General features: G+C 37.4%; 2 protein-coding genes and 1 pseudogene across 2 annotated transcripts; all 3 read right to left on the bottom strand.

Annotated features, from left to right (window-relative positions):
- Window positions 1-24,808: 24,808 nt before the first annotated feature.
- Window positions 24,809-25,744, bottom strand: LOC100027398 (olfactory receptor 14C36-like). The gene has a single exon (XM_001377662.3). It carries the CDS (start codon window positions 25,742-25,744, stop codon window positions 24,809-24,811), a length of 936 nt encoding a protein of 311 aa, XP_001377699.2.
- A 6,951-nt stretch (window positions 25,745-32,695) lies between these two features.
- Window positions 32,696-33,917, bottom strand: LOC130458904 (olfactory receptor 14C36-like). Its single transcript, XM_056825920.1, has one exon. The coding sequence runs from the start codon at window positions 33,685-33,687 to the stop codon at window positions 32,752-32,754; it is 936 nt and encodes a 311-aa protein (XP_056681898.1). The 5' UTR covers window positions 33,688-33,917; the 3' UTR covers window positions 32,696-32,751.
- A 13,009-nt stretch (window positions 33,918-46,926) lies between these two features.
- On the bottom strand, window positions 46,927-52,284 carry LOC100010153 (olfactory receptor 14C36-like; annotated as a pseudogene).
- Window positions 52,285-72,089: the final 19,805 nt, after the last annotated feature.

The raw sequence follows: 72,089 nt of genomic DNA, 5'->3' as shown, positions 1-72,089 counted from the left end.
CTTGTTCTAGAATCTCTGGGCAATTTTCTTTGATTATATCTTGTATCACCATGTCCAGTTTGGTGTTTATTTCTGGCTTTTCTGGGAGTCCAATTATTCTTAAATTTTCTCTTCTCCCTCTATTTTCCAGATCTATCACCTTGTCGGTGAGATATTTTATGTTCTCTTCTAATTTCTTGGTGTTTTGGCTTTGCTTTATTAGTTCTTGCTTTAAAGCCTGGTTTTCTTTTACAGTTTGGTCAAACTGGTTTTGTAGATGCGTGAATTTCTTTTGCATTATTTCCCACTTTTCCTCCCAGAAGGCTTCCATCTTTTTGGTCGTTTCTGATTCAAATTCTTCATGGGTTTGTGGAGAGTTTCCATTTCCTTTGGAAGATTTTGGAGCATTTTCTTGTATATCTTCTTCTATCTGGTCTGTATTTTGTATTTTGGCTCCATAGAATGTGTCCAAAGTCGCCCCTTTCTTCTTATTTTTCTTGGTATTTTGGGGCTTCTGTGCTTCTGTGGAGTTTGCCATCTCTGAATGTGGAGGATTAGCTTTTCTTATCTCTGCCTGGTGTTCAGAGGCTTTAGTCCTGGGCAGATTGTCGGTTCTATGAGCTTTCCCTGGGTTAAACTGAGTATGCCTCACTGGAACTGGAATGGAAGGGTCGGACCACAAAGCCACACTCTCCCCTGGCTCTCTGGGTCGGGTTGCTTTCCGGAAGTTGCCTTCAGAATACCTGGCCGTGAGGCTGTTTCGTTGGCCTGCGGGGGGATGGGCTGCAGCTTCCCCAAGCTCCGAGGGCAGGGACTTTCACTGAGACTTGGATAGCAGGATCTAGCCCGTGAGGCTGTCTTTCCCGCCCTGAGGGTTGCTGTTGTTTCGACCAGCTCTCTGCAGCGGGAGCCCCAGGCAGTAACTTTCACTGGGACTTGGATAGAAGGCCCTGAGGGTTGTTGTTCCGAGGACCCTGCTCTCTGAGCCGGGCCGGGCTGCGGCTTCCCGGAGCCTTGGACTCTGCGCTCCTACCCCTGAGGTTCGAGGGATCTCGGGTTCTGGCTTTTGAGGGGAGCCGTACCTTTTGAACCGGGTCCAGGTCCAGGAGGAGGGTTCCCAGGGTCTGTGCTGTTGATCGTTTTGAATTTCGGTGCCTTAGGAGCTTATAGTTTGAGATCGGTCGGGAAGGGTTTTCCGGAGATCTGAACTTTAGCTTTCTCTAAGCCGCCATCTTAACCAGAAGTCCTGTAATAACTTTTACGAAGAAAATTTTATATCCAAGAATATTTGGTTTGTGTGGTCATTTAGGCTTATCTTTGTTTATATCCATTATTTGATCTAAAAGCGAAATAATATTTTATTGTATTAACATAACAGCTTATTCAGCTAGTCTTCTCCATTTTTATTAGGACAGAAATGTTTCTATGAATATTTTAAGTGAAGTATCCCCATAAAGACCAAAGATGAAAAAATTATCCCTGTCTACATTTTTAGGGGACAGACCTGGTTTTTCCTTCCCTCCAGAAGGACAAGATGTTTGGGCAGATAACAAAATGCTTTCTGCTTAGTTTGGGTGGCAAGAGACAAAAGAGGAATTTCAGGAATATCAAAGGGCCAGTGAACTAACATTTGACTAAGTGAAGATAAACACCCCTCGGATAACATCCCCATCATAAATCTAAGAATTGTTCCCCCCACATTCCTGTGTTAAGGTTTGTTAGATAAGAACTCTTTAATGTATATAATCTGGTCTTTAATGTCAAACCAACACAGTTTTGCATTAGGGAATTCTGCCCCAGCTGGTAGGTTTTCATTTCTCTCTTTTATTAATAAATTACGGTTCTAATAATTGAAATTCTAGGTGTTTTAACTCATATGTGAAGTGTTCCACTTCAGTTGGAGGCCCCAGCGAAATCTCAACCTGCGGGACCAGGAGGTAAGGACTTTGGAGAGGGCTGCTGTGAGAGTGTGTGTGTTTGTATCGTATGCTTGTGTGGGGTCAGGTCTCTGGGTCTGCGGCTTATGGCTGAACAGCTTGGGTTGTAACCCAATTTATACTTAGCCAGCTTTTGCTATGCTGGGGCCTGTGAAGGAGACTTGAACCCTTATCCCCTTCTGGGGTGTTTCTGAGTGCGGACTTGGTGATTATGAAGTTCCCAACTCCTGTGAGCAACTGGGTCAGAAATCCAAGGAAGTGAATGGTGTCCTCTCCGAAGCCTGCCCCTGGTTCTGGTATTTGAGATTTTGACCAAAATTTAGGCTGGTTTTTGGAACCATCTGTTCTGTTCCATTCTGTTCTATTCTGCTTTGATAAGTTAGCTCTCTTTCTCTAGAATTCTGTTTTGTTTTGCCCCATGGCCTGTTTTACTCCAGGAGTCTGCCTGCTAAAAGGTTCGGTCTTCAAGTTCTGTTTGGACCTCAAGCTACTCTAGGAGTCTGCCTGCTTGAAGTTCTGTTTGGGCTCTAGAGTCCTGTTGGCCATGGAGTTTTGTTCTGTTCTGTAAATCCAGATTCAGTAGAAGCTGTTGGGTTGCTGGACACAGCTTAGTCCCACAGTCAGGTCACTAAAGAGACGTCTTTCATTGACTTTGGGGAACCTTTGGGTTCAAAGGTGTATGGATGTGTGAGAGAGTGTGTCCTAGAGGTCTCTGTTGAGCCTTTGTTGTTTTTGTGTGGCTAAATGAAACAAAGAAATAGGCAAAAAGAGTTTAAGATGCCTGCTCCCTCCAACTGCATCCCAACAGGGCAGACTATGGGGGAAGGGCTGGGCTGTGTCCCACGGCAGACTTCTAAGCAGGGGAGAGAGTCTGAATAAGAGGGGATTTACAAGTCCCTTCCTTGAGAAAACCAGCCATCCTCAGGGAAGCTCACCTCCAACCCAATTGGGAAAAGATAGTTTTGTCCAGACACTAGAAGAGCATTTTGTTAGAAATCAGTCAAAGAGAGTCAGTTTTTGATAGATCAGTTCAGAGAAATCTAGGGAACAAGAGCATCAGCTCAGCCAATCAGATGACTTAGCTCATTGTAGCTTCCCCAGGTATGCTGAAACTGTTTTAATGAATTTTCTCCCTGAAAATATTTTTTTCTTAAGAATGGATGCAAAAACACCTATATTGACTTCCGGTTAAGATGGCGGCTTAGAGAAAGCTGAAGTTCAGATCTCCGGAAAACCCTTCCCGACCGATCTCAAACTAGAAGCTCCTAAGGCGCCGAAATTCAAAACGATCAACAGCACAGACCCTGGGAACCCTCCTCCTGGACCTGGACCCGGTTCAAAAGGTACGGCTCCCCTTAAAAGCCAGAACCCGAGATCCCTCGGACCTCAGGGTAGGAGCGCAGAGTCAAAGGCTCCCGGAAGCGGCAGCCGCGCCGGGCTCAGAGAGCAGGGTCTGAGGAACAACAACCCTCAGGGTCTTCTACCCGAGTCCCAGTCCGGGTGAAAGTTACTGCCTGGGGCTTCCGCTGCAGAGAGCCCGTCGGTCCGGGTGAAAGTTACTGCCTGGGGCCTCCGCTGCAAAGAGCTGGTCGGTCCGGGTGAAAGTTACTGCCTGGGGCCTCCGCTGCAGAGAGCTGGTCAAAACAACAGCAACCCTCAGGGCGGGCAAGACAGCCTCACGGGGCTGGATCCTGCTATCCAAGTCTCAGTGAAAGTCTGTGCTCTCGGAGCTTGGGGAAGCTGCAGCCCATCCCCCCGCAGGCCAACGAAACAGCCTCACGGCCAGGGATTCTGAAGGCAACTTCCGGAAAGCGAGCCAGGGGGAGAGTGTGGCCTCGTGGTCCGACCCTTCCATTCCAGTTCCAGTGAGGCATATTCAGTTTAACCCAGGGAAAGCTCATAGAACCAACATCTGCCCAGGACTAAAGCCTCTGATCACCAGACAGAGATAAGAAAAGCTAATCCTCCACGTTGAGAGATGACAAACTCCACAGAAGCACAGAAGCCCCAAAATACCAAGAAAAATAAGAAGAAAGGGGCGACTTTGGACACATTCTATGGAGCCAAAATACAAAATACAGAGCAGATAGAAGAAGATATACAAGAAAATTCTCCAAAATCTTCCAAAGGAAATAGAAACTCTCCACAAACCCATGAAGAATTTGAATCAGAAATGACCAAAAAGATGGAAGCCCTCTGGGAGGAAAAGTGGGAAATGATGCAAAAGAAATTCACGCATCTACAAAACCAGTTTGACCAAACTGTAAAAGAAAACCAGGCTTTAAAGCAAGAACTAATAAAGCAAAGCCAAAACACCAAGAAATTAGAAGAGAACATAAAATATCTCACCGACAAGGTGATAGATCTGGAAAACAGGGGGAGAAGAGAAAATTTAAGAATAATTGGACTCCCAGAAAAGCCAGAAATAAACACCAAACTGGACATGGTGATACAAGATATAATCAAAGAAAATTGCCCAGAGATTCTAGAACAAGGGGGCAATACAGCCACTGACAGAGCTCACAGAACACCTTCTACACTAAACCCCCAAAAGACAACTCCCAGGAATGTAATTGCCAAATTCCAAAGCTATCAAACAAAAGAAAAAATCCTACAGGAAGCCAGAAAAAGACAATTTAGATATAAAGGAATGCCAATCAGGGTCACACAAGACCTTGCAAGTTCTACGCTGAATGATCGTAAGGCATGGAACATGATCTTCAGAAAGGCAAGAGAGCTGGGTCTCCAACCAAGAATAAGCTACCCAGCAAAACTGACTATATACTTCCAAGGGAAAGTATGGGCATTCAACAAAATAGAAGACTTCCAACTTTTTGCAAAGAAAAGACCAGAGCTCTGTGGAAAGTTTGATACCGAAAATCAAAGAGCAAGGAATACCTGAAAAGGTAAATATTAAGGAAAGGGGAAAAATGTTATCTTCTTCTTTTACTCAAACTCTCTTCTATAAGGACTACATATATATCAACCTATGTATACTAATATGTGGGGAAAATGTAATGTATAAATAGGGGGAAAAGAAAGACCAAATAGAATAATCGTTCTCACACAAAGATTCACATGGGAAGGGGAGGGGAAGAAAACTCCTATAAGAAGGAGAGGAAGAGGGGGGGGGTTTACTTAAACCTCAATCTCAGGGAAATCAACTCTGAGAGGGAAAAACATCCAGATCCATTGGGATCTTGAATTCTATCTTACCCAACAAGGGTAAGGAGAAGGGAAAACCAAGGGGGGGAGGGGGAGAGGGAGAACAAAAAGGGAGGGAAAGAGAGGGGGGAGGGGGAGGGAAGAAAAAGGGAGGGACTAAAAAGGGAAACATCAAGGGAGGGGACAAGGGGGACTGATTCAAAGTAAATCACTGGACTAAAAGGTAGAGCCGAAGAAGAAAAGGTTAGAATTAGGGAAGGCAATCAAAATGCCAGGGAGTCCACAAATGACAATCATAACTTTGAACGTGAATGGGATGAACTCACCCATAAAACGTAGACGAATAGCAGAATGGATTAGAATCCAAAACCCTACCATATGTTGTCTTCAAGAAACACACATGAGGCGGGTTGACACCCACAAGGTCAGAATTAAAGGATGGAGTAAGACCTTCTGGGCCTCAACTGATAGAAAGAAGGCAGGAGTGGTAATCATGATATCTGATAAAGCCAATGCAAAAATAGACCTGATCAAAAGGGATAGGGAAGGTAATTATATTTTGTTAAAAGGGACTCTAGACAATGAGGAAATATCATTAATCAACATGTATGCACCAAATAATATAGCACCCAAATTTCTAATGGAGAAACTAGGAGAATTGAAGGAAGAAATAGACAATAAAACCATACTAGTGGGAGACTTAAACCAACCATTATCAAATTTAGATAAATCAAAAAATAAATAAGAAAGAGGTAAAAGAAGTGAATGAAATCTTAGAAAAATTAGAATTAATAGACATATGGAGAAAAATAAATAGGGATAAAAAGGAATACACCTTCTTCTCAGCACCACATGGCACATTCACAAAAATTGACCATACATTAGGTCACAGAAACATAGCACACAAATGCAAAAAAGCAGAAATAATGAATGCAGCCTTCTCAGATCACAAGGCAATAAAAATAATGATTAGTAATGGTACATGGAAAACCAAATCTAAAACCAATTGGAAATTAAACAATATGATACTCCAAAACCGTTTAGCTAAAGAAGAAATCATAGAAACAATTAATAATTTCATCAAGGAAAATGACAATGGCGAAACATCCTTTCAAACCTTTTGGGATGCAGCCAAAGCGGTAATCAGAGGCAAATTCATATCCCTGAAAGCTCATATTAACAAACAAGGGAGAGCAGAGATCAATCAATTGGAAATGCAATTGAAAAAACTCGAAAGCGATCAAATTAAAAACCCCCAGCAGAAAACCAAATTAGAAATCCTAAAAATTAAGGGAGAAATTAATAAAATCGAAAGTGATAGAACTATTGATTTAATAAATAAGACAAGAAGCTGGTACTTTGAAAAAACAAACAAAATAGACAAAGTACTGGTCAATCTAATTAAAAAAAGGAAGGAAGAAAAGCAAATTCACAGCATTAAAGATGAAAAGGGGGACAGCACCTCCAATGAGGAGGAAATTAAGGCAATCATTAGAAATTACTTTGCCCAATTATATGGCAATAAATACACCAATTTAGGAGAAATGGATGAATATATACAAAAATACAAACTGCCTAGACTAACAGAAGAGGAAATAGAATTCTTAAATAATCCCATATCAGAAATTGAAATCCATCAAGCCATCAAAGAACTTCCTAAGAAAAAATCCCCAGGGCCTGATGGATTCACCTGTGAATTCTATCAAACATTCAGAGAACAGTTAACCCCAATACTATACAAACTATTTGACATAATAAGCAAAGAGGGAGTTCTACCAAACTCCTTTTACGACACAAACATGGTACTGATTCCAAAACCAGGCAGGTCAAAAACAGAGAAAGAAAACTATAGGCCAATCTCCCTAATGAATATAGATGCAAAAATCTTAAATAGGATACTAGCAAAAAGACTCCAGCAAGTGATCAGAAGGATCATTTACCATGATCAAGTAGGATTCATACCAGGGATGCAGGGCTGGTTCAACATTAGGAAAACCATCCACATAATTGACCACATCAACAAGCAAACTAGCAAGAATCACATGATTATCTCAATAGATGCAGAAAAAGCCTTTCATAAAATACAACACCCATTCCTATTAAAAATACTAGAAAGCATAGGAATAGAAGGGTCATTCCTAAAAATAATAAACAGTATATATCTAAAACCAACAGCTAATATCATCTGCAATGGGGATAAACAAGATGCATTCCCAATAAGATCAGGAGTGAAACAAGGATGCCCATTATCACCTCTACTATTTGAAATTGTACTAGAAACACTAGCAGTAGCAATTAGAGAAGATAAAGGAATTGAAGGCATCAGAATAGGCAAGGAGGAGACCAAGTTATCACTCTTTGCGGATGACATGATGGTCTACTTAAAGAATCCTAGAGATTCAACCAAAAAGCTAATTGAAATAATCAACAACTTTAGCAAAGTTGCAGGATACAAAATAAACCCACATAAATCATCAGCTTTTCTATATATCTCCAACACAGCTCAGCAGCAAGAACTAGAAAGAGAAATCCCATTCAAAATCACCTTAGACAAAATAAAATACCTAGGAATCTATCTCCCAAGACAAACACAGGAACTATATGAACACAACTACAAAACACTCGCCACACAACTAAAACTAGATTTGAACAATTGGAAAAACATTAACTGCTCATGGATAGGACGAGCCAATATAATAAAAATGACCATCCTACCCAAACTTATTTATCTATTTAGTGCCATACCCATTGAACTACCAAAATACTTCTTCACTGATTTAGAAAAAACCATAACAAAGTTCATTTGGAAGAACAAAAGATCAAGGATATCCAGGGAACTAATGAAAAAAAACACATATGATGGGGGCCTTGCAGTCCCAGACCTCAAACTATATTACAAAGCAGCAGTCATCAAAACAATTTGGTACTGGCTAAGAAACAGAAAGGAAGATCAGTGGAATAGACTGGGGGAAAACGACCTCAGCAAGACAGTATACGATAAACCCAAAGATCCCAGCTTTTGGGACAAAAATCCACTATTCGATAAAAACTGCTGGGAAAATTGGAAGACAGTGTGGGAGAGACTAGGAATAGATCAACACCTCACACCCTACACCAAGATAAATTCAAAATGGGTGAGTGACTTAAACATAAAGAAGGAAACCATAAGTAAATTGGGTAAACACAGAATAGTATACATGTCAGACCTTTGGGAGGGGAAAGGCTTTAAAACCAAGCAAGATATAGAAAGAATCACAAAATGTAAAATAAATAATTTTGACTACATCAAACTAAAAAGCTTTTGTACAAACAAAACCAATATAACTAAAATCAGAAGGGAAACAACAAATTGGGAAAAAATCTTCATAGAAACCTCTGACAAAGGTTTAATTACTCATATTTATAATGAGCTAAATCAATTGTACAAAAAATCAAGCCATTCTCCAATTGATAAATGGGCAAGGGAAATGGATAGGCAGTTCTCAGATAAAGAAATCAAAACTATTAACAAGCACATGAAGAAGTGTTCTACATCTCTTATAATCAGAGAGATGCAAATCAAAACAACTCTGAGGTATCACCTCACACCTAGCAGATTGGCTAACATAACAGCAAAGGAAAGTAATGAATGCTGGAGGGGATGTGGCAAAGTAGGGACATTAATTCATTGCTGGTGGAGTTGTGAACTGATCCAACCATTCTGGAGGGCAATTTGGAACTATGCCCAAAGGGCGACAAAAGAATATCTACCCTTTGACCCAGCCATAGCACTGCTGGGTCTGTACCCCAAAGAGATAATGGGGAAAAAGACTTGTACAAAAATATTCATAGCTGCGCTCTTTGTGGTGGCCCAAAACTGGAAAACGAGGGGATGCCCATCAATTGGGGAATGGCTGAACAAACTGTGGTATATGTTGGTGATGGAGTACTATTGTGCTCAAAGGAATAATAAAGTGGAGAAGTTCCATGGAGACTGGAACAACCTCCAGGAAGTAATGCAGAGCGAGAGGAGCAGAACCAGGAGAATATTGTACACAGAGACTAATACACTGTGGTATAATCGAACGTACTGGACTTCTCCATTAGGGGCGGTGTAATGTCCCTGAACAACTTTCAGGGATCCAGGAGAAAAAAACACCATTCATAAGCAAAGGATAAACTATGGGAGTGGAAACACCGAGAAAAAGCAACTGCCTGAATACAGAGGTTGAGGGGACATGACAGAGGAGAGACTCTAAATGAACACTCTAATGCAAATACTATCAACAAAGCAATGGGTTCAAATCAAGAAAACATCTAATGCCCAGTGGACTTACGCGTCGGCTATGGGGGGTGGGGGGGAGGAAAAGAAAATGATCTATGTCTTTAACGAATAATGCTTGGAAATGATCAAATAAAATATATTAAAAAAAACACCTATATTTTCCTCTCAAAGCATGCTTGTCACAGAATTGTATGTTACTGTTTATCTTTGTCTTTGTAACAGTCTCATCTCTATGTAAAAAGGGGGGGAGTAGAAGCTTGAATTTTCCACTGTCAAATATCCTCAGCAGAGGACAAAAGCAAATACCTGTTCAATTATATTTCCCTCTTTCTTCTTTTGGATGAGCCCCCAAAGGAGTGAAAGAGAGAAATTCAGAGCAGAAAAGGGAGATTCTTACTCCACAGTTAGCAATTTTCACTTAAAACTAATTCTCAACTTGGGAGTATTGGCTAATGATTTTGAGATGGTACAAATGTAATGTAATGTGGTTACTGTTTGTCAGTTAAATGTGATATGTTAGCCAGATCTTATTAAGCACAAAAACTCATGGTTAGAGGTCTGTTTTGTTAAACCTTGCAATGCATAATGGTTTCAGTGAATTTGAGAATTGTCTAAATGTAACTGATAGCCAGCATGACATAGAGAGAAATGTTTTATTCTACAAGGACAGAAATTTTACTGGTTAATTTATAGATGTAAAAGTCATTCAGAAAAAGTTGTTATGTTGTTGAGAAGAATTTATTCTAGAATTTAAAATTGGGAATCTTTCAAATCAGATTTATTTTAATGCATATGCTGTCTGAACTAGCAGCAAGAAATCATGTGACACAAAGAAGTTTTAAAAGTGGTTAATCTGTGCATGGGATTTAATAATGTAAGTGTTAAGAATTTTGGTATTTTGCAAAAGAGAATTTATAAAAGGTGTTGTCTTTGACTCAGGTTATATAAATTATTTTTTTTAATGTGCACAATGTACAGAAAGGAATTTGTGATCTAGAGATGAGCATGTATTCAGATACAAATTCATGGAAAGTAATGAAGTTAATACAAATTATGTGTGCATTCATACTATAGAGAGAATTAAGTTTTACACCTAAATAGGTTAGGGGTATATGATATGCAAACTGTATGTCCTTAACAAGACAAACTTGACCAGCCCTGAAATCAAGAAGGGCTTGTCATGAGGATTAAATACAATTCAGTACAGTACCTTTCCTCTACTTATAATAATGGCAAAGAGGAGGAGCCAGAAGAAATAAGAGTAAGGGATAGAGTTACTAGTTGATACTATGAATTCTAGTGTGAAATAGACACAACAAATTATAAATTGGAATAATGTTGATGGACTTTAATTAGGAATGTGGCAATGTTTTGAGCTAAAAGAAAATTAAACAGGAGGTTCTATTCTACTTTAGACAGGTTTAAGGAGTACAGGTAAATGCTTTGCACTTCAGTTTGGTTTCACTGAAACATTTATTTTAATCAGACTTAATCAGAGTTATTTGGAAGTGTGGAGTTCAAACTGAAAACCACTGAGAATAAATTATTATGAAAAGGGTTTGATACATTCAAACTTTTAAATTATAGTGAGTTCACTGGTTAAAGAAGAATGGGACAAGGTTGCTAAGTAATAAAATCTAAATCAAGCCAATGTTAAGATTAAGTTTCTCTGTCAAGGAATATTATACTTTATGAGGTTTATTTAAGATTAAGAGTTTAAGAAAATACAAGTAAGAAAGCACATGTCTAGGTGGGCCAACAGGCCCATTCAACCTCACCTACATCATAAGATACCCCTCTGCTTGCCAGCTGAAACAGGAAAGAGAGCCAGCCATAGGCAGAGACTCTTTAAATAATGATTTGCACTCGGCCCAGGTGAGAATTAGGTGCATTAACAAAGCATCCTTGGAAGTAGAGCAAGGACTTCTGGGGGTTGGAGTCCTAGGTTCAAATCTCCATTTTTTGCATTTCTCCGTTTGATCCTCTGGGAAAAAGGGTTTTTCCCAAAGGATCATGAAAGCATAATCAACTTAAAGATTACAATAACTTGAGGATAAGAGGGAAAAAAGAACAAAAGCAATAATTGCTGGACGCATTGACAAAAAGCCAGTTAGGGGGCAGTCCCCTTTGGCATGAAAGTATACATACAAATAAATGTTCAATCAACTACATCCAAAGTTCAATTCTTGATCTTCCTTTGCAGCTCATGGTCTGGAGGTTTCTTCATGGTGGCTTCTCCAACAGTTCAGTTTCTGGATTCAGAGAGGTTGCATCTTTCTTTACCTAAAATTCTTCCCAAAAGGAATTTAAACTTTGCAATTTAAATAATGACATTCTTACATTTCCCCGTGTTGTGGGTGATTGAAAAACACAGGATCACTTAGGGATACATGGCTGAGTTATTAGGTATATGAATCAATTGCTAAGAGAAATTAAAAAAAAACATCAGAAAAATCCAAAGAAAAAAGAAAATGTTCTGGATGAAAATATAGACTATCAAAGTCTTATGTGTAAAAATTCTAAGTAAAAGAAAAATAAATCTATAAAACAGGTCTTTGAATCAGGACCCAATTAAAATGATCTAAGCAATGATGCATTTACCCAGTCAGTAGCCAGGAATACAGAAAGGTACCACACTATAAAAGACAGAAAAAAAGGGACCAGATTATAGAAGCCAAGTAGGAGCCAAGGTTTGGGAGACTTATCTGTAAGTATTTTCAGAGTGAATGTGGACACAAGGAAAGCCTATGTCGTAACAATGTTAAACATAGTAACCTCGCGTCTTCACACAAGGTTCAAGACCTTTGCATTGGCTTAGAAGTGCATCAGTCCATCCTGGATTAACTTTTCTTTGGCCCTATGTAATGGCTCTTTTGTGTATATCTTGTCTTGGAATCAGACAGAATTATTAAGTAAAGTCCCATAATATTTTTTTTAATAATTAGTGGCGTAATTTTTATTGTCTCAAGCTTTTGGGGCATGCATTGACAAATGTATCTTAAACTTATAGTTCTGCAAAATCAAAAAGTTAAAGAAAAATCTTAATACTTGTAACATGTGCTTCAAATATAAAAAAGAGAGAAAAATAAAAAAAATGAAATAGTGTATTGCAAATGCAAGAAAATATAATGAAAGAGTTTTAAAAATTCAAAAATGTAGCTTATAATCATTGATACACTGTGTCAGGTAAGAAAATGTAGAATACAAGGCTTTCTCACCGAAAATGAGATGCATTTCCTCTTCATATCTGGCCATAATCCACTGTGAGTATGAGCAAATGAATTGAGAAGTAGTACAAATATGTAGTTATCAACATCCCCCAAATTCTCAATAGCCCAATTAATCACAATAGCAAACAAACACTATCATATTTCACATAAGTTGCTGCATGACATTTTAAAAAAACCTATGAATTGATGGATATTTGTCACAATTTTTACAAATGTAGCAATCTTTCAACCTCAGTGAATATATTTTTTAAGCAAAGTAAAACTCATTTTTGGGTTTAGAACATCATCAAGAAATCTAGAGATCATTCTGATGGAAGTAAAGTAGTGAGTTAAAGAGTATAAATGAGAGGTGCTCCTTTTTTGGAGACTTTTTAGGGGTACAAAGGCCCTGAGATTAACTACCCCAACTTCCATTCACACACTTAGAAATGTGGGAAGGTTGGGGGTTATATAATATATTTCACTTCAGCTACTAGAATGGGCCTTACACCTCGTGTTAGGGGCAGGCAAAAATGATCAGAGATTGTTAAGAAAAAATTCTAAAAATCATGTCTAGAAAACCCTTAAAATCAGTTGAGATAATTAGCACATTAAATTTCCCAAAGTTGTTATACAATTGTAACCAGTTCTGATGAAGTCCATCTATCCTCTATGTGACAATTTACAAAGTCAAAAAATAGAAAAGCTGTTTTTTATATGGGCTTACTCAATGTTTGTTCATTCAGTATGCTTATAGGGGAAAAGCAAGATAATTTAACATCAGTCAAAACTCAGTACATTAAAAATTATCTAGTGTAATAATAGAATAGTATTGAATGCAATAATATATGAATTTAAAATCACAAAGTTAAATCTTAAACAAAGCAAACAGTAAAATGCAATAGAATACAGAGTTTTGTATAAACCATTGGAGTCTGAAATGCTTTAAAAATATATCCTCCAGTCTCTTTAAAATCCTTTGGGTGTTTATCCATTTAGATGCCTATTGTTGGAAGGCAGAGTGATAAGGTGTAGGCAATGGGGTTCAAATGACCCGCTCAGGGCCACACCGCCAGCAAGTGTCTGAGGCCAGATTCCAACCCAGGACCTCCCATCTCTAGGCCTGGCTCTCAGTTCACTGAGCCACAGAGTTTCTCCCCATAGTTAGATAAATAGTTGTAGGGAGCTGATTTTTTCCCTGACACACAGGTGAAGTCAATAAAAGGATCAATGCAATTAAAAGATATCCTTGTAAAATAGCCATGCTTTTAAGTTCCTGTTTGGAAAAAACCTTTCTTCTTCCCCTTTTTCTCTCCCCTCCTATGATACTCCCAGTCAACATGGAGGCTTAGCCTACGGAAAAATTACCCCATTTGTTACCAGCTGGTTTTTGATCCTGAAGAAATTGGGTGTGCTACCAGAGGCCGGGAGTGGGGGGCAGCAATTGCTGAGGCCAGGCAAGCGGTAAACAGGTCTGGAGAGGAGGCAGGAACGCAGGCAGGGAGGAAGGAAATCAGGCAGGGAAAGGCCGGGCTGGGAGCCAGTGACCTAACTAATGGATGGAACAAGCAGCAGCATTGCGAGGGTAAAAAACCTTGGCCAGAGAAACATGGCTTAAAAAAAAATCTAGGCAGTAGCTATGAAAAGCTGAACTTAGTAGAGAAAAGAATCAGAAGATTGAGATATTTCATTTTCCAAACTGTGATATTAAAATCACTTTAAAAGACTGTTATGATATTAATTTAAGTTCGCCAAGGAATTCACTTATGAAATTCCTAAATGAAACACTCAAGTCAGAATGGAGTTTTATGGTGTTTTAATTACAAAGGGTGTAAGAAAGAAGGAGAGGGAGAGAAGGAAAGAAGGGGAAAAGGAAACGGGTTAACACAACCTTCTGGCAGAGCCAGAGGGAGTTTAGGCCTGGAAGGCCAAGGTACAGAAGAGAATCATTCCTTGACTCACGTGACCGATGTGAAGGGAAGCTGTCTGCAGGCCTCCTCCCTGCTCCAGCTCCTCGCACGAACTGGCGCCTTGCCCTGTACCCAGGAAGTGAGTGAACTCCAGAGGCTGTTCTCTACCTCACTTCCTGTGCCTCACACGTGCCAATGGTGGCTCAAGCTTGGCTTAGGACAACCCAGGTGGGCAGTCAGTTATTTCTGATTTGCCATTGCCTAGCACATGCCTGTGTAGCGTGGGTATGCAAAATCTTGGGTGCTAGACCAAGCAAGATGGAGATTTAAAAATCAATCCCCCTGATGATGATTGGGGGACTAGTCTCCCCAATTGATTACTAAACATAAGCATCCTACACCCCAAAAACTTCTTACTGCAAGTGCAATAAACAGTATTGTGTACGTCATCTCAGCTCCCATGTCTCCTGCCTTTGGATTTCTGGTGGACAAGATGGGCAGGAACATCTTGTGGGTTCTCTTTGTGGTGGTGGCCACGCTGACTTCCCACGCCATGCTGGCCTTCACCTTCTGGAATCCATGGATCACCATGTGTCTGCTCAGTGTCTCCTTCTCGCCTCTGGCCTGTGCGCTGTGGCCAATGGTGGCGTTTATCATTCCGGAACACTGGGGACTGCGTATGGCTTCATGCAGTCCATCCAGAACCTGGGCCTAGCCATTATGGCCATTGTTGCTGGTGAAATCTTGGATCACTGGGGCTATTTGTATCTGAAGATATTCTTCATCGCCTGCGTTTCTGTATCCCTTTGTGGTTGCCAGACTTTTAAGATTAAGTTTCTCTGTCAAGGAGTATTATATTCTATGAGGTATATTTAAGATTAAGAGTTTAAGAAAATACAAGTACGAAAGCACGTGTCTAGGTGGGCTGAGAGGCCCATTTAACCTCACCTACATCATGAGAGACCCCCCCTACTTGCCAGCGGGAACAGGAAACAGAGTCAGCCGTAGGCAGAGACTCTTTAAATAATACTTTCTAGGCCCAGGTGAGAATACAGTGCGGTTACAAAGCATCCTAGAAAGTGGAGTAAGGACTTTTGGGGGTTGAAGTGCTAGGTTCAAATCTCCATTTTTACACCAGGCAGCCTTAGGATAAATTGCTCAGAAGCTATTAACCGCTTCATTTCACACAGGGAGGAGAAAGAGGTGCTTATAATTTTTCCACACTGATACTTAGTGACTGAAATAGGGACCTCAAAAGTTTGACAATCACTGTGTGATAGAACTTAAAGATGAGTATATTTTTATTGTATATTTTGGAGGTTTTTAAGGTGCTCAAGCAAGCAAATATTGCCAGCCTTGTCTGACCAAAAAGTTTGTTTGAAGCTGTGTAATCTTACTGCAAACATTCCATGTCCAGAGTGAGTTGAGTGATATGTGATTGATAAGTTATATCACACGAGATTTAGGGATGTGTTGGTTGATATTTTGATTACATTTTTGATCTGTATAAATATATTTGTGGCAAACAGCAGCCAAAGAGTGGGTAGGATGTTAAAAATGGCATGTATGTGAAAAATGCTTGCTCAGAATTTTACAATTGTTATGTGAGTTGCTGCTAAATATATGTTTTAAGTATTGTTTGGATGTGAACAAAAGCTCATTATAAACATGTGTCAAAGATTTTGTTCAATACTAAGTGGTTACCTCAGTTTACCAATTTGTACTATGAATTGAAATTTATAATGGATGAGCACTTTGCTAAAGATAGTGTTTCAATGATGTAATCCTTTAAATCAGAATTCATTTGGGTTACTAATTAGCAATTTAAATGATCCCACCAGTATGTTTGTTTGACTTAAGTTAGTCAGAGAAGGTGGGATGGTGTGTTGGATTTGAATTTGGAAGAAAGGGACTTTGACCTGAAATCCATAAAGCTTTAGTATGTGGATTTGTAAAGGAAGAATGGAAGTTGTGTTCTGCTTTTTAAGCAGAGGGGTTTTGAAGGAAGAGAGAGAGAGAGAGAGACAGAGACAGAGAGAGACAGAGAGAGACAGAGACAGAGAGAGACAGAGAGAGACAGAGAGAGACAGAGACAGAGAGAGACAGAGAGAGACAGAGACAGAGAGAGAGAGAGACAGAGAGAGAGAAAGGGAGAGGGAGAGAGAAGGTGAAAGAAAACAGATAGATGTTCTTCTCTTATGACTGTATCCCTGACCTAGGGATAATCTCTAAAATTAATGTATATATTGTAGGAAAATCACATATGATTCTTTAATTTCTCTGGACAATTGCCCTGAAGTGATTTCTGCATGGCCTTGTCTTAGTCTTTCAGATGACCTAGGTCCAAGAGATGATACAGCTCTGATTTATATTACTATGGAGCTACTCAATTCAGCACTCATGTTCTTTATCCCAAGTTTTGTGGCTAACGTATGATGTGTAAATTATTGCCAAAATACATGAGAAAAATTGAGTTATCAGTCTTGTAGGAATATAAAAGGCTTGTTTGGGCGTATGGAGATTTGTTTCTGGAATGCTGATAAGCAGAATTTCTCTCAGCTGAAATGGGTGAGACTTGTCTTTTAAAGCAAATGAAGTCTTCCGGGATTTAATGGTGACAAAGTACACAAAGGACAGAGAATGTCCCGGAATGGTTACAGAGGCGTGTTCTGGGCTCACCTAGGAATGGACCTTTTCTGACCATCTAGGCTATTAATTACCTGCATGTGAAGCCACTCACTGTGTCCTTTGGGACCTGAGGAAATATTTTCCTTGGTGACGATATCCCATGATGAGCACATAATGCAAATTGTGGAATTAAAGTTTCCATTTCCTCAAATAACCCTAATAATTGAAAATTCTTAAATTGTTAGGAACATACTTTGAGAAGTAGGTGAAGTTTATTCCTAGATGGCTTGTATTTTCAGCCTTTATTTTCCACAGTTGAAGTTCGGATCTTGAGCTTGGAAATATAGCTTAAAGCTTTCTTGAATTTCCCCCAGAATCTGGACTAAAGAAATACATCTATAAAATATTGTTACTCAAGTGTTTATAGATGTTTATAGTTAATGTGTGCTTTGCAAAAGGATATTCTTTAATAGAGACATCACATACCAGCTCTGCAAACAACTCAGGAATCCGATTCCCTAAAGGGATCTATTCCTATCAGAAGATGATTTCTGAAGATGAAGTCTGTTGGCTAAGATACCCAAATTCAAATGTGGAATGCCAATTACTGTTGTACTAATTTTCTGTTTCTATCTGGTGTTCTAGTGTTTGCCTCAGTTCTTGTTGCTACACTTATCTTAGGGGCTGACTCTCCCCCTTGTGACCTGTCTGCCAATTGGTGGAAGCAATGCCTGGACACCCTTCAGATCTCCAAGCAGGTCTCCACTGACCTGGGAGCCCGACATTCACTGAGAACACACCCCTAAAGACTCTGTGTCTGCAGCCTTTCCCTCCCTGTTCAAGTTTTGGCTACTCTCCTGTAGGATATGTATTCATCTGCATTTGTAACCTCAGCAACCACTCTAGCCTGGAGCCCTGGACATTGCCTATAGCCAATCCCTCTCTCCTGGCCAGATGCAGGGATAGCTCTATCCCCACTCTCAGCTCTGAAGAATCTACAGAAGACTGAGAGCATCGTCCTTTCCCACTTAGATATTTGCAGAGGGGAGGGGATAGGCTTTCAGGGGGCACTGAACCAGGAGGGGTTCCTCACTGCTGGTGCAAAGATATCCCGAGTGGGACTGTGATTCTGGCCCTCCTGGAGGCTGTGTGGTTCCCCTGCGGATGGCTGGGCCTGCCAGATGGCAGGACTCACTTACCAGAAGCAGTGGGGAGTCATCTAGAAAAAAAGAATACAGGACACCACACATAGGGGAGGCACAAAACTGAGTGAGATGCTGGACAGAGGCTTTTTCTTTCATAATACGCACCAAATCTGCAAAGACGTCACTTAAAGATGTGAAACATCTGCGTGGGTTAATAAAAAGGGAGGACCAAAGGAACCAGGGGGCACCAGGTTAAGAGGGCTGGAGCCAGAGTGATTTTTAAATCTCCTCCATCTTGCTGGGTCTAGCACCCCAAAACTGTGCACACCCACTACATGGGCAGGTGCTAGTCAGTGACAAATCAGAAATAACTGACTGCCCACCTGGGCTGTCCTAAGCCAAGCTGGAGCCACCATTGGCCCTTGTGAGGCACAGGAAGTGAGGTAGGGAGCAGCCTCTGGAGTTCTCTCACTTCCTGTGGACAGGGCGAGGCGCCAGTTCATTCTAGGAGCTCGAGCAGGGACTGGGGATTGAAGTCCAGGGTTCAAATCTCCATTTTTACACCAGGACAACAGTGGGAGGTAGACTTTACAGAAATCAAGCCAGGGACAAATGGGTCCAGGTGTCTTTTAGTCCTGGTAGACATCTTTTCAGGTTGGGTAGAAGCCTATCCAACAAAACATGAAACTGCCTCAGTGGCAGTGAAGAAATTAATGTCAGAGATCATTCCTAGGTTCGGGCTCCCACTGGGAATGGGGTCAGATAATGGGCCTGCTTTGGTAGCCAGGGGGACTCAGCACTTGGAAGGAGACCCTGACAAAACTGGTCCTAGACTCCGGCGAGAACTGAGCAAGCCTCCTCCCCTTTGCCCTCCTGAGGGCCCGGTGCACCCCACATGTACAAGTATTACCCTTTCAGGTAATTCACCGATGGGTCATCGGTAGGACAAGGGATGGGAAGGAATTCACTAGTGACAGACCAACCCGGGAGGAGGAAACCCCCCAAATCCTTTTTGATTTGTGTGATTTATTTGGGAGTGAATGGACAGAGCCCTCAGACCCTTTCACGCACAGCCCCATCGGGGACTCTGCATCTATCAGAAGACTATGCTTGCCCAGCTAGAGGGCCACCGTCATGCAAATCACAGGGAGTATTTTATTGTGCAGCCTGGGGATGTGGAACTGTTGGCCTGTGGCGGCAGGAGGACCCTGATATGCTACAAAGGGAGCGAGGCAGGGCCTGGGACGTCCCCCTCGATTTCAGGAATCCCCTTTCCCTGACTATTAAAAACCCAGAAATGTTTACTAGGCTGGATGTGGGAGGCCAGGACCCAGGAATAGAATTTACATTACAACGAATAGCTGACAAAATGCAACCCTCACCAGTGGACCTTGATCGGGACAGTGGCAGGACCACTCCTCTTGGTAGGACCCTGCCTGATCAAGCATCTTGTGACCTATATCCATCAGCGTCTTCAGGCTATTAAGCTTTTGGCCTTAAGATCACATTATTCTCCTCTGATGAGTCAAGGATTGGACTCCCCCCCAACAGAAAAAGGAGGGAATGAAGTAGCCCCAGAAAGAGCAAAGATGGAAAAATTACCCCGTCCGCATTTTTAGGGGACAGACCTGGTTTTTCCTTCCCTCCAGAAGGACAAGATGTTTGGGCAGATAACAAAATGCTTTATGGGTGGTAGGAGACAAAAGAGGAATTTTAGGGATATCAAAGGGCCAGTGAACTAACATTTGACTAAGTGATGATAAACACTCCTTGGATAACAGCCCCATCGTAAATCTAAGATTTCCCCCCCCACATTCCTGTGTTAAGGTCTGTTTGTTAGATAAGAACTCTTTAGTGTATATAACCTGGTCTTTAATGTCAAACCACGCAGTTTTCCATTAGGGAATTCTGCCCCAGCTGGTAGATTTTCATTTCTCTCTTTTATTAATAAATTACGGTTCCAATAATTGAAATTCTAGGTGTTTGAACTCATTTGTGAAGTGTCCCATTTCATAAGTCTATGATGCCTTCATTTTTGTGATGGATTTCTTTCGAGTATCAGAATCTAGCAATGTTACACACAATCTAATTTTTTTTTCCTGGAAATTCTAAATTAATCAAGAAAAGGGTTCTTTAGATTAACATCTCCAACTAAGAATTTTTAAAAACGCAGACTTTCCAGTAATAGTTCTTATCATCTTTTACAAAACATAAAATTTCATGAATTGTTAATTATCCATATGTGTGATTCTGGGAAATTCACTTTAACTCTCAATAACTAAGGAAGATTTAAAAAAAAAAGACAAATTGCAAAGAAGAGGCTGGCTAGCATTAGTAGAAGGAATTTCCTTAAATCGGGATATTCTCAACTAACAAAATAAAAAATCCATCATATTACTATACACATCACTGAAAACTATCATATTTTAATAAGAGGTATCATACTTATTATTTTTCACATACATATTGATAGGTGACATGAAATCTATTTATTTATATCTCTGACTCCAGATCACTATTTATTAATTAAAACATATCTGGAATACTATGTTCTGTTATGGATGCATATATTTGTGTACTAAGGATATGGACTTGTCCAAGTAAATCCAGAGATAAAAAGAATAATAGGAAATATTAAGGCAAAGTTATAGACAGGTAAACTGAGGAACCTGGTCATTTTTAGATTAATAAGGGAAAAACTCTAGGTCAGACATTTGGTTTTCAGGTATTTGAAGACCTTCATGTGGAACGGCTATTAGGTAACTAGTTAGCTCTCGTAGGGTGGGTTGAAAAGCCTCCCTGTAGATAGTCCTTCAATCTCTCAAATTTAACAATGATCTGACTAATCATATACTATATGACACTTCCTTCCATCTTTGGAGTCAAACTGAAATATAAATGTTGGTCAGTAAATTGTATAGAAGGATCTCTCCCTGCAAGCTACATATTGACAGGAAACCACATATAATGTTTCCTAGTTTTCCAAGGTCTTTTCATTTAATTTATTAAACATTTCATAATTGTACTTTAATTTCCTTCATGTTGCACTCTAGTGTTAATGACTGTTATGTATCCTACAACCCTATATGATATTGCTGCTTTTTATAAAATATTTGCATTGATTTCCTGTCAATTTCCTTTTTTAAAATTTATTTCATTGCTTAATTTAGAAAATTTTTCCATGGTTGCATGATTCATGTTCTTTGTCTCCCCTCCTCCCTTCTTCCTCCTATAGCCAATCTGCAAATCCATTGAGTTTTACATATGTCATTGATCAAGACCTATTTCCATATTATTGATAGTTCCAGTAGGGTGATCATTTTGAGTCTACATTCCTAATCATATCTCCATCAACCCATATAGTAAGGAAGTTGTTTTTCTTCTGGGTTTCTGCTCCCACAGTTCTTTTTCTGAGTGTGGATTGTCTTCTTTCTCATAAGTCCCTCAGAATTTTCCTGGGTAATTACATTGCTGTTAGTAGAGAATTCTATTACAATTGGTTTACAACAGTGTATCCGTCTCTGTGTAAAATATTCTTCGGTTTCTGTTCCTTTCACTCTGCATCAATTCCAAGAGGTCATTCCAGTTCACACGGAAGTCCCCCAGTTCATTATTCCTTTTAGCACACTAGTACTCCATCACCAATAAATAACACGATTTGTTCAGCCATTCCCCAATTGAAGGGCATCCCCTCATTTTCCAATTTTTTTTGCCACCACAAAGAGCAAGGCTATAAATACTTTTTGTTCAACTCTTTTTCCTTATTATCTCTTTGGGGTATCAACCCAGCAGTGCTATGGCTGGATAAAAGAGCAAGAAGTATTTTAAAGCCCTTTGAGCATAGTTCCAAATTGCCATCCAGAATGTTTGGATCAATTCACAACTCCACCAGCAATGCATTACTGTCCCAATTTTGACATATCCTCTTCTACCATTATTACTTTCCTTGCTTTCATGTTAGTCAATCTACTAGGTGTGAGGTGGTACCTCAGAGTTTTTTTTTTTTTTAACTCTTACCTTCCGTCTTGGAGTCAATACCATGTATTGGCTCCAAGGCAGAAGAGTGGTCAGGACTAGGCAATGGGGGTCAAGTAACTTGCCCAGGGTCACACAGCTGGGAAGTGTCTGAGGCTAGATGTGAACCTAGGACCTCCCATCTCTAGGCCTGACTCTCAATCCACTGAGCTACCCAGCTTCCCCCACAGAGTTGTTTTCATTTGCATTTCTCTAATAATAAGTGATTTAAAACACTTTGTGTGCACTTATTGATAGTTTTGACTTCTTTATCTGAAAATGGTCTGTTCATGTCCCTTGCCCATTTATCAGTTGGGGAATAGCTTAATTTTTTGCACCATTGATTAAGCTCCTTATATATTTAAGTAATTAGAACTTTGCAAGATGTGTTTGTTATAAAGATTTTCCCCCAATTTGTTGCTTCCCTTCTAATTTTGGTTGCATTTGGTTTTGTTTTTACAAACCCTTCTTCATTTGATGTAATCAAAATTATTCATTTTACATTTTGTGATTTTTTTCTATCTCTTTCTTAATTTTAAAGTCTTTCCTTTCCCAATAATTTGACATGTATACTATTCTGGGTTCACCTAATTTGCTTATAGTTTCCTTCTTCATAAGCAAGCTATTCAGCCATTCTGAGGTTATCTTGGGGTAAGGTGTAAGACATTGATCCAAACCTAATCTCTCCCACACTGTCTTCCATTTTTCCCAGCAGTTTTTATCAAAGTGTGGATTTTGCTGCCAAAAGCTGGGATCCTTGGGCTTATCATAGACTGTCTTGCTGAGGTCACTTACCGCAAGTCTATTCCACAGATCCTCCTTTCTGTCTCTTATCCTGTACCACATTGTTTTGATGACCACTGCTTTATAGTATAGTTTGAGATCTGGGACTGCAAGGCCACCTTCCTTTGCATATTATTTTCATTTTTTCCCTGGATATCCATGATCTTTCATTCTTCCAAATGAACTTTGTTATGTTATTTTCTAATTCAGTAAAAAATATTTTTGGTAGTTCAAAAAGCTTTTATTAGAATTTTTCAGTTAAGGAAAAGAGAGTCAAGGAATAACATTTTCAACAGCTATATTGTTGTTTGACTTAAAGGTAATATTAACCTTATTCATCTAAGTTTTTTTTCCAGATTCCAAAATAAAAGATAGATTTTAGCAATAAAAATCATCAGCTTGTTATTTAATACATGATAGATTGTATAGGACAAAGTTGCTCACTTTTAATATGATGGTGGAGACCAAAGAGTATCGAGAGATACAGTGATATATTTATGTCAACTATATTAATAAGCAATTAGCTGGGTTAGGAAATGTACCTCTTAATGGGAATTTCCCAAAGGGTCTCAAATCACATTATATTCCTAATATTTCAAAGAATCAAAGTATGGATAACTTGACAATAAAATACCCACATCCAGATAATTCCATGGTAGATACTTCTTCATTTATAGTAAGATATGTTGACCTAAATGCAAGGATTCAACTACAAAACAGATTTGATTTCATGCCATTTATAACCAATATTCTTGATTAATGAACTTCAACAGATTACACAAAAGGACATTTTAGTGAAAAAGACACAAAATACTTTCTCTGATCCAACTAGTACCAGTAGGAATTACTTGTTTGTGTGATATGGTAATTATAATCGTATTTTAAATAAAGGAATACCTTTCTTTGGACTATTATGCTTCTTCAACTAGCCAAGAACGGAGACCTTGATGTTACTCTTTCAGTCTTTCATCTAATGATTATACATGTAATTTTTAGCTAACTGGATGATGAACAGGCATTGGACCTTGAAGCTCAATACAATCATACCTCACCATTTATTTCATTGAAATAGATCCTACGTTTCTGTTTTCTGTTGATCATTCTATTATTATCTCTTAGGCCAAGGAATAATCAGGTAGCTTTGATTTTTCATTTAGATTTTACTCTGATATTTTGAGATAAAATTGTTGCCACATGGCCCTTTATTTTATTATCATTCTTTGTTTTTAATCATTCTGAAATTAAACACTAAAAGCTTTTCTTTATACAAATTATAACTTTAAAGTTATATGTAATGTTGACATATATTCCATACTGCTTATTAAAAGTAAGATTTCTTTTCTAAAAAAAGAAAGGTCAACCCAAAACTGATCTTTAGGGATACCCCTAAAACCTTGAGGTGGAAATGAACTCAGCTTTGCTAAATTGACCAAAATTATAAATGTGGGTTAGAATTGAAAAAAAAAAGCCTTTGAGGCATATGTGGCAATAATTATATATCATATGCAGTGCAGGCAAAGGCTCTAGACTAGGAAAATTACATGATTTGTAATTTTGATAGGCTCCAAATCATCATAATTCTGCTGATACAATGATAGTAAAGTCAATTCTAAAGAATTTTAACAATTTTGAATAGTCATTCATTTGTAGCCATCAATTCACAAATACCAAACCACAAACCCACAAAACACGCAAAAATACATCTTCAGCTGAGTGCTTTCCTCAATGGATCAACTAGATTGAAAAATACTGAGAAGGAACTACCATTTATGCTTTATTTCATAATAAACATGGTTCTCTTTATTAATATTCTCATTGCATCTTTTATCTGCTTATTCCGTAGACTATATATAATGGGGTTCAGAAAGGGTGGGATTACAGTATAAAATACAGAAGGAATTATATCCTTAAGAGATTCAGAATCTGAAGGTGGTTGAGAATATACATAAGTGGCTGAAATAACAAATAAAGAAACCACACTGATGTGGGGGATGCAGGTCGAGAAGGCTTTTTTCTGGTCTTCTTTCACTGGAAACTTGAGCACGGTGGAAAATATACGGACGTAAGATGCAGTGATGAAGCCATAACAGCCAACTCCAACCAGCAGTGCAGAAGCAAGTAGGGATAACTTATTGCTAAAAGTATCAGAGCAAGAGATCCTTAGCAGAGAGGGGATGTCACAGAAGAACTGATGGACCACATTGGAATGGCAGAAGGACAAGCGAAACGTGTAGCCAGTGTGGAAAGCTGCGTATACGAGGCCAGTCAACAAGCAGGTTAAGGTCATCTGCAGGCAGACTCGGGGACTCATGATCACTGGGTAGTGCAGAGGGTGGCAAATGGCCATATAACGGTCACGAGCCATGACGGTGAGCAAAGTTACTTCTACATATGCCATGAAAAGCACTAGGAATACCTGAGCTGCACAGCCTGTAACTGAAATAATCCTGTTGTTCACCAGAGAGTTAAAAGATGCCTGGGGAACAGTTATTGAGAGGTAGCAGGCATCCAGCATGGCCAGATTCCTCAGGAAAAAGTACATGGGGGTGTGGAGCCTCCTGTCAATGGTGGTGATGATGACAATGAGGAGATTCCCCATCAGGCCTGCACAGTAGATGAGAAACAGAAGGAAAGAATACAAGATCTGGAGCTCTCGGATGTCAGAAAATCCCATGAGCAGAAATTCAGTTGCACTGGTGAAATTGGACATTTTCAGGCTTGTTCATCGAGGAAGTAACCTAGGTAGGACAAGGAGCAATCAGTCAGTTCATCAATTAGCAGTTATTGAGGACATCCTTGAGATTTTGACAGTCAGCATGATCTGTGCTCTGTTTTGATTGTTTGCCCTTGAACAAGTTCAATCACTTCTCAAGGAAAATCTCTAAGAGTTATAGAGGAAATGCAGAAATGACCTGTTTAAGGAAGTTTCTATTCCTGAGAATTCAATCTATTAAATCTTTTCTTTATCTTGTATTGATTACTTAAGACTGAATAATCATTGCAGATAATTTGTCCTGGGTCAGAAGCCACCAATGAAAATATTTTTTTTAATCTTTCATGAATTGTCTTTGCATCTCCCCACATTCCTTTCATGACCATTTCATCTTTTTTTTGAATATGTAAGAACAATATGGAAGTGAAAGTCAGAAAGTTATTTAGTCTTAGTTTCAAATATTCTCTTGCTGCTAGTGGAGAGCTGACTAAACCTTTTCCTCCTCCCACTATCCTCTACACATGCTCCAAATTGGTGAAAAAAATTATAAGTAAATAATTGTCATATATTCAATAGGATTTTCCTCAACCCAGGGGCAGGAGGATGATGAAGGCTGCAGCCCTAGCCTGATATTCTCTCTGCTCCTCTGAATACTCTCACTTCATCTAATTTGAATGATAGCTGCTCATCAGCTCTTCTAATCTTATCAACTATATTGTCTTCCATTAATAGCCATCAAGTAATCATCATGAGTGGATATCATGCTCAGCTCCACCCTTGACTGGGGAGTTACTGACCTGGAATCCCATTCCCTGATCTCAAATGGGCATCAAAGCCTCTTTCAAGTTTAAATAACCAGGCTTTTCAGACAGTCTTAGCTGGCTTTGACACAGGAGATATGGTTCAACAAATCTAGATATAGAAATTAAAATACATTTAGATGTAGATATCAATGTTTTAAAATATTAGTGCTCTAAATTTAATCCCACTTTCTTCCTCCTCTGCCAACCACTGAGGTGAGAGAAACAAAATCAATTATTTTCTGTATAGATATACAAAAAATATTACCATAGTAGTTAGAAGTTATAAATAGAGAAAAAGAAAGAAAGAAAGAAAGAAAGAAAGAAAGAAAGAAAGAAAGAAAGAAAGAAAGAAAGAAAGAAAGAAAGAAAGAAAGAAAGAAAGAAAGAAAGAAAGAAAAGAAAGAAAGAAAGAAAGAAAGAAAGAAAGAAAGAAAGAAAGAAAGAAAGAAAGAAAGAAAGAAAGAAAGAAAGAAAGGAAGGAAGAAGGAAGGAAGGAAGGAAGGAAGGAAGGAAGGAAGGAAGGAAGGAAGGAAGGAAGGAAGGAAGGAAGGAAAGAAGGAAGGAAGGAAGGAAGGAAGGAAGGAAGGAAGGAAGGAAGGAAAGAAAGAAGGAAGGAAGGAAGGAAGGAGGAAGGAAGGAAGGAATAAGGAAGGAAAGAAGGAAGGAAGGAATTAAAAAAGAAGAAAGAAAGAATAAGAAGGAAAGAAAGAAAAAGAAAAGAGGAGGAAAAGCAAAGAAATTATATCATTCAAACTTAGTGTATCTTAATTTGGACAGGGCACCATGCTGTTAACTTACCTAACTTGAGTTTCTCAGAAATGTTATTATTGAATTCCTCTGGCATGGCAAGGAATTCCAAAATTTTTCTAGCTGAGGCTGTATCACCAGACCATTATAAAAATTGTTTAATGGACCTTATAATTCTATTCTGTTTCTTTGAGAAGTAATCTTCCCACTCGCAATCATCCCTATTATATTTGGAGCTTTGGTTAATTAGCTTGTTTAATGTGGGAACCCCAATGGATAAACTTTACCTTTGTAGAAATTCCCTGAGTTGCCTTTGGGCAGTGTCCCTGATGTCCAGGAAAATTCAGAGAGCCAGAGATGATGACACTGAGGCAATTATTTCTGGGTTGGGAAGGACATGGTGGAAAATTAGGTCCTTTTAGAAGAACTGCGTTTGGAATTCTAGAGACATTAATTATTGTTTATATGTGTAAGTATATTTTATGGCTGAGGAAATCATTATCTTGCTGACTCCTTCTAGAGGATAGAAGTTCTATTCGATCATAATTTAAAAGCTTCCAAATGAGAAATTCAAAATCTTGGGCAGTTGTTTCACTTATTAGCTCTGCTGACAGACATACACAATGAGTCGTGCATTAGGTCTGACTGACAAAGCATTGTGGGAGCTTATTATAAAATGTTTGCAACTGTATTTCACTTTTCAAATGACATTTTTACCTTCTCATGACAAATCAGATTACTAAGGAAATCCACCAATAAAATAATGATATCTGGTAGATAACGTAATATTTTAAACACACAGTCCCCATTGTACTAACCTTAATAAGAAATTTTTATACACTAAAGTATTTGGTTTGTGTGGTCATTTAGGCTTATCTTTCTTTATATCCATTATTTGATCTAAAAGCAAAATAATAGTTTCTTGTGTTAACATAACAGCTTATTCAGCTACTTTTCTACATTTTTATTAGGACAGAAATGCTTCTATGAATATTTACATCTATGTTACCTTAATTTCTGTGATTGATCTTTCTTATATGTACCTATTAAGAATGTTACACACAATCTAATTATTTTTCCTGGAAATTATAAATTAACCACGAAAAGAGTTGAGTTGGTTACATTAGAATCTCCAACTAAGATTTTTAAAAAACGCAGACTTTCCAGTAATAGTTCTTATTATCTTTTATAAAACATAACATTTCCTGTCTTGTTAATTATCCATATGGTATGTGTGATTCTGGGAAATTTACTTTAACTCTCAGTAACCAAAGAAGCTCTCTTAAAAGTGTAAATTGTAAGGAAGAGGCTGACTAGCATTAGTAGAAGGAATTTCCTTAAATCAGCATTTCTCAACCAACAAAATAAAAAATCCATCATGTGACTATCCATATAACAGAAAACTGTCATATTTTAAGATGAGGTATCATACTTGATATTATTTTTCACATACATATTGATAGGTGACATGAAATCTATTTATATCTCTGACTCCAGATCACTATTTGTTAATTAAAACATATCTGGAATACTATGTTCTGTTATGGATATATATATATATATATATATGTTTGTGTGCTAAAGATATGGACTTGTCCAAGTAAATCCAGAGATGAAAAGAATAATAGGAAATGTTAAGGCCAAGTAATAGGAAGGTAAACTGAGGAACCTGGTCATTTGTAGATTAATAAAGGAAAACCTCAAGGTCACATATTTGGTTTTCAGGTATTTGAAGACTTCCATGTGAAAGGGCCATTAGCTTACTAGTTAGCTGTCTTAGGGTGGATTGAAAAACCTCCCTGTAGATAGTCCTTCAATCTCTCAAATTTAACAATGATCTGACTAATCATATACTATATGACTCTTCTTTCCATTTTGGAGTCAAACTGAAATATAAATGTTGGTCAGTAAATTGTATAGAAGGATCTCTCCCTGCAAGCTACATATTGACAGGAAACCACATAGAAATGTCTCCTAATGTTCCAAGGTCTTTTCATTTAATTTATTAAACATTTCCCAATTGTATTTTAATTTCCTTCATGTTGCACTCTAGTGTTAAGGACCAATATGTATCCAAAAACCCTATTTGATATTGCTGCTTTTTATGAAATATTTGCATTGATTTACTGTCAATTTCCTTTTTTAAGATTTATTTCATTGCTGAATTTAGAAAAGTTTTTCCCATGGTTCCATGATTCATGTTCTTTGTCTCCCCTCCTCCCTTCTTCCTCCTATAGCCAATCCACAATTCCACTGGGTTTTACATATGTCATTGATCAAGACCTATTTCCATATTATTCATAGTTCCACTAGGGTGATCATTTAGACTTTATATTCTTAGACATATCTCCATCAACCCATGTAATCAAGAAGATGTTTTTCTTCTGGGTTTCTGCTCCCACAGTTCTTTTTCTGGAACTGGATTGTGTTCTTTCTCATATGTCCCTCACAATTGTCCTGGGTCATTGCATTGCTGCTAGTAGGGAATTCTATTACAATTGGTTGTACCATAGTGTATCCATCTCTGTGTACAATATTCTTCTGTTTCTATTAATTTCACTTGGCATCAGTTCTTAGAGGTCATTCCAGTTCATATGGAATCCCTCCAGGTCATCATTGTTTTTAGCACACTAGTACTCCATCAACAACAGATACCAAATTTTTTTTAGCTATTTCCCAAACAAAGAGCATCTCTGCATTTTCCTTTTTTTTTTGCCACCAAAAAGAGAGAGGCTATAAATACTTTTTGTTCAAGTCATTTTCCATATTATCTCTTTGGGTTATCAACCAAGCAGTGGTATGCCTGGATCAAAGATCAAGCAGTCTTTTAAAACCCTTTGGGCATAGTTCCAAATTGCCATTCAGAATGGTTGGATCAATTCACAACTCCACCAGCAATGCATTAGTGCCCCAAATTTTCAACATCCTCTCCAGCCTTTAGTACTTTCCTTTGCTGTAATTTTAGGCAATCTCTTCAATTTAATGTGGTACATCAGAGTTGTTTTGATTTGCATTTCTCTCATAATAAGAGATTTAAAACACTTTGTGTGTACTTATTGATAGTTTTGATTTCTCTATCTGAAAATGGTATATTTATATCCCTTGCCCATTTACCATTTGGGGAATAGCTTGATTGTTTTGCAAAATTGATTTAGATCCTTGCATATTTAAGAATTAGACTTTTGTAACATGTTTTTATTATAAAGATTTTCTAATTTGTTGCTTCCCTTCTCATTTTGGTTGCAATTGTTTTGTGTGTAAGAGAAAAAAAATAAACTTTTTAATTTGTTATAATCAACCTATTTATTTTACATTTTTCTATTTTTCCTAATTCTTTCTTGGTTTTAAAATCTTTCTTTTCCCAAAGATCTGACATGTATACTATTCTATGTTCACCTAATTTAACTATAGTTTCCTTCATTATACTCACGTCATTCACCCATTCTGAGTTTATCTTGGGGTTGAGTATGAGATGCTGATTCAAACCTAAACTCTCCCATACTGTCTTCCAATTTTCCCTGCAGTTTTTATCAAAGAGTGGGTTTTTGTCCCAAAAGCTGGAATCCTTGGGCTTTTCATAGACTGTCTTGCTGAGGTCACTTTCCCCAAGTCTATCCCACTGATCCTTTCTGTCTCTTAGCCAGAATAATATTGGTTTGATGACCACTGCTTTATAATATGGTTTGAGATCTGGTACTACAAGACCACCTTCCTTTGCATATTATTTTCATTTTTTCCCTGGATATCCTTGATCTTTTGTTCTTCCAAATGAACTTTGTTATATTTCTAATTCAGTTAAAAATGTTTTTGGTAGTTCAAGAAAGTTTTATTAGAATTTTTCATTTAAGGACAACAGAGTCAAGGAAGTAACATTTTCAATAGCTATATTATTGTTTGAGTTAAAGGTAATATTTATATTGTTCATGTAAGTTTTTTTTTCCTGATTCCAAAACAGAAGATTGTTTTAGAAATAAAATCACCAGATTGTTATTTAATACATGATAGATTGTATAGGACAAAGTTGCTCACTTTTAAGATGATGATGAAGACCAAAGAGGATCAAGAGATAAAGTGATATATTTATGTCAACTATATGAATAAGCTATTAACTGGGTTAGAAAACTTACCTCTTAATGGGAATTTCCCCAAAGATGCTCAAATCATGTTATAGTCCTACTGTTTCAAAGAATCAAAATATAGAAAATTTGACAACTCAACACCCATATCCAGATAAATTATGATTCCATGGTAGATACATCTTCATTTATAGTAAGATATGTTGACCTAAATGCAAGGATTCAACTACAAAATAGATTTGATTTCATGCCATTTATAACCAATATTCTTGATTAATGAACTTCAACAAATTACACATAAGGACATTTTAGTGAAAAAGACACAAAATACTTTCTCTGATCCAACTAGTACCAGTAGGAATTACTTGTTTTTGATACATATTGGATTATATTGATATTTTAAATAAAGGAATACCTTTCTTTGGACTATTATGCTTCTTCAACTAGCCAAGAACGGAGACCTTGATGTTACTCTTTCAGTCTTTCATCTAATGATTATACATGTAATTTTTAGCTAACTGGATGATGAACAGGCATTGGACCTTGAAGCTCAATACAATCATACCTCACCATTTTTTTCATTGAAATAGATCCTACATTTCTGTTTTCTGTTGATCATTCTATCATTATCTCTTAGGCCACGGGACAATCAGGTAGTGTTGATTTTTCTCTTTTATATTATTCTCATATTTTGAGATGAAATTTTTACCATACATTCTTTTATTTTCTCATTCATTCTTTTTTATTCATTCTGAAATTAAACACTAAAAGCTTTTCTTTATACAAATAATAACTTAAAAGTTATATGTAATGTTTTCACCTATTTCATACTGCTTACATAAAAATACTAAGTTCAGCAGACTTTTTTTCTAGAGAACAAAGATCAATCCAAAACTGATCTATAGGGGTACCCCTAAAACCTTGAGGTGGAAATTAACTCAGCTTTGCTAAATTGACCAAAATTATAAATGTGAGTTAGAATTGAAAAAAAAAGTGTCTGAGTCAAATGTGGCAATACTTATATATATATATATATATATATATATATATATATATATATATAATAGTAGTCTCTTGGTGACCGAGAATGATTTATATATCATATATCATATGCAGTGTAGGCAATGGCTGTGGACTAAGAAAATTACATTATTTGGAATATTAGATAGGTTCCAAATCATAATAATTCTGCTGATATCAATTATAGTAAAGTCAATTCTAAAAGATTTTAACAATTTTGAATAGTCATTCATTTATATTCATCAATACAAAAATAGCAAACCACAAATTTTCAAAACATCCAAAATACATCTTCAGCTGAGTGTTTTCCTCAATGGATCAACTAGGTTGAAAAACACTGAGAACTACTGTTTATGCTTTATTTTCTAATAAAAATGGTTCTCTTCATTAATATTCCCATAGCATCTTTTATCTGCTTATTTCTTAGACTGTATATAATGGGGTTCAGAAAAGGAGGTATTATGGTATAAAATACAGAAGGAATAATATCCTTGAGAGATTCAGAATCTGAAGGTGGTTGGGAATATACATAAATGCCTGAAATAACAAATAAAGAAACCACACTGATGTGGGGGATGCAGGTCGAGAAGGCTTTTTTCTGGTCTTCTTTCACTGGAAACTTGAGCACGGCGGAAAATATACGGACGTAAGATGCAGTGATGAAGCCATAACAGCCAGTACCAACCACCAGTGCAGAAGCAAGTAGGGATAACTTATTGCTAAAAGTGTCTGAGCAGGAGATCCTTAGCAGAGAGGGGATGTCACAGAAGAACTGATGGACCACATTGGAATGACAGAAAGACAAGCGAAACGTGTAGCCAGTGTGAAAAGCTGAATACACGAGGCCAGTCAACAAACACGTAATGGTCATCTGCAGGCAGACTCGGGGACTCATGATCACTGGGTAGTGCAGAGGGTGGCAGATGGCCACATAACGGTCACGAGCCATGACGGTGAGCAAAGTTACTTCTACATATGCCATTAAAATTACAAGGAATACCTGAGTTGCACAGCCTGTAACTGAAATAATCCTGTTGTTCACCAGAGAGTTAAAAGATGCCTGGGGAACAGTTATTGAGAGGTAGCAGGCATCCACCATGGACAGATTCCTCAGGAAAAAGTACATGGGGGTGTGGAGTCTCCTGTCAAAGGTGGTGATGATGACAATGAGGAGATTCCCCATCAGGCCTGCAGAGTAGATGAGACCCAAAAGGAAAGAATAGAAGATCTGGAGCTCTCGGATGTCAGAAAACCCCATGAGCAGAAACTCAGTCTCACTGGTGAAATTGGACATTTTCAGACTTGTTCATCGAGGCAGTAACCTAGGTAGGACAAGGAGCAATCAGTCAGTCCTTTCAGCACTTATTAAGGACATGCTATGTGCAAAGGCTATTTTATTTCTTTGAGATTTTGACAGTCAGCATGACCTCTGCTATGTTTTGATTGTTTGCCCTTGAACAAGTTAAATTACTTCTCAAGGAAAATCTCTAAAGACTTATAGAGGAAATGCAGACATAAAGAGTTTAAGGAAGTTCCTATTCCTGAGAATTCAATCTATTAAATCTATAAGTAAAGTGATCTTACTAGGGACCTTATACTGCTTTTCTTTATCTTGTATTGATTACTTAAGAGTGAATAATCATTGCAGATAATTTGTCCTGGGTCAGAAGCCACCAATGAAAATAATTAATTTTTTAATTTTTTAATCTTCCATGAATTGTCTTTGCATCTCCCCACATTCCTTTCCTCACCATTTCATCTTTTTTTAAAAAAGTTAAGAACAATGTGGAAGAGAATGTCAGAAACTCTTTAGTCTTAGTTTCAAATATTCTCTTCTGGTAGTTGAGAACTGACTGAACCTTTTCCTTCTCCCACTATCCTCTACACATGCTCCAAATTAGTGAAAAAAATTATAAGTAAATGGTTGTGAGATATTCAATAGCATTTTCCCAACCCAGGGGCAGGAGGATGGTGAAGGCTGCAGCCCCAGCCTGATCTTCTCTCTGCTCCTCTGAATACTCTCACTTCATCTAATTTGAATGATAGCTGCTCATCAGCTCTTCCAGTCTTATCAGCTACATTTTCTTTCATTAATAGCCATCAAGAAATCAGCATAAGTGAATATCATGCTCAGCTCCACCCTTGACTGGGGAGATACTGACCTGGAACCCAATTCACCAATGTCAAATGGACATCAAAGCCTCTTTCAAGTTTAAATAACCAAGCTTCTCAGGCAGTTTAAGCTGATGCTTCTTGGTCCCTAATTCCCCAGTATACCACTATGAAAGGGAAGCAAGCTGGCTTTGATAAAAGAGAGACAGTTCAACACATCTAGATATAGATATGAAAATACATTTAGATGTAGGTATCAATGTTTCAAAAAATTAGTTCTCTCAACTTTGGCCTACTTTCTTCCTCCTCTGCGATCCACTTAGGTGACAGAAACAAACATCAATTATTTTCTGTATAGTCATACAAAAAATATTACCATAGTAGTTAGGAATTATAAATAGAGAAAGAAAGAGAGATAGAGAGAAAGAGAAAGACAGAAAGAAAGAATGAAAGAAAGAAAGAGAGAGAGAAAGAAAGAAAGAAGGAAACAAAGGAAAAAGAGACAAAGAAAGGAAAAGAGAAAAAAATAAAGAAAAGCAGAAAGAAGGAAATAAAAAGTAAGAAAAAAGAAAAACAAAAATGGAGAAATAGCAAAGAAATTACATCATTCAGAATCACTGTATCTTAATTTGGCCATGGCTACAGGGCACCATGCTCTTAACTTACCTAACTTGAGTTTCTCAGAAATTCTATTATTGAATTCCTCTGGCATGGCAAAGAATTCTAAAATTTTTCTAGCTGAGGCTGCATCAGCAGATCATTATAAAAATTACATTGTTCAATGGACCTCATAATTCTATTCTGCTTGTTTGGGAAGTAATCCTCCCACTCTCAACCATCCATATTATATATTTTTGCTTTGGTTAAATAGCACGTTTAATATGGTAGCCCCAATGGACAAACTTCACCTTTGGAGAAATTCCCTGAGTTGCCTTTGGGACAGAGTCCCTGATGTCCAGGAATATTCAGAGAGCCAGAGATGATAGCACTGAGGTAATTGTTTCTGGGTTGGGAAGGACATGTTGCCAAGTTAAGTCCATTTAGAAGAACTGTGTTTGGAATTCTAGAGACATTAATTATTTTTTATATCTGTAAGTATATTTTATGACTAAGGAAGTCATTATCATGCCGATTCCTTCCAAAGAAAAAAGTTCTATTCGATCATAATTCAAAAGCTTCCAAATGAGAAATTCAAAAGTCTTGGGCAGTTGTTTGACTCATTAGCTCTCCTGGCACAAATACGCAAAGACTCATGCATTAGGTCTGACAGACATCAAGGTTAGGGAACTTATTGTAAAATATTTTCAAGTATATTTTACTTTTCAAATGACATTTTTACCTTCTCATGAAAAATAAGATTACTAAGGACATCCGCCAATAAAGTAATGATATCTGATTGATAATTAAATATTTTTAACATACAGTCCCCATTTTCCCTCACAGTCATACATGTGGTTTACAAGTATTTGAAGACTTTCATGTGGAATGGTCATTATTTTACTAGTTATCTGTCTTAGGGAGAATTGAAAAGCCTACCTGTAGCTAGTACTTCAGTCTCTCAAATTTAACAATGATCTACCTAATCATATACTATATGAAGCTTCTTTCCATCTGTGGTGTTATGTGACAAGGAAATCACTTTAAAAGACTGATATATATTAATTTAAGGTCGCCAAGGAATTCAGCTACGTAATTCCTAAATGAAAACTCAAGTCAGCAGTCAGCTTTTTATAGAGTTTAATTACAAACAGGAGGAAGAAAGGAATTAGAGATAGAGAGAGAGAAAGGGGAGAGAAGGGAATAGGGCTTAAATACTCCCTCTGTTTAGGATGGGCCAAAAAGGCCCAAGCCCTTAGATAGCTGGGGCAAAGAAAAGAGATCAGTCCCTATTACTCACGTGACCAAAATGGAGAAACAGTCTCAAAGGCCCCCATCTCTCAGAGCACACTCCAACCACTCAGAAAAACTCCTCAACCCCTCCCCGAGTCTTCAGACCCCTCTATCTTTAAGGAAACCATCCAAGTTCCCTCCCCTCAGTTCTCACATCTACCAATCACTGTCCATCAATTTCCCTGTGCTAATGGAGGCTCTAGTTTAACCCAGGACTGCCCAGAGGTCTCTGGCTTTGCACATGTCTGTTGAAGGTCATATTCTCAAATAATTAAATCTTTGATCCTTTGCTACAGCCCTTCCTAAATCCTGTTAACCTGAGTAGGGTAGAGATTGGAATAATTAAATTTTGATCTATGCTGCAGCCCTTCCTCAATCCTGTTAGGACTGAGTAGGGTGGAGATTGCAATTTCCAAGACTTGGTTCTGTCATTCCAAGTATCTCCATTGTATCAATTCTAAAATCAATCATGACTCAAAGAAATTCCTGTTCTGTGCTTTCCATTGTTCAGCAAAAGGTTTCTGTCCTAAAGTAATCTTAAGAAGGGAGGAGGAGGAACCTCCCATGCCAATGGGGTTCACATTCCAATAGACTAACAGTAAGAAATTTTCCAAGTATGAAATTTCCCAATGGTGAAATTTCCAACATTTATAAGTCTAAGGAATTTTAAGGTTTACAGTTAAACCCAAATATAAATGTTGGCCAGTAAACTGTATAGAAGGATCTCACCCTACAAGCTGCATATTGACTTAGGAAACCACATATATATGTTTCAATAGAGTTCCAAGGTTTTTTCATTTATTTTATTAAGCATTTCCCATTTGTATTCTAATTTGCTTCATGTTGCACTCCAATGTTAATGACTACATCCTACATATTTGATATCACTGCTTTTTATCAGATGTTTGCAGTGATTTCCTGTCAATTTCCTTTTTAAAATGTATTTCATTGCTTCATTTAGAAAAAATTTCCATGGTTGCATGATTCATGTTCTTTCCTTCCCCTCCTCCCTTCCTCCTCCTATAGCCAATCCGCAATTCCACTGGGTTTTAAATATGTCAGTGATCAAGACCTATTTCCATATTATTGCTAGTTCCACTAGGGTGATCATTTGTCTAAAATTCCTAATCATATCTCCATCAACCCATGTAATCAAGAAGTTGTTTTTCTTCAGTGTTTCTGCTCCCACAGTTCTTTTTCTGAAAGTGGATTGTGTTCTTTCTGATATGTCCCTCAGAATTGTCCTGAATCATTGCATTGCTGCTAGTAGAGAATTCTATTACAATTGGTTGTATCACAGTGTGTCCGTCTCTGTGTATAATGTTATTCTGTTTCTGTTCCTTTCACTTTGCATCAATTCCTCAGAGTCATTCCACTTTACAAGGAATTCCTCCAGTTCATTATTCCTTTTAACACACTAGTACTCCATCACCAACAGATACCAAAATGTTTTTAGCCATTCCCCAAATTAAGAGCATCTCCTCACTTTCCAATTTTTTTTTTGCCACCACAAAGAGCCAGAATATACACATTTTTTGTACAAGTCTTTTTCCTTATTACCTCTTAGGGGCATCAACCCAGCAGTGCTATGCCTGGAGCAAAGAGCAAGGAGGCTTTTAAAGCCCTTTGGGCATAGTTCTAAATTGCTATTCAGAATGGTTGGATCAATTAAAAACTCCACCATCAATGCATTAGTGTCCGAATTTGGCCACATCTTCTCCAACCTTTATTACTTTCCTTTGTTGTCATGTTAACTAATCTGCTAGGTGTGAGGTGGTACCTCAGAATTCTTTTGATTTGCATTTCTCTGATAATAAGAGATTTAAAACACTTTGTGTGTGCTTATTAATAGTTTTGGTTTCTTTATATAAAAATGGTCTATTCATATTACTTGCCCATTTATCAATTGGGGAATAGCTTGATTGTTTTGTAAAATTTATTTAGATCCTTATATATTTGAGTAGACTTTTGTAAGAGGTTTTTATCATAAAGATTAGACCTTTGTAAGAGGTTTTTATCATTAAGATTTTCCCCCAGTTTGTTGCTTCTCTTCTAATATTGGTTGCATTGGTTTTGTTTGTAAAATTTTTTTTTTAATTTGATGTAATCAAAAGTATTTATTTTACATTTTTCTATTATTCCTAATTCTTGCTTGGTTTTAAAATTTTTCCTTTCCCAAAGATCTGACATGTATACTATTCTGTGTTCACCTAATTTACGTATAGTTTCCTTCATTATATTCAATTCATCCATCCATTCTGAGTTTATCTCGGGGTAGACTGTGAGATATTGATCCAAACCTAATCTCTCCCATACTGTCTTCCAATTTTCCCAAGCAATTTTTATCAAAGAGTAGATTTTTGTCCCAATAGCTGGAATCTTTGGACTTTTCATAGAGTATCTTACTGAAGTCACTTATTCCAAGTTTATTCCACTGATCCTCTTTTCTGTCTCTTAGCCAGTACCACATTGGTTTGATGGCAATGGCTTTATTGTATAGTTTAAGATCTGGGACTGCAAGGACACCTTCCTTTGCATTTAAAAAAAACTTTCCCTGGATATCCATGATCTTTTGTTCTTTGAAATGAACTTTGTTAGGTTATTTTCTAATTCAATAAAGAAGATTTTTTGGTAGTTCAAGAAAGCTTTTATTAGAATTTTTTCAGTTACAACAAGAGAGTCAAGGATGTATTATTTTCAACAACTATATTGTTGTTTGATTAAAAGGTAATATTAAACAGGTTCATCTGTTTTATTTTTCAGATTCCAGGAAAAAAGATTGTCTTTTAGCAATAAAAATCACCAGCTAATTATTTAATAAATGAGATTGTATAAGACTTAGTTGCTCACTTTTAATATGATGATGTAGACCAAAGAGTACCTAGAGAAACAGTGATATATTTATGTCAGCTATATGATTGAGCAATTAGCTGGGTTGGAAAACCTCTAAATGGGAATTTCCCCAAAGGTACTCAAATCACATTATATTCCTACTGTTTCAAAGAATCAAAATAAAGATATTTTGACAACTCAACACCCACATCCAGATAAATTATGATTCCATGGTAGATACTTCTTCACTTATAGTAAGGTATGTTGACCTAAATGCAAGGATTCAACTACAAAACACACTTGATTTCATGCCATTTATAGCCAACATTCTTGATTAATAAACTCCAACAGATTACACATAAGGACATTTTAGTTAAAAAGTCACAAAATACTTACTCTGATCCATCTACCAATAGGAATTACTTGTTTGTGTTGTATGGTAAATTAGAATGATATTTCTAAAAAAGGAATCCCTTTCTTTGTACTATAGTGCTTCTTCAATTAGCCAAGAACCGAGACATTTATGTTACTCTTTCAGCTTATGCTTACACATGTAGTTGTTAGGTACCAGGATGGTGAAAAGGCATTGGATCTTGAAGCTCAATAAAACCATACCTCACCAATTGTCTCACTGAAACAGATCCTTCATTTCTGATTTCTGTGGATCACTCTTATAGAGGTCCAGATGGGAGGTATAGTGACCCTCCAACTGGGTCCTATAATATCTATCTGTGGGAATAACCTGAGGTGGAAAGAGGAGGCTAAGGAAATGTGTAAACCTCAAAATTCCTTAGACTTATAAATGTTGGAAATTTCACCATTGGGATATTTCATACTTGGAAAATTTCTTACTGATAGTCTATTGGAATGGGAATCCCATTGGCATGGGAGGTTCCTTCTCTTCCCTTCTTAAGATTACTTTAGGACAGAAACCTTTTGCTGAACAATGGAAAGGACTTTGACCTATGTTTAAGCATAGAACAGGAATTTCTTTGAGTCTTGATTGATTTTAGAATTGATACAATGGAGATACTCCACCCTATTCAGTCCTAATAGGATTGAGGAAGGGCTGCAGCCTAGATCAAAATTTAATTATTCCAATCTCTACCATACTCAAGTTAACAGGATTTAGAAAGGGCTGTAGCAAAGGAGTAAAGATTTAATCATTTGAAAATATGACCTTCAACAGACATGTGCAAAAGCCAGAAACCTCTGGGTGGTCCTGGGTTAAGCTAGAGCCTCCATTGGCACAGGGAAATTGATGAACAGGGATTGGTAGATGGGAGAACTGGGAGGAGGAACTTGGATGGTTTCCTTAAAGATAGGAGGGTCTGGAGAGGGGAGGAGTTGAGAGGAGTCTTGGTCGGTGTGGTTCCTGTGGGCTCTGAGAAAGCTTGCTCTGAAGGAAGCTGAAGGTGGGGGCCTCTGAGACTGTTTCTCCATTTTGGACACGTGAGTAATAGGGACTGGTCTCCTTTCTTTGCTCCAGCTATCTAAGGGCTTGGGCCTTTTGGCCCAGCCTAAACAGAAGGGGTATTTAAGCCCTATTCCCTTCTCTCCCCTTTCTCTCTCTCTCTCTATCTCTAATTCCTTTCTTACTCCTATTGTAATTAAACTCCAAAAAAGGCTGACGGCTGACTTGAGTTTTTCATTTAGGAATTACATAGCTGATTCCTTGGTGACCTTAAATTAATATATATCAGTCTTTTAAAGTGATTCCCTTGTAACATTGTGGCGACCACGAAGGGACCACACGGGAGTCTAAAGAATCCTCTCAATAAAACTTTTGAAATTCCTTGCCTTTTTACTATACTGTTTCACCACTTAGTCCCTCTTTTTTTTAACAAAAAACTCGGCTTAAAGACACAGCTGCTAGAACACATGAGTATAAAAAACTTTTTCTCTTTTCTCCTTAAGTTAAATTGGAATCAGCAGTTTTTTCTTTTTCTTCCCTTTAATCTTAAGGGACAGCTGGGTAGCTCAGCGGATTGAGAGCCAGGCCTAGAGACAGAAGGTCCTGGGTTCAAATCGGACCTCAGATACTTCCCAGCTGTGTGACTCTGATAGACAGAAAACAGCTGTTTTAAATCTCAGCAACAGGACTCTAAAGTCCTGGCTGGAAGAACTGTTTCTAAATATCCTTTCCCTTAAGGAACAACTTCCTGCATTAAAAATAAAAACCCTGTGGAAAGTTTGTTGCTTTGCCCTGCTCCCCACGTGTTTTGTGAAATTACAAAATATATATATAAAAATGGGTACTACATTCTTTGACAATTATATGGCAGCTGAAGAAGTAGGGGCATTGAGGAATGAAGGATACCTCCAAATTTTTATATTAATAGGTACTGTCATTTTTGTACTCCTCAATACTATATTTAGAGATGAAAAAATAAAAAATATTGAGGATAAAATAAAACAAAATGAGGATAAAATAAAACAAAATGAGGATAAAATAAAACAAAATGAGGATAAAATAGAAAATATTGAGGATAAAATAGAAAATGTTGAGGATAAAATTTAAGAAAATGAGGATAAAATAGAAAATATTGAGGATAAAATAGAAAATATTGAGGATAAAATAGAAAATATTGAGGATACAATAGAAAAAATTGAGGATAAAATAGAAAATATTGAGGATAAAATAGAAAAAATTGAGGATACAATAGAAAAAATTGAGGATAAAATAGGAAATATTGAGAATAAAATAGAAAAACTTGAGGATAAAATAGGAAATATTGAGAATAAAATAGGAAATATTGAGGGTAAAATGGGAAATATGGAAGATAAAATAGGAAAAATTGAGGATAAAATGCAAGCCCAATTAGAAGATCTAAAAAGTTTCTTACAGGATCAATTGGCAAACAACCACTCTACCAGAAACAGACCTGTTCCTGAACCTTTGAATGAGGAAATTTCCTTCCCTGAAATAGAGATGGAAAACACCTTCCCTATAGCCCAGTTAACAGACTGCTTCTCTCGTGTAGTGCAAATCTTGTCTGAATTTAATCCCCAAAACCCTTCCCCTGCAATCCCAGCTTCTCATGTTCCTTCTCCTACAGAAAACCAAATTCCAATGCAAGGGAGATCTTGTCCTCCTAGAGAAACCTGTCCTTGTCAAACTGACCCACAGGTGCAAAATCCAACTAGAGGCCTGTTTCCTCTAAGAGAAGTACCTGAAATAGGACGAAATGGGGATGTGGTGACTTTAAGACATAGGATACCGTTTACTCCCCAAGAAATAAATGAATTTACACGAAATATCCCCACATATGAACAAGATCCTTTTCTAGTAACAAAAAAGATGGGAGACATATTTTTTCAGTATAATCCGTCTTACAAGGACGTTGAGAGCTTACTCCAGGCTTTTTTAAGTGAATGTGAAAAAAATAAAATAATTGCTCATGTCAACAAAACCAGGGGGCGTAATGCAGCACATTGGCCATCTCAGGATCCCGAATGGGACTATAATAATCCTGAGGACTATCTACAACTATACCGTTGTAGAGAGGCCATCCTCACGGCCATGAAGGAATGTGCAGACAGTACAGATAAGTGGATGGAACTGGAAAAAATTAAGCAAAAGGAAGACGAAACCCCCTCCAGATTTATGGACAGAATTATCGAGTTTGGGGACAGATACTTAGATTGGGACTTAACTAAAGAGAATAGTTTAAGACAAGTTAGAAGAATCTTTGTAAACAATTCTTGCAAGGCAATTAAAAATTATTTTAAAACACAATGCCCAAGATGGTCAGATATGGACCTTGAAGAATTGCGAAAAACAGCTATATATGTTTTAAAGGGAAACGAAGAAAAGGAGAAAGAAAATAATGATGACATGGAGGAAATGAAGAAAAAAATAAGATATTTAATAGATAGGATAACTAAATTAGAAAGTGGGCATGATAATGAACCAACGACAATTGCCCCTCTCCAGAAATCCAATTATCAATCCATTACTTGCCACTTCTGTGAGAAGAAGGGCCACAAAATGATGTAATGTAGAACCTTTCTTAAGATGTTTGGAAGGAATACACAGTTTAATAATAGTTTTAAAAATAATAACTATAGAAATGATGATAATGGTTATAGAAACCAGAATTCTAGAAATGATAATAATGACTATGGAATAACTATAATGAATATAGAAATAAGAACTTTAGAAGCCAGAATTATAGAAATAGGAATTGGAAAAATGACAATTCTCCAAATGAAGAAAATGATAATACTCAACAACAATATATGAGAAATGGCGCTCGTCCAAAAAATACTCGAGGTGCTAATGATCCTCAGAGAGGTGCCCTTCAGGAGGGTGCCCAGGGAACTTCCCAGTATAATAAAGATGATTCTTCTTAGATTGTATTGATTTTGTTGATATTAATTAACCTTTTTCAGTTTTTTTTCTCCTCTCCAAGACTATGATTGGCAAATTATGCACTGAGACCCATTTAAAATGGCCTGAAATTCTCCCTCTGGCCCTATTTTATCTTAGAAGCAGGCCTAGAGGAGACTTACATATTTCACCATTTGAGATGCTTTTTGGACATCCGCCTATACAGGCTAAGCCTTTCTCCCCGGCTTATACATCGCTATTAGGGGGAGATATTACTATTGCTTCCTATATACAGGAGTTACAGCACAAACTACGTGAACTTCATGAATCCGGAGCTGCAGTACAAGCTGGACCATTAGACTTTTCTCTGCATGACCTGAACCCAGGAGATAAAGTTTATATCAAGAATTTCAAGCGAACTGGAGCAACTCAACCTTCATGGGAAGGACCATTCCAAATATTATTAACTACTCCAACATCTATAAAGATTGGAGAAAGAGACTCTTGGATTCACTGCTCACATGTGAAGAAAGCATCTTCTGCTGAGACTGGTTGACTCTATCCTATCATATGAATTGTGACTCTATCTTATCATAAGAATTGGAGATAATAATCCATAGACAAATGGATATTTTTTTTCAAGAATATATTGAATTACTGATTTTTTCTTATTTTTTCTTATTTCTTTTCTTTTATTTTTTTATCAGAATAATTGATTTTTTCTCATTTTTTGTACTGAAGGTACACATAATTAATATTAACATTTTTTCCCTGCAGTAATACAAGTTAATATATATACTCTTGCTATAATATCAATATATGCCTAAAAGCTTTAAACTATGGGAACCTGCCATTTATTGATAAAATATTATAGGACTGTGATTAATGTTTGTGTCTGATTCCAGGAAAAGGGATAAAAACAAGGAGCACAGACTAAACCTGAATAGTGCCAATAGAGCACACATGAAATATTAAAGTGAGACTCGAGGTTGCGACGCTTAACTTATGTTTAAGTCATAGGACTTCCTTGTATCTACACTCTTTTCGAAGTACTCAAACAAGTACAAAGCTTGACTATCATGGTGGCTCCCTATATCCCTGAGGAAAAAATCAGACAAGGGAATGACATTTCCCCATCAAAATAGAATTCTAATTCTTTTCTTCTTATATTATGGCAACTTCCTGTAGTCTTGGCTACAAATGGCTAAGTGAAATATTACTGCATTCTGTCCTACATACTTGTGGGATAGAAATTACTTTAATCTGGACCTATACAAGGTCTATTTTGAATTTTTCTTATGTTTTTTATTATTTTTCTATTCTTTTGATAATTGACACATACACCCCCATAACTGAACATTGCATTCTGAGCTAAACTTGATTTTTTTAAAAAAATACTTACTTCAGGGGGGATTGTATTTTAATTTAAAATCTAAGAATTTTTGAATTTTTTTTTTGTTTGAGATTGTATTTTTATAAAAATCCAAGAATTTTGTTTAAGATTTTACTTTTATAAAAAATTCAAAGATTTTGATTTTGTTCGAGAAAAGATCTTCAAGAAAGAAGCTTGAAACTTTTATATCCAGAGAATGAACTGTTGCAGAAAGATGCCAAAAACCTACACTTCATCAAGAAGATCAAGAATGAACTTTGGATGTGATTGATTGGACTGAACTTTTGATTGAACATTTATTGTAACATTTATGCCAAAAGGGACTGCCCCTAATTTGGCTTTCTGTCAATGCGCCTAGCAAACATTGGTTTTGCTCCCTTTTCTTTTCTATTTCCTCTCTCACTATTCTAATTTCTCTTAGAAATTGAATATTGTGTATATCTTTAGTTAGAAGTGAATTTAGAACTACAAAATGATTATGTTAAATGATCAATGGGGAGACTAGTCTCCCAATGATCATCAGGGGGGATTGTAAACCTCAAAATTCCTTAGACTTATAAATGTTGGAAATTTCACCATTGGGATATTTCATACTTGGAAAATTTCTTACTGATAGTCTATTGGAATGGGAATCCCATTGGCATGGGAGGTTCCTTCTCTTCCCTTCTTAAGATTACTTTAGGACAGAAACCTTTTGCTGAACAATGGAAAGGACTTTGACCTATGTTTAAGCATAGAACAGGAATTTCTTTGAGTCTTGATTGATTTTAGAATTGATACAATGGAGATACTCCACCCTATTCAGTCCTAATAGGATTGAGGAAGGGCTGCAGCCTAGATCAAAATTTAATTATTCCAATCTCTACCATACTCAAGTTAACAGGATTTAGAAAGGGCTGTAGCAAAGGAGTAAAGATTTAATCATTTGAAAATATGACCTTCAACAGACATGTGCAAAAGCCAGAAACCTCTGGGTGGTCCTGGGTTAAGCTAGAGCCTCCATTGGCACAGGGAAATTGATGAACAGGGATTGGTAGATGGGAGAACTGGGAGGAGGAACTTGGATGGTTTCCTTAAAGATAGGAGGGTCTGGAGAGGGGAGGAGTTGAGAGGAGTCTTGGTCGGTGTGGTTCCTGTGGGCTCTGAGAAAGCTTGCTCTGAAGGAAGCTGAAGGTGGGGGCCTCTGAGACTGTTTCTCCATTTTGGACACGTGAGTAATAGGGACTGGTCTCCTTTCTTTGCTCCAGCTATCTAAGGGCTTGGGCCTTTTGGCCCAGCCTAAACAGAAGGGGTATTTAAGCCCTATTCCCTTCTCTCCCCTTTCTCTCTCTCTCTCTATCTCTAATTCCTTTCTTACTCCTATTGTAATTAAACTCCAAAAAAGGCTGACGGCTGACTTGAGTTTTTCATTTAGGAATTACATAGCTGATTCCTTGGTGACCTTAAATTAATATATATCAGTCTTTTAAAGTGATTCCCTTGTAACAAATGGTAGAATAATAATGACTCAAAGACAGAAGGAGAAACACATGGGGAGTAATGCAAACTCCAAGGAAGTAGTAGGAACAAGAGGACAGCTGGAGAGTATCAATGCCTTGTTACTCTTATAAGCAGTGGAGTCTGAACAACAATGGGAAGCTTCGGGGATGACTGCTGTGCTAGAAAAGTGAGGGAAGTAACCACTCCTTGCTGCAAAGGCACTGGGGTGACAGGGTCACTAAGAAAGTTGGGAGTCAACTGCTTGGTGCCTACTATCTCAATAGGAGGCACTGGGGTCATTAGGAAAGAGATACAGAGAAGCAAGAGTGGTGAGAGGAGAGGAGGGTAAGGGAGAGAGGAGAGAGAGGCAGCAAAGGCCAAAGAGGATGGTGAGAGAGCTGGTTAGAGAGAGCAAGAGAGGAGTCAGAAAGGGTAAGAGAGGGGTCAGTAAGAGAGGAGTTTGAGACAGGCATCAAAGGCCGAAGGGAGGAGTCCACGCTTGTCCCCTGGTATTTATTGAGGGTCTTCGGAACATATACATATCATGACATGGGTTTTTCCATTGGTCCAATTGACTATGACAAGATCAAAGAGGTGGAGTTTCATCCATTCCACGCTTTTGTAAATGAAGTCCAAGTTGGCAATGCCCTGATTCGAACAGCACTATGTTAATGACCTTGCTCAGAGCAGAGGCAGTGTGGCTATCTCCATGCCCAGTCCAAGAATTTGCCCATCCTTTGCTAGTGCCTAGGACTGTCCCTTTAACATCAAGAGCTCTGACCATGTGTCTGGTAGTACAATGTCAATCATACTTCCCAAATACTAATACTCCTGGTATGTTACAATTCTATCATTATCTCTTAGGCCAAGGAACAATCAGGTAGCTTTAATTTTTCTCTTTGATATTTTCTGATATTTTGAGATGAAATTTTTGCCATATCTATACATCCCTTCATTTTCTTTTTAATAAAAATGGTGCTCTTCATTAATATTCCCATCGCATCTTTTATCTGCTTATTCCGTAGACTGTATATAATGGGGTTCATAAAGGGTGGTATAACAGTATAAAATACAGAAAGAATAATGTCCTTAAGAGACGCAGAATCTGAAGGTGGTTAGGCATGTACATAAGCACCTGAAATAAGAAATAAAGAAACCACAGTGATGTGGGGGATGCAGGTCGAGAAGGCTTTTTTCTGGTCTTCTTTCACTGGAAACTTGAGCACAGTGGAAAATGTACGAACATAAGATGCAATGATGAAGGCGTAACAGCCAGCACCAACCACCAGTACAGAAAGAAATAGGGATAACTTATTGCTAAAAGTGTCTGAGCAAGAGATCCTTAGGAGAGAGGGGATGTCACAGAAGAACTGATGGACCACATTGGAATGACAGAAAGACAAGCGAAATGTGTAACCTGTGTGGAAACCTGCGTACATGAGGCCAGTCAACAAACACATTAAGGTCATCTGCAGGCAGACTCGGGGACTCATGATCGCTGAGTAGTGGAGAGGCTGGCAGATGGCCACATAACGGTCACGAGCCATGACGGTGAGCAAAGTTACTTCTACATATGCCATTAAAATTACAAGGAATACCTGAGCTGCACAGCCTGTAACTGAAATAGTCCTGTTGTTCACCAGAGAGTTAAAAGATGCCTGGGGAACAGTTATTGAGATGTAGCAGGCATCCACCATGGACAGATTCCTCAGGAAAAAGTACATGGGGGTGTGGAGTCTCTTGTCAAAGGTGGTGATGATGACAATGAGGAGATTCCCCATCAGGCCTGCAGAGTAGATGAGAAACAGAAGGAAAGAATACAAGATCTGGAGCTCTCGGATGTCAGAAAACCCCATGAGCAGAAACTCAGTCTCACTGGTGAAATTGGACATTTTCAGGCTTGTTCATCGAGGAAGTAACCTAGGTAGGACAAGGAGCAATCAGTCAGTCCTTTCAGCACTTATTAAGGACATGCTATGTGCAAAGGCTATTTTATTTCTTTGAGATTTTGACAGTCAGCATGATCTGTGCTATGTTTTCATTATTTGCCCTTGAACAAGTTAAATGACTTCTCAAGGAAAATCTCTAAGATTTATAAAAGTGAGGCAGAACTCTACTGAGTAAGGAAGTTTCTATTCTTGAGAATTCTATATAAGCAAAGTAATCTTATTGAGGAACTTATATTGGTTTACTTTTTTTTCTTATATTGTATTGATTACTTATAACAGTTGCAGATAATTTGTCTTGGGTCAGGAGCCAACAATGAAAATAATTATTTTTATTAATTTTTTAATCTTTCATGAGTTGTCTTTGCATCTCCCTATATTCCTTTCCTGAACATTTCATCTTTTTTTTTTTTGTATAGGAAAGGGAAGTATAGGAGAAAAATTCAGAAAGTTACTAAGACTTAATTTCAAATATACTTTTGCTGGTAGTAGAGAGCCAAATAAATCTTTTCCTCCTCCCACTATCCCCTATACATGCTCCCAATCATTGGTAGAAAAAATTAGATGTAAATGTTTGTCATATATTCAATAGGATTTTCCTCAACCCAGTGGCATCAGGATGATGAATGCTGCTGCCCCAGCCTGATATTCTCTCTGCTCCTCTGAATACTCTCACTTCATCTATTTTGAATGATAGCTGCTCATCAGCTCTTCTAATCTCATCAGCTCAATGGTCTTCCATTAATAGCCATAATGAAATCATCATGAGTGGATGTCATGCTCAGCTGCACCCTTGACTGGGGAGATACTGACCTGGAATCCCATTCCCTGATCTCAAATGGGCATCAAAGCCTCTTTCAAGTTTAAACAACCAGGCTTTTCAGACAGTCTTAGCTGATGCTTTTTAGTCACTAATTCTCCAGTAAGGGAATCAAGTTAGTTTTGACAAAGGAGCGATGGTTGAACACATCTAGTTTTAGATACAAAATTATATTTAGATATAGATATCATTTAAAAAAATTACAATTCTAATTTTTGTCCCATTGTCTTCCTCTTCTGCCATCCACTGAGGTGACAGAAACTAAATCCATTATTTTCTGTATAGTCATGCAAGAGATAATAGCATAGTAGTTAGAAGAGATATAAATAGAGAACGAGACAGAGAAAGAAAGAAAAAGAAAAGAAATTATATCATCAATACTTACTGTATTTTAATTTGGACACAGCTACAGGGCACCATGCTGTTAACTTATCTAATTTGAGTTTCTCAGATATTCTATTATTGAATTCCTCTGGCATGGCAAAGAATTCAAGAATTTCTCTAGCTGAGGCTGCATGAGCAGACCATTATCAAAATTACATTGTTCTGTGGACCTCATAATTTTATTCTGCTTGTTTGGGAAGTAATCCTCCCACTCTCAACCATCCCTATTATATTTTTAGCTTTCGTTAAATAGCTTGTTTCATGTGGGAACCCCAATGGACAAACTTCACCTTTGGAGAAACTCCCTGAGTTGCCTTTGGGACAGTTTCCTTGATGTCCAGGACAATTCAGAGAGCCAGAGATGATAGCCCTGAGGTAATTGTTTCTGGGTTGGGAAGGACATGTTGCCAAATTAAGTCCTTTTAGAAGAACTGCGTTTGGAATTCTAGAGACATTAATTATTGCATATATGTATAAATATATTTTATGACTGAGGAATTTATTCTTTCTCTAATTTCTTACAAAGAATAGATGCTTACTTAACCCATTATTTAAAAGCTTCCAAATGAGAAATTCAAAGTTCTTGGGCAGTTGTTTGACTCATTAGCTCTGCTGGCACGAATACACAATGACTCATGGAGGAGAGAGAACTTGTGAAATGTTTGCAAGTGTATTTTAGTTTTATGCATCATATCTTTGCCTTCTCAGGAAAAAAATTACTCAAGAAATGTACCAATAAAGTAATGACATCTAACAGATTATATTACATTTCAAACCCACAGTCCTCATTGTACTAACTATTAAGAAGAAAATGTTATGTCCTAGAGTATTTGGTTTGTGTAGTCATTTAGGCTTATTTTGGTTTAAATCCATCACTTGATCTTAAAGCAAAATAATATTTTCTTACATTAACATACAGGTTATTCAGTTACCTTTCTTAATTTTTATTATGAAGAAAGTGTTTCTATGAGTATTTTACATCCATGATACCATCATTTCTGTGATTTATCTCCTTGTTGTATGTATTGAGAATTTTAGATTTCCTCCACCCTGCCTAGTCTTTAGAATTTTAGCAACCAAGAATTTATAACCCCCACTTAAGGATTCAGTGTGGGGGAGGATGGTCTGTGACCTGTGTCTGCTAGCAAGTGACAAATCAGAAACAGCTACCTAACCCCCTGAGCTGCCCTAAGCCAAATTTAAGCCACTATTGGTACTTGTGGGACACAGGAAGTGATGTAAAGGACTGAGTTTATATTTCACATCACTTCCTGTGAGATGGACTTTGGTGGATTTTTGTGGTAGTTCTTGACTTGGAGGGCTGGAGAGTGGTTTCTGAGACTGCTTCCCTTGGGCAACCACGTGATGAGGGTTTAAGGCTCACTTCCCTTTCCCTTGACCTTTCTAAAGGCACCAGCCTCCAGGGAGGCTCCTCATCTTTGTGGAAGCCTTGTGGCTGGAAGCTGAGCTAGATTTAATCTTCTGGAATGTCCCCTTGGCTGAAGCCTCTGAACTCTCCCTGCCTAAACCAGGCTGGGGCAGTTCTTCCATTTTTCTCTTTCTTCCTCATTCTTAATTTCTTCCTTCTGTTTTAAATAAACCACCATAAAATTCTATTCTGACTTGAGTATTTCTTTTTAATTTAGAATTTAAATCCCTGGCTACCATTAAATAATTTATTCAGTCCAACCATAAGTTTTACTCTAAACAGTACCTATTAAGAATCTAGCAATGTTACATACACATAATATAACTATTTTTCCTGGAAATTATAAATTTATTTAGAAAAAGTTTGGTTAGATTAGCATCACTAAGTAGGATTTATTTTTAAAGACACAGACTTTCCAGTGTTAACTGTTATCTTCTAAAAAGCATAACAATTTGTAGCTTATTAATTATCCATATGGTATATGTGATTCTGGGAATTTCTTTTTAACTCTCAGTAACCAAGGAAGCTCTTTTAATAGTACAAATTGTAAGGAAGAGGCTAGCCAGGATCAGTAGAAGGAATTTCCTAAAATCAGCATTCTCTCAACCAACAAATTAAAGGTCCAATATGTTACCATCCTTATCACAGAAAACTGTCATATTTTATGATGTGGTATCATACTTGGTATTATTTTCCACATACCTATTGATAGGTGACATGAGATCTTTGGGAGTCCATTCATAAATATCTTCCTGGGAATCAGCTTTCTTTCTCTCTTCTTGAAATATCTGCAGTGGGGAAAAAATCACATTTAAATCTCTCTGCTCATGGAAGAATCACAGTTTCAGCTTCATACAGTTCAGACCAAGTCAAAGCTCAGTCCAAACTGCCTTTTCAGGCATCCAGTGTTTTTTATCTGCCAATTCAAGAACTGTTGCTTAGGTGTTCCACATTCCAAATCTTGGACATAGCAATTCCAATCTGCATGAGGACTTACAAAACTTTCAAAATCCTTGCAACCACTTAACTTATTTATCTTCTAAAATCTATCACTACATTCCCCCATTTTGATCATGTGTCTGAAATGGTTTATGAAAAAAAAATTCTGACTTATTGATCAAAATTAAATATTAAATGCCCACCTTATTCCTAAACTCTAATTGCTATGAAAGTAACATTATCTTATTCCTATCTGTGCCATTACTCTCTAAGATAAACTTTCCTAGGGATAGGTAAAAAATTCAAACACCAATACAAACATTAGAAATACAGAAAGTTCAGCAAACATTTGCAAAAATACAATAAAATCCAAAATGCAAAACACAAAATGCAGTTTTACAAAAAGCAGATACAAAGAATACAATTATTCATCCTAATTCGAATACAAAAACCAAAATTATCTATGGATTAAATCATTCAAAAAATTCTTATAAACTTTATAGAAAAAATTATGACAGCAGAACCCAATTCAGCTTACGCTTTTACAAAAAAAATTCTACCTAACAACAGTATTATGCAAAAAACCTGATGCAAAGTGCATCTTAAAAATACTATTGAAACAAATTAATAACAAACTTTTCCTATGCTAAGCTTTCTAATACAGGAAACAAAAAAGCTATCTAACTGCTAACTAAAAAACAAACTATTCTTCTAAGAAGTTTAACCTTCTACAACACTTTAACTATTCACACCTAAAATACAGATTTGTACATTAGGTGTGTACATTCCTACACATGCATTTACCCAGTCAGTAGCCAGGACTACAGAAAGTTTGCCACACTATGAAAGATAGAAAAGGGACTAGATATATAGGAGTAAATGGGAACTAGGATGGAGTCAGAATAATTGATGTTCTGTACTTGATATATAATGTGTATTACAAGGAAGACCTGCATTTAGTGCATGTTAAACACCAGCAACATTGAGTCTCACACATGATCAACTCCTTGAGCTCTTTGTGCAGAATGTCATCAATACACATTGGATTAGTTTGGTCTCTTTGACCTTGTGCTCGATTGGCACTATGCAAGTAGCTTTGTGCTTCTTTGGCACTGTGCAATGGCCCTTTTTGTATTCCCTTCTCCTGGAATCAGACAGAATCATTAACCAAATTCCCATAACTTTTTCAAATAATCAGTGGCATAATTTTTATAGTCTAAACTTTTTGGGTATGCATTGATATTAGAGCAAATGTATTTTACACTTATTTTACTGCAAAATAAAAAAAAACAATTAAAGAAACATCTCAAAACTGTTGATGTGTTTCAAATACGAAAAGAAGACAAAAAATAACTACAATACTATATTGTACATGCAAGGAAAAACAATAATAAAAAAGTTTTAAAAATCAAAAATATATATCTTACAAATATTAACATGCTGTGCCAGTTAAGAAAAGGCAAAATACAAAGGTTTCTCACCAAAAAATTACATTCATTTCTTTTTCAAACTTGTCCATGATCATTGTGTGAGTGCAAATAATTTTCATTATCAAGTAACAATTTTTTTTAAAAAGAAGAGCTGTACGACAGGTAATACACACTCAAAAAGTATCAAAATCCTCAAAGTTCACAATACCTCAGTTAATGACAATAGCAAACAAATTCACTATCATTAGGATTCACATGAGTCTGCTGTATGACATTTAAAGCTAATGGATACTTGTCACAAGTATTTAGGTGTAGCAATGTTTCAACCTTGGCTGAGATCTTTTTTTTAATATATTTCAACCATCATTAAAAATGTGGGAGAAGAATCTAGGAAAAAAAAAAACCTCTGTACTGTTGATGTTGGGTCTAAAAAAACATCACCATGAATCTAGATCATTCTGGTGGAAGAATAGAGTAAGCTGAAGGGTTAAAAGTGAGAGATGCTCCCTCTTGGGAGTCATCCATGAGTACCACACCCTAGAAACAACTTCCCATCCCCTCTGGTATGAGACTGTTATGTACAAGCCTTTTACATTTTTACAAAGTGGAGATGAGTATATAATTCAGCTTCACTTAAGCTACTAAAATGGACCCTTTAGCTCTTATTACAAATAATTCAGAGATAGGCAAGATGATCAGTCAGAGCTATTGAAAAAATATCTAAAAATCATGTCCAAAGGCATCTCAATTTGAGATATTTAGCGCATTAAATTTTCCAAAGGTTATTAAAGAGGTTGACAAAGTCAATCCATCATCTATGTGACAATTAACAAATGAAAAATGGAAGAAAAAGCTGTTTATGGGCTTTTACAGTTATATATTTTGTTCAATAGTCACAAGGGGAAAGTAACAGTATATATCTAATAGTTAAAAACAGTATATTTAATGATTCAGTGTAACAGAATAGTATTGATCAGATTAACATATGAACTTAAAATTAACCAAATCAAATTGTAAACAAAATAATCAGCAAAATACAATAAAATATAGAGACTTTCATAAAACAATGGAATCTGAAAAGGCTTAAATTTTTCACCACTAGTCTCTTTAAAGTTCCTTCTCTATCTATTCAGATTCTTTTTCTGAAAGCTCTGGGATCTCCTATACTAAGGGAGAATATTTCACTGAGCATAGTGTGAAGAAAACCCAAAGTGGCAAAAGGTTGTAGGGACACAAATTTATTTCCTGAATCTCAGGCAAGATAATTGAAACAACCAGTATACCCAGGAATAGTAGAAAGAAAGAAAAATCCCAAAACTGGAAGCTATTTGAAATAGGCAAGGTACTGTTCTTTCATAGAGTGAGCCATGCTTGTAATTTCACTTCCTGTTTTGAAGAGTAACATCCTTCTTCCCCCTGAGATAAAATGCTAGGGGGCAGCTTGCTTCCTCTGCCACAAGGACAAGGAGTTAGGAGGTTAATTGTTGCCTGAGAAAAACACATCTTGGTTTTTACCAGCTGCCTTGTATAAACCTTGAAAAATTCTTAGACTTGTGAATGTTGGAAATTTCACCATTGGAAAGTTTCATACTTGGAAAAAATTTCCTACTGATAGTAAGAACTCTATTGGAATGTGAACCCCCTTGGCATGGGAGGATCCTTCTCCTCCCTACTTGGGACTGCTTTAGGACAGAAACCTTTTGCTGAACAATGGAAAGGGCTTTGACCTATGCTTAAGCATAGAACAGGAAGTTCTTTGAGTCATGATTGATTTTAGAATTGATACAATAGAGATACTTGGAATGACAGAACCAGGTCTTGAAACTACAATCTCCACCCTACTCAGGGTAACAGGATTTAGGAAGGGCTGCAGCAAAGATCAAGATTTAATTATTTGAGAATATGACCTTCAACAGACATGTGCAAAGGGGCAGACCTCTGGGCGGTCCTGAGTTAAGCTAGAGCTGCCATTGGCACAGCGAAGACATGGACAGTGATTGGTAGATGTGAGAACTGAGGGGAGGGAATTTAGATGGTTTCCTTAAAGATAGCAGGGTCTGAGGACTGGAGGTTCGAGAGTTTTTTTTTTTTTCTGAGAGGTGGTGCTCTGAGAAGTTTTGCTCTGAAGGAGGCTGGAGGTGGAGGCCCCTGAGACTGTTTCTCCATTTTGGTCACGTGAGTGATAGGGACTGATCTCTTTTCTTTGCCTCAGCTATCTAAGGGCTTGGGCCTTTTGGCCCAGCCTAAACAGAGGGGGTATTTAAGCCCTATTCCCTTCTCTCCCCTTTCTCTCTCTCTCTCCCCCTCCCTCTCTCTCTCACTCTCTTGCTCTCTCTCTCTAATACCTTTCTTCCTCCTTTTTGTAATTAAAAACTCCATAAAAGGTTGACTGCTGACTTGAGTTTTCATTTAGGAATTACATAGCTGAATTCCTTGGCGACCTTAAATTAATATATATCAGTCTTTTAAAGTGATTTCCTTGTCACACTTGAGAGTGACTCCAAGTTTGTTATCAGGAGCAGGTTCATGAGCAGGAGCAGGCAGTATCAGAAAACAGAAGCAGGATCAGCAGTAGCTCTGAACAGAGACAGCAGCAAGGAGTGCTGGAACATGGGTTCAATCAGATGGGTGAGAGAAGCATCTTTTTATCTCTTCTCCCCCAACTGTCCCGGGCTAAGTCCCTCAAACTAAAGCAGCCTGGCCAGTAGGGCAAGCAACTGGAAAAAAGTGGAAAAAACCAACAACAACAAACAGCAGCAGGAGTAGGGCAGCAGCTCTGACAGAGAGTTTGGAGTTCTCTTGGAGTTCTCGTGGAGGGGGGAGCTTTGGCAGGAGAAACATGGCTTAAAAAATTAATCTAGGCTATTTTTAAAAAAATTGAGAAGTTCTTTTCCAACTAGTGGTTGCCCTCAATGCAAAAATTAAAATTATTGTGCATTAAAAATATTATATTTTAGGAAAGTTATAAATGACCATTAGAAACAAAGGAATAAAAGGGATACAAAAAAAAGCATATGCCCATGGATAATTAGCCTGTTCAAACTTGCAATGCAATGCCAAGTCAAAGAGCTTGAGGCCCAGAACACCCACTTAATTTATTCCCTGTTTGAAGGAAGTAATGACAGGAAATCAGTGGGCTCCCAGGAAATGTAGTTCTTTTTTAGGGTAATAGATTTTCAGTTATACAGCTGAAGAACAAAATATCATTGTAAAATCCCATGAACTTCTTGCCCAAACACTTGTCATTAGTTCCATTGAAGATCACATGTTGCCTTAAAAGCTTTTTCTGCCTTTTTACCTTTGTTAGTTGTAACTTACATGATGATGGATGGACTTCATCAAAACTGGTTATAATTGTATACAACCTTTGGAGAATTTAATGAGTTAAGAATTTAAATTGTAATTTTAATGGCTCTTCAGAAATGATTTTTAGATAACTAATGGTTTCTGAATGGATGGTTATATATATATATATATAAATATATAAAAATATATATGCCTATGTATGTGCATATATATGTATATATATATACATATATATATTAAAAGGAATATTGAATTAAAAGGTAGAGAAACAAAAAGAAATTCCTACCAAAAATTCATAAAAAAGCAAGAAGCCAGAAAGACCTCCTGCATGCATATTCTTCAGTTTAATTTAATTCCACCAGAACAATCTAGATTTCTTTGTGATGTTCTAGAATCCAAATAGGTTTTGCTCAACAGTACAGAGGTTTGTGTTTTTTTTTCCCTAGGCCCTTCTGCCAAATTTTGAAAAAAAATGACAGTAGTAGACTTTTTTAAAGATATCTTTGTCAAGGTTGAAAGATTTGTCACATATATTTAAAAATGTGACAAATATCCATCAGTTCATAGGTTTTTTTAAAATGTCACACAGCAACTCATGTGAAATATGATAATGGGTTTGTTTTCTATTGTAATTAATTAGGCTATTGTTAATCTTGGGGATTTTGGTACTTTTTGAATGCGCATTATCTACTGTATTCCTGTATTGCATTTTTAATATTAAAATCACTTACACTCATATAGTGGTTCATGATCAAGTTAAAAAGGAAATGGATCTTATTTTTGGGTGAGAAACTTTTGTATTCTACCTCTCCTTGGATGACATAGTGTGTCACTGATTGTAAGCTATATATTTTTTATTTTTATTTTTTATTTTTTACATTATTTTATTTGGTCATTTCCAAACATTATTCATTGGAAACAAAGATCATTTTCTTTTCCTCCCCCCGCCCCCACCTCTCTCATAACATGTCAGTTCAATCAGGAGATTCTTTTATCAGCCTTAATGCCAGCAGTCTGCACTCCAAGTGTGTCTCTTTCAAGTCCCTGTGTCCCTCTTTACTCCAAGTCTCTCCTCACTACAAGTGACTCTCTTCACTCCAGGTGTCTGAGTCTCTGCGTGTATCTTTTCCCACTTCTAAAGTCCTTTTTCTCTTGTGTCACTTCCTTTAAATTTTTACATCTACCAATCACTGAGGACACTACATTCCAGGACTGCCCACTCTTTCACACGTGGGCCACAGACCTCCCATTCAATTTATGAAATGGTTGTTCACAACGTTTTGTGGTTAAAATTCAAAATGACTAGATCTCCATACTCAACTTTAAGTACTATGCTTTACACTTTGGGGATTAAAATCTAAAAATAGACTGGGGATTACAATTCAATCTTCACAATCAAGGAAGAGCTAAGTACCTTCATTGTTACAATCAGGGGAGAGTCAAATACAATCTTCACATATAGCAAAGGGGTCTGCCCCCGAATTGTTTTTTTTTTGTCAACCTGGCAATTGTTGATTGTGTTCTTTTTTCTTTTTATCCACAAAGTATTATAATTTATTAATTAGTTATTTTTCCATGATCCTTTTGGGGATACTGGTCTCCCAATAGGATCATTGATGGAATCTCCCAATAGGATTATGAGGGGAACTATAGTTGGAAATTATTGAACCCCTAAAACTATATTACCCAAAATTCCTTTCTGTATTACCCAGAATGATTTTCCCTTTGTACACATTTGTGTGGTCACATATTTGTTTATAAGTTCTGTAGCTCCTCCCTCTTCCTCTCTTCTTTTGTGTGCAGGCTTGATGCTTTAGGTAGATTTTACTCTAGTTGCTATTAATGAACTTTATGAAATATAATACTTTAGTGATGGTATATTCATTTTAAAACCCACAACTCTGATTAAAGTGTTGGCAGATAGAACAAGCAGAAAGTGTTTTGTTAGCTATTATAGTAATGCATAGTGCAATCCAAAATATTTTAATATTATCTATTAAGACTTGAATTCCACAATATCTCTTAGCATGTATTGCTTGGCATATATGAGAGTAGAAAGGCCTTAATAGGATAGGTTTTCCCTCAGAAGACACCCAAATACCATTCTGCTATTTGACTCCAAAGTTTTGCTTCCAGTTTTGAATTGCCAGATTATTGTAAGCTTTTTCTAAGGCAATGGAATCTATGACGGAAAAATTCAAAATGCAAACTGGAGCAAATATTACCTGGGGTAAACAGCAGATGGATTCTGATGAAAATACTGCCTTAAATGTGGAGGATTGACTTCTCTCTCAGTCTCTTGCGCTTCCTTTCACTAACGATACTAACAATACACTTAACTCACTTCCTTTAACTGACTTATCTATCCTTGCTATCTTTCCCCCGTCTGTTGCTGCAGAAACAGACAGAAATATTCCATGTCAACCCCTGCCTCCACCCATGCTTAATGTAGTATTATGATCACTTTAAATTTATAGAAATATTTCTATAGAAATGTTTCTCCTACAAATCTTAGAGATGATTCGAATAGTGCAGACTCAAATTTAATTCAGGCTATGGCCATTGAAATACTGACTTCTAGAGAAATTCAAAGCAGAGTCATTCACTACGTTAATCAAGCTTCTAGCTAAAGATATGGCGCTAGATAAGACTAAAACTGACAAGTCCTACGGCCAAACCATTCTTTTCAACTAAATATAAGTTTATTGCAAGAAATTTCTTTACCTAAAAATTGCTTATTTCAAAAGTTGTGCAAGAAACAAGCCAAAAATCATAAAGGAAGAAACTCATGTGCCATAACCCTGTGTTATCTATCAAACGTTACCTGGCACAGGTAAATTGGGAAAGCTTAATAAGCGATGCTTAAACTTAGAGCAAACCTTTCATCACATTGGGCTAGCAGCTTAAGGTGAAAGAATGCTTTGGGGAGATAATCCCTCACAAAAGGACTATAAGATCATATCAAAGCATGAAAACTATTTCTCAAGAACCTAAAGGAAGAGCAATTTATAAAGGAGAGCACGTGTGTGCCTTACCTAGAAAGCAAACAGACATTTTGCAAAATCAAAAGGCTTTTTTTATCAGCAAACCTCTCTACAATTTTAGCATATCTAAAAGGAACAAGCTTTTTGAAGCACGGCCAGAGAATGCAGGAGGACTCTTGTTTAAATGTAAAGGTATAGACCTGATATGTCTTTCAAACAGATCTTTGCTAAGATCAATACTATTCTGTTACACTGAATCATTAAATATACTGTTTTTAACTATTAGATATATACTGTTACTTTCCCCTTGTGACTATTGAACAAAATATATAACTGTAAAAGCCCATAAACAGCTTTTTCTTCCATTTTTCATTTGTTAATTGTCACATAGATGATGGATTGACTTTGTCAACCTCTTTAATAACCTTTGGAAAATTTAATGCGCTAAATATCTCAAATTGAGATGCCTTTGGACATGATTTTTAGATATTTTTTCAATAGCTCTGACTGATCATCTTGCCTATCTCTGAATTATTTGTAATAAGAGCTAAAGGGTCCATTTTAGTAGCTTAAGTGAAGCTGAATTATATACTCATCATTTTGTTTACAATTTGATTTGGTTAATTTTAAGTTCATATATTAATCTGAATCACTGTTACACAGTGATTGCTAAGAAATGGTATTACTATGAAGCAAGATTTAAAAATGAAACTGTCTTAATTTGGATTGGACATGGCAGAATTATATAGGAAGGTCTAATTGTATTTCTTAAAAGGCAAAGCTAGAAAGTTAAACATCTTTGTCTGACTTTTGTCATATGCTACAGAATATTAAGACAACATATTTTATCTGTAATAATATTTTAAAATGAATTCTAGTATAACTGTAGGTTATAGTGTAGAGTAGTAGTCTCTCGGTAACCGAGGATGACCATTGTCTTTGTGTGTTTTTGTGCACAAAGACACTTGTGCATGAAGATTTAAGTGGGAAAGTCGATGCACAGAGACAGTCCTACTCTCTCGGCATTGGAAGTCTGGGTCCAGTGGTACGAAGGTTATACCTGGAGACTTCCTCAGCTGCATTGGGTGTCCGTTTGTGCTCCCACATGCCCTGAGCACTCCACAGTGCCTTGCTGCATCGCCATCTCAGCCCTTGAATCTTCTTGTTGGTTTCTTCCACCTGTTCTGCTGAAACAGTCGTCACATGCTGGGTGAGCAAAGCCCTCGTGCACCAGGGGACCACGATGACCCGATGGATACCCTCACAAGGTTTAGCCAGCCTGTCGAAGCCATTGCCTGGGGTGTGGCTGCTGCCGCATGCTAGCAGCTACTGGGAGCCACAAGGGAGAGCTGGATGTCAGGGGAGGGTCAGAGGCTGGAGAGCTGCCCTAGGAGGGCACGACAAGCCCTCCATACCAGAGATATTATTCCTCCCTGAGCACCCCAGACACCCCACTGTAGGTTAAATACCAAGGTATAAACACTATTTTTTCCAGGCTTTTAGAGGTAAATCCACATGGACTCTTGCGACCATGTGACCAAAACTATTTGGATCTGGCAGTTTGATAAATTGATCCTGCCACATGGAGGGCGATACTCCTACACCTCAGGTTACAAGTTTTTATGACGAGTATTGAATATTATCAAAAGGCTGCACAGAACAAATTCTTACAAAAAGAAAAATGGCCTACAGAGAGGCAAATACTTAAGATCACAACACAAACGGGTCAAATCAAATGTGATTTCTAGTGAGATGTTTTTATGATTCCTGGTTCAAAAGGCAAATGGCCTGGAGGACACTGCTTTTAGCAGGCACAGATCACTTGCACTCTGTGACGCATCAGAGTGCCAAGTCCAGTATTCCTCCATATTTTCTGTACACAAGTGAAATTAGCTACCAGTGCAAAATCTTGTGAATGTTATCATGTCACTCGTGCACCTCAAACAGGTGTCTGAACTGGACATTGTGGACTAAGGGAGGCATTACAACATGCTCCTGTGGTAAACAATTCGAAAGCTGACATGTGATGGGAGATAATCAGTCTCCTGATGTATGGGATTAAGCTCAAAATGATGAGGTATGCAAAATTATTAGAGATCTGTTAGGTAATGGTGCATATTTAAGTATTCCAAAACCCTTTTGGAACAACAGTGCCTGTAACAGCAGTACATGGCCTGAAATAGGTAAACCGTGGCTTAAATGCAAGCAATTACCAAAAGGACTCAAAGGAATTGATAAGCCCCAAAGTGCAAACACGAGAAGGATTTATTTTCAGCCACTTTCTAATGTAATAAGACCCAATAAGGCTTTCATTTGGGGTCCAGATTTTCTGTTCATCTTCTCAGATACCAGAAGTCCATGAAGGAAAACTGAAAGCATCCAGCTGAAAGAAAGTCTGCCCAGAAAGGACAAGGCAGATGTGTCTGGCACCCTCCACAACGTGGCACAGAGGCCAGACAACAGAAAAAGCAGCACATGGGCTGCAGAGACAATAACAATGCTTCCTATGCAGATCTAATGCAATATCCACACAAATGAACTGCTATGTAAGACAATCTACCTAGAGAAAACTATCATTCATTTGCTTACAAATATTCTATTGTGCTAGTGTATGGGTGTTTGTTGTAAGATCTAGGTTGATCATGTACCTGAACACTTCAAATGGTATTTGTACAATGTGTAACTTGCAATTATTTTATTGGAATTGTTCCATGTTACCCAAATATGTTCTAATATCAAACGATAGAATTCGAAAGGTTCTGACAGTACATGGAATACTGTCCAACTGAAGCACTAATTGTGGCTATCGTCCAAAATGTATGTATGATAATTACCTCATATGGTTCACTTTATATTTGCAAAAAGAATAAGTCTTCATTAGAATCAATCTTATTCAATAGTCTATGTTATTGGAAATGGCATTGAAGCTTTTAAAAAGAAAAAAGGGGTGGACATGGTATTACTAACCATCCATCTCTCCTACACCCCAGATGGAATATGAGCTGATATTATTAAATCAGAATTCCCATGTAATGATAAACGTTGCATTGTATGATATACAGGGATTGAGCTGAAAATGACCAGGACATTAAGACTGTCGGGGACCCAACAGGATGATAACTATGAGTCGAGGTTTTGTTTGTATGTTTACAGAGAGTGAAAACACCTGGTCACCCACCAAGCACATAATGCCATGTGGCAGGGGAGCAGGAAAAGAAGCAGACGAGGAACATCAATGATGCTAGCTGATTGCATAACAGGCACGTTGGAAGAAACCATCACTGGTGACTATAACCATACCAAAGAATGACATGATACTGTTTTTAGTGACATTGACTATTATTCCACTGATGGACACTTGTCATGCTGACATCTATTGGTCCTTTATACATGTACTCTAAAAATAGACTCTAACTCTGGACTTCACTCCCCAGAAGTCCTTGCTCCACTTCCCCAGAATGTTTTGAATTTTCACGTGGACCGAGATTGAGAAGGTATTTAATCTGATTGCAAAGGCTTTTGTGGTCTCTTTTTGGACTTCTGTTTTGGAGCAGACATGGCTCTTTTCATAATGTAGGTGAAGTCTTGTCTAGGGATCTCTGTACTAGGCAAGGGTTTCTTTCTTTCTTTCTTTCTTTCTTTCTTTCTTTCTTTCTTTCTTTCTTTCTTTCTTTCTTTCTTTCTTTCTTTCTTTCTTTCTTTCTTTCTTTCTTTCTTTCTTTCTTTCTTTCTTTCTTTCTTTCTTTCTTTCTTTCTTTCTTTCTTTCTTTCTTTCTTTCTTTCTTTCTTTCTTTCTTTCTTTCTTTCTTTCTTTCTTTCTTTCTTTCTTTCTTTCTTTCTTTCTTTCTTTCTTCCTTCCTTCCTTCCTTCCTTCCTTCCTTCCTACCTTCCTTCCTTCCTTCCTTCTTTTATTTGGTTATTTCCAAACATTATTCATTATAAACAAAAATCATTTTCTTTTCCTACCCCCCCCACCTCTCCCATAGCCGATGCATGATTCCACTGGGTATCATATGTGTTCTTGACTCCAACCCATTTCCCTGTTGTTGGTATTTGCTCTAGAGTGTTCATTTAGAGTCTCTCCTCAGTCATATCTCCTTCCCTCCTGTAGTCAAGCAGTTGCTTTTCGTTGGTGTTTTTACTTGCACAGTTTATCCTCTGCTTGTGGATAGTGTTTTTTAGATCCCTGCAGATTGTTCAGGGACATTGCATTGTCCCTAATGGAGAAGTCCATTACCTTCGATTGTACCACAGTGTATCAGTCTCTGTGTATAATGTTTTCCTGGTTCTGCTCCTTTCACTCTGCATCAGTTCCTGGAGGTTGTTCCAGTCTCCACGGAATTCCTCTACTTTATTATTCCTTTGAGCACAATAGTATTCCATCACCAACATATACCACAATGTGTTCAGCCATTCCCCAATTGAAGGGCATCCCCTCATTTTCCAATTTTTGACCACCACAAATAGTGCAGCTATGAATATTCTTGTACAAGTCTTTTTCCTTGTTATCTCTTTGGGGTACAAACCCAGCAGTGCAATGGCTGGATCAAAGGGCAGACAGTCTTTTAGCAACCTTTGGGTATAGTTCCAAATTGCCCTCCAGAATGGTTGGATCCATTCACAACTCCACCAGCAATGAATTAGTGTCTCTACTTTGCCACATCCCCTTCAGCTTTCATTACTTTCCATAGCTGTCATGTTAGCCAATCTGCTAGGTGTGAGGTGATACCTCAGAGTTGCTTTGATTTGCATCTCTCTGATTATAAGTGATTTAGAACACTTTTTCATGTGCTTATTAATAGTTTTGATTTCTTTGGCTGAGAACTGCCTGTTCATGTCCCTTGCCCATTTATCAATTGGAGAATGGCTTGATTTTATGTACAATTGTTTTAGCTCTTTGTAAATTTGAGTAATTAAACCTTTGTCAGAGGTTTTTATGAAGATTGTTTCCCAATTTGTTGCTTCCCTTCTGATTTTAGTTACATTGGTTTTGTTTGTACAAAAGCTTTTTTAGTTTGATGTATTCCAAATTATTTATTTTACATTTTGTGACTCTTCCTAAGTCTTGCTTCGTTTTAAAGTCTTTCCCTTCCTAAAGGTCTTACATGTATACTATTCTGTGTTCACATAATTTGCTTATAGTTTCTTTATAGTCAGGTCGTTCACCCATTCTGAGTTTATCTTGGTGTAGGGTGTGAGATGTTGATCCAAACCTAATCTCTCCCATACTGTCTCCCAATTTTCCCAGCAGTTTTTATGAAAAAGTGAGTTTTGGTCTCCAAAACTGGGATCTTTGGGTTTATCATAGACTGTCCTGCTGAAGTCATTTACCCCAAGTCTATTCCACTGATCCTCCTTTCTGGCTCTTAGCCAGTACCAAATTGTTTTGCTGACCATTGCTTTATAGTATAGATTGAGATCTGGGACTGCAAGTCCTCATTCCTTTGCATTTTTTTCTCATGATTTCCTTGTATATCCTTGCTTTTTTGTTCTTCCAAATGAACTTTGTTATGGTTTTTTCTAATTCCGTAAAGAAGTTTTTTGGTAGTTCAATTGGTATGGCACTAAATAAGTAAATTCGTTTGGGTAGGATGGTCATTTTTATTATGTTAGCTCATCCCACCCATGAACAATCAATGTTTTTCCAATTGTTTAGATTTAGTTTTAATTGTGTGGAGAATGTTTTGTAGTTTTGTTCATATAGTTCCTGTGTTTGTCTCGGCAGATAGATTCCTAAGAATTTTATATTGTCTAGGGTGATTTTAAATGGAATTTCTCTTTCTAATTCTTGCTGGTGAACTGGGTTGGAGATATGTAGAAATGCTGATGTCTTATGCGGGTTTATTTTGTATCCTGCAACTTTGCTAAAGTTGTTGATTATTTTGACTAGGTTTTTTGTTGATTCTCTAGGATTCTTTAAGTAGACCATCATATCATCCACAAAGAGTGACAGCTTGGTCTCCTCATTGCCAAATTTAATACCGTCAATTTCTTTTCCTTCTCTAATTGCTACTGCTAGTGTTTCTAGTACAGTGTTAAATAATAGGGGTGATAATGGGCATCCTTTTTTCACTCCTGATGTTATTGGGAAGGCTTCTAGATTATCCCCATTGCAGATGATATTTGCTGATGGTTTCAGATATATACTATTTATTATTTTTAGGAAAGGCCCTTCTATTCTAAAGTGTTTTCAATAGGAATAGGTGTTGTATTTTATCAAAGGCTTTTTCTGCATCGATTGAGATAATCATGTAATTTTTGTCAGTTTGCTTGTTAATATGGTCAATTATGCGGATGGTTTTCCTGATGTTGAACCATCCTTGCATTCCTCATAAGAATCCTACCTGGTCATAGTGAATAACCCTTGTGATGACTTGCTGGAGTGTTTTTGCTAGTATCCTATTTCATTAGGGAGATTGGTGTATCATTTTCTTTCTCTGTTTTTGACCTGCCTGGCTTTGGCATCAGTACCATATTTGTGCCGTAAAATGAATTCGGTATAACTCCTTTTTTGCTTATTCTGTCAAATAGTTTGTATAATATTGGGATTTGTTGTTCTTTGAATGTTTGATCGAATTCATTTGTGAATCCATCTGGACCTGGGGATTTTTTCTTAGGGAGTTCTTTAATGGCTTGTTCAATTTCTTTTTCTGAAATGGTGTTAAGGTAATTTATTTCTTCCTATTTTAGTCTAGGCAATTTATATTTTTCTAAGTATTCATCCACTTCACCTAGATTGCCATATATATTGCCATATAATTGGCATAGTAGTTTTTAATGATTGCCTTAATTTCCTCTTCATTAGAGGAGAGGTCTCCCTTTTCATCTTGGATATTGTCAATTTCGTTTTTTCTTTCCTTTTTTAAATTAGACTGACTAGTAAGTTGTCTATTTTACTTGTTTTTTCAAAGTAACAGCTTCTAGTCTTATTTATTAAGTCGATAGTTCTTTGACTTTCAATTTGATTAATTTCTCCTTTGATTTTTAGGATCTCTAATTTAGTCTTCATCTGAGGATTTTTAATTTGTTCACTTTCTAGTTTTTAATTTGCATGCCCAATTCATTGACCTCTGCCCTTCTTAATTTATTAATATATGAACTCAAGGATATAAATTTGCCCCTGAGTACTGCTTTGGCTTCATGTCATAGGTTTTCAAAGGATGCCTCATCGTTGTCATTTTCTTCAATGAAGTTACTAATTGTTTCTATGATTTGTTCTTTTACTAACAGGTTTTGGAGAATCATATTGCTTAATTTCCAATTAATTTTTGGTTTACCTCTCCATATACCCATAGTAAATATTATTTTAATTGCATTGTGATCTGAGAAAGTTGCATTTATTATTTCTGCTATTTTGCACTTGTTTGCAATGTTTTTATGACCTAATACATGGTCAATTTGTGTGAATGTACCATGTGCTGCTGAAAAGAAGGTATATTCCTTTTTGTCCCTATTTATTTTTCTCCACATGTCTACTAACTCTAATTTTTCTAAACTTCCATTCACTTCTCTTACCTCTTTCTTATTTATTTTATGATTTGATTTATCTAGTTCAGATAGAGGAAGATTCAGGTCTCCCACTAGTATAGTTTTTCTATCTATTTCATCCTTGAGCTCCTCTAGTTTTTGCTTCAGAAATTTGGATGCTATGCCATTTGGTGCATAGATGTTGAGTAAAGATATTCCCTCATTGTTTATACTGCCTTTTATCACGATGTAATTGCCTTCCCTATCTCTTTAAACTAGATTTATTTTTACTTTGGCTTTGTCAGATATCATGATTGCACCTCCTGCCTTCTTCTTATCAGTTGATGCCCAATAGATTTGACTCCATCCTCTTACTTTCACCCTATGCGTATCTATCTTCCTCATGTGTGTTTCTTGTAAACAGCATATGATAGGGTTTTGGATTCTAATCTATTCTGCTATTCGCTTGTGTTTTATGAGTGAGTTCATTCCATTCACATTCAGGGTTATGATTGCTAGGTGTGTATTTCTCAGCATTTTGAGTTCTACTCCTGGTCCTACCTTTACTTCTTTCACTATTTCCTTCTATACCAATGTTTGTTTATAATCAGTCCCCCTATTTCCCACCCTTATTTTACTTCCCTTTGTGCCCCTTTCCCATCTTATTCCCCCCTCTTATTTTCCCTGTAGTCTTTCTAAAATTGCTCCCCCACCCTCTCCCTCCCTTGTACTGTTTCCCTCCCCACCAGTCTGTTTTTTACCCTTCTACTCCTCTATAGGGCTCAAATCTATTCTCTGCCCCAATGGATTGGATTGTTCTTCTCTCTTTGGGTCAGTTTCAAAGCACATAAGAGTTGAGTATTTCCTATCTCCAACCTCTTTACCCTTCCAGTGTATTTATGTTCTCCCCCCTTCTGCTGTGAGCTTGTTTGTGACATATAAATTTACACCCATCTGTTTCTTTCCCCATTTCTTTTAGTATTAACCTCTTTTTTAGCTCTCGTTGTATACACACACACACACACATGTATATGCATTTTGTATGCATGTATCTATATACCTATTTATGTCTTGTCCTTTCATCCTATACAGTTTGTCACTGTTCCCTCTAAGTGTAATTCTTCTAGCTGCCCAGGTGATAGCAACAGATTTTAAGAGTTACCAATGACCTCTTTTCCTATAGGGATACATATGATTTTAACTTATTGAGTCTCTCAAAAAAGTTTTTTTTTGTTCTTGTTTTGTTTTGTTTTGTTTTCCTTTTCCCCCTCTTTTAAAATTACCTTTTGATGATTTTCTTGAATTCTGTGCTGGGACATCAAATTTTCTGTTCAGGTCTGGTTTTTTCTTTTTGAATGCTTGGAGTTCTTCTATTGTGTTGAATGACAACACTTCCCCAGTAAGAATATAGTCAGTTTTGCTGGGTAGTTGATTCTTGGTTGTGGACCAAGTTCCCTTGCTTTCTGGAATATCATATTCCATGCCTTTCTTTCCTTCAATGTGGATGCAGCCAGATCCTGTGTTATTCTCACTGTGGTTCCATGGTATCTGACTTCTTCTTGGCAGTTTGTAATATGTTTTCTTTGGTCTGATCATTTTTGAATTTGGCTATAACATTCCTGGTGTTATCAGTTGGGGATTAAATACAGGAGGTGATCTGTGGATTCTTTCAATCTCCAGTTTTCCCTCTTGTTCTAGGATATTGGGGCAGTTTTCCTGAATAATTTCCTGTAGTATTATGTCCAGGCTTTTTCTTTTGTCATGGTAGACCAATGATTCTTAAAGTGTCTCTTCTTGAACGATTTTCTAATTCATCTGTTTTGTGAATGAGATGCTTCATATTTTGCTCAATTTTTTCATTCTTTTTGTTTTGTTTTATAGTGTCCTGCTGCCTTGTGAGGTCACTTAATTCCAGTGGTTGTATTCTCGTTTTTAAAGACTGGATTTCATCCCTGGCTTTTTGGTCATCCTTTTCCTTCTGGTCTGATTTTCTTTGAAGGTCATCATTCATCCTCTTTACCTCATCTTTCATCTCCTTTGTCTCATCTTTCATCTTCTTTGCTTCATCTTTCTCTCCTTTGCCTCATTTTCCAGCTGGTTGATTTTGGCTTTCAAGACACTATTTTCTCATTTTATTTCAAGTGCTGCTGTTTCCAGATGACTTATCTTAATTTTTAAGTTCTTTTCCCAATTGTCTTCAGCCTCTCTTAATTGTGTTTTGAGTTCTTCCACAGCCTGTATCCAATTCGCTGGGATTTCTGGTTTATTGTTTGCTGATCTCTGCCCCTCTGTTCCATTTGCTGAATAGAAGCTCTCTATTGCAGTTTCTTTCTTCTTTTTCTCTTGTTTGTTCATATTCACCCCTTCGTTACTCCCCATATTTATCTGTGCTTTCTCCTCTCATTTTTTATTTTTGTTTTAGGGGCTTCTGTCAGTCTCCCCTCTTGGAGCTTTAACAGTAGATCTCTCTGTGGAGTGTTGTTGTATTGTAGTAGGGAGGGTTGTTGGGGGTTTGAGCTTCCCTGTCCTCTGGAGGCTTTTGATTGGATTAAAGTCCAACAGTCATTGAGGATGGGTGTGGAGCCTGGGCATCCCTGAGTTCTGGAGACTTTTGATGGGATTAAGTTCAGCTTAGTTGGGTTGGGTATGCTCTGAGTCCAAAACCTCCTGGAAGCCTAGAGCAAATATGTAGGATCTCCCCAGCTCTGGCCAGGCTGCCAAGTCTATGCTCCCTCTCTAGCTCCTTCCCCGCTGTCTGTGTTGGACTCTCTGAACTTGGAACAGCCCTTCCCACAAGATACACCCTCCAGACCAGCACCTTTGCACACCCAGAAGTTCCTGCTGCCTCTGGAGTGTCAGTGGTCTAGTTGGCAGGAGGGATGGGTCCTGGGACCTTCCTTCTGTATTCCCCTTAAACCTGAGTGTTCTCAGATTCTGGCTTTTCGGGTGGCGTACCTTTTGAATTAAGTCCAGCAGGAGGATTCTTTGTCTCTGTCTTGTTGTTGAGTTTGATTTTCAGTCCCCTAGGAGTTTTCAGTTTGTGATTGGTAAGGAAGGGTATTCAGAGGTTTGAACTTCTGCTCCTTCTAATTCTGCTCCTTGACCACTGTGTGTGCTTCAAAGTGTCTCCTCTTACCTTCCACCTCCAGTTCCAAGGGTTGACTGGGCTCTGTTGTTGGCTCTCTCACTGAGTAAGTACAGCTTTAGTTCCCAGCATTTCTATCTCCTTCTCTTTGGAGAGTCATACCGATGTCGGTACCCTTGTTAATAGTAGCATTTCTTACAATACAAGTAGCTGCTTTACAATGTACACACCATAAATTCCCTCATGACATGTATATAACATAGACATCCAAAATGAAAAGTATACATTAGTGTCTAAACAATCGTAGCAATTTTGATTTTGATCCCATGATAAAGTCTTTGTAGTGTGGGATCCACCTGATGTCATAGATATATACGAGTGGTGTTTATTCCATACAAGTTATCATGCTTGATGTTGGTTTTGTAAAGATTAAAATTTAGGGAGACTGAGGCAGGTAGAAATTAGTTGCTCTCTGCAAGGAATATTATATTTTTAGAGGTTTATTAAAGGTTAAGGATTAAAGAAAATACAGAATAAGAAAAATGTGCCTCCTCAGCCAAAGAAATCAAAACTATTAATAAGCACATGAAAAAGTGTTCTACATCACTTATAATCAGAGAGATGCAAATCAAAAGAACTCTGAGGTATCACCTCACACCTAGCAGATTGGCTAACATGACAGCTATGGAAAGTAATGAATGCTGGAGGGGATGTGGCAAAGTAGGGACACTAATTCATTGCTGGTGGAGTTGTGAATGGATCCAACCATTCTGGAGGGCAATTTGGAACTATGCCCAAAGGTTGCTAAAAGACTGTCTGCCCTTTGATCCAGCTATTGCACTACTGGGTTTGTACCCCAAAGAGATAATAAGGAAAAAGACTTGTACAAGAATATTCATAGCTGCACTACTTGTGGTCAAAAAATTGGAAAATGAGGGGATGCCCTTCAATTGGGAAATGGCTGAACACATTGTGATATATGTTGGTGATGGAATACTATTGTGCTCAAAGGAATAATAAAGTAGAGGAATTCCGTGGAGACTGGAACAACCTCCAGGAACTGATGCAGAGTGAAAGGAGCAGAACCAGGAAAACATTATACACAGAGACTGATACACTGTGGTACAATTGAAGGAAATGGACTTCTCCATTAGGGACAATGCAATGTCCCTGAACAATCTGCAGGGATCTAAAAAACACTATCCACAAGAAGAGGATAAACTGTGCAAGTAAAAACACCAACGAAAAGCAACTGCTTGACTACAGGGGGGAAGGGGATATGACTGAGGAGAGACTCTAAATGAACACTCTAGAGCAAATACCAACAACAGGGAAATGGGTTTGAGTCAAGAACACATGTGATATCCAGTGGAATCATGCATCGGCTATGGGAGAGGTGGTGGGGGGTAGGAAAAGAAAATGATTTTTGTTTACAATGAATAATGTTTGGAAATAACCAAATAAGGAAGGAAGGAAAGAAGGAAGGAAGGAAGGAAGGAAGGAAGGAAGGAAGGAAGGAAGGAAGGAAGGAAGGAAGGAAGGAAGGAAGGAAGGATGGAAGGAAGGAAGGATGGAAGGAAGGAAGAAAGGAAGGAAACAAGAAACATAGAAACAAACCCATGCCTTGGCCAGAGAGACCTAGACAAGACCTCACCTACATTATGAAAAGAGCCACGTCTGCTCCAAAACGGAAGTCCAAAAAGAGATACAAAAGCCTTTGCAATCAGGTTAAATACCTTCTCAATCTCTGCCTATGTGAGAATTCAAAACATTCTGGGGAAGTGGAGCAAGGACTTCTGGGAATTGAAGTCCAGAGTTTGAGTCTATTTTTACAGTACCTGTATAAAGGACCAAGAGATGTCAGCAT

The sequence above is a fragment of the Monodelphis domestica genome, chromosome 4 (assembly GCF_027887165.1).
Source record: "Monodelphis domestica isolate mMonDom1 chromosome 4, mMonDom1.pri, whole genome shotgun sequence".
Taxonomy (NCBI): Eukaryota; Metazoa; Chordata; class Mammalia; order Didelphimorphia; family Didelphidae; genus Monodelphis; species Monodelphis domestica.
This window is presented reverse-complemented; position numbering and strand designations above follow the sequence as displayed.

Coding starts and splice junctions, on each gene's coding strand:
- LOC100027398 (XM_001377662.3), bottom strand. CDS start 25,744: ATGTCCAATTTCACCAGTGCAACTGAATTTCTGCTCATGGGATTTTCT.
- LOC130458904 (XM_056825920.1), bottom strand. CDS start 33,687: ATGTCCAATTTCACCAGTGAGACTGAGTTTCTGCTCATGGGGTTTTCT.